Genomic DNA, 72,089 nt, shown 5'->3' with positions numbered 1-72,089 from the left:
TCCAGAACGATTTACACGAGCAATTAGGATTAAGTGCCTTGCTCAATGACACATCGGCATGCATATATATATATATATATATATATATATATATATATATATATATATATATAAAATTCATCTAGTCGGTTCTGGGATTCGAACCAGCGACCATCCGGTTACTGTCCCAGCGCTCTTAACCGCTTGGCTTCCTGCCGCTTTGAGCAGCACTATCAAACATACAGTCTGGTAACTGCACAGCACGAAACAACATACCTATCTATACTAGTTTTATTTTAAAGACGAATCAAATGATCAGCCTCTGCAAAGAGGTCTAAGTCTTCATAGCGCAGATACAACAACCTCCCTCCAGCACAATTCACTACTAACCCACAAAAGTTGTCTTATCAAAACACCGCTAGCCACGTTTAACTGACAAACCCCACTTTACTAAAACGTATGTAGCGAAATATCAAGAGGTTATTCGTGATTCAAAGATACTTATTAGTAACACTAAAACCATTTTCTGGCTATTTAACGTTAGCTAGTTGTGCATGCTCACTCAGTCATAAGCCTACTATAACGTTAGCTAGCCAAGTTGCCACAAATTAATATACTCAATTTACTAGTTAGCTAGAGATTGGCAATTCATTTGATTGCAACATTACAAAATAATGAGGGGGGGAATAAAAACGACTCTCAAGTTGCTTTGGCAAGCTAACTAAAAGTCTTCTTCCTAACTAGCTAATGATGGTAAGCTAACCACTCGGTAGCTAGTTAGCTGCTAACTCGCCTTACGGCACTTCTCTCAAGAGGGGACATAAAAGGCCTTTCGACCACCGAATCCTCTCCGATACAACAAATAATACTACGGAAAAACCAACGAGATACAATAACATCAAATCTTACCGTCGTAATAATAGCAAACTTTCTTCTTTGTTCCTCCTGCGGACGACAGCGCCATTTTACTCCACAATTAGTAACCGCACGGTTCTTTGTGTCCACGCCGGGGATTTTTTTCCACTGTCGTCTCGTCCAATCACCGAAGTCTGCTCTGCTCGAAGGCGTTGTTGCGAAGGATGCACTCTTTCTGTTTGCATGGTGCCACCCAAAGATGTTCTAGTCATCTATCTGTGGTGCCACCCAAAGATGTTCTAGTCATCTATCTGTGGTGCCACCCAAAGATGTTCGAGTCATCTATCTGTGGTGCCACCCAAAGATGTTCTACTCATCTATCTGTGGTGCCACCCAAAGATGTTCTAGTCATCTATCTGTGGTGCCACCCAAAGATGTTCTAGTCATCTATCTGTGGTGCCACCCAAAGATGTTCTAGTCATCTATCTGTGGTGCCACCCAAAGATGTTCTAGTCATCTATCTGGGGTGCCACCCAAAGATGTTCTAGTCATCTATCTGTGGTGCCACCCAAAGATGTTCTAGTCATCTATCTGTGGTGCCACCCAAAGATGTTCTAGTCATCTATCTGTGGTGCCACCCAAAGATGTTCTAGTCATCTATCTGTGGTGCCACCCAAAGATGTTCTAGTCATCTATCTGTGGTGCCACCCAAAGATGTTCTAGTCATCTATCTGTGGTGCCACCCAAAGATGTTCTAGTCATCTATCTGTGGTGCCACCCAAAGATGTTCTAGTCATCTATCTGTGGTGCCACCCAAAGATGTTCTAGTCATCTATCTGGGGTGCCACCCAAAGATGTTCTAGTCATCTATCTGTGGTGCCACCCAAAGATGTTCTAGTCATCTATCTGTGGTGCCACCCAAAGATGTTCTAGTCATCTATCTGTGGTGCCACCCAAAGATGTTCTAGTCATCTATCTGTGGTGCCACCCAAAGATATTCTAGTCATCTATCTGTGGTGCCACCCAAAGATGTTCTAGTCATCTATCTGTGGTGCCACCCAAAGATATTCTAGTCATCTATCTGTGGTGCCACCCAAAGATGTTCTCGTCATCTATCTGGGGTGCCACCCAAAGATGTTCTACTCATCTATCTGTGGTGCCACCCAAAGATGTTCTAGTCATCTATCTGTGGTGCACCGGTCTGTGGTGTCAGTTATGTGCTGCTAACAACCCCCCACTCCCCCAAGTGTACATTGAATAAATAAACCCTCATATATTCCTCCTATTGCCGTATGATGAACGCCAACGTTGCCACCTAACACTGCAACACTAATGATATTGCACATAAATCGGCACATTCCTGTACTTTGATCTTGCACATTAATAGTTTTTTTTCTCATTGAGCTGGATGGATACTGAAGTACATAGTCAAAAATATGATGAAAGGGATGATGATGATGACAGCCTACTATATACTGTATATAGTAAGTCGTTTTCATACATCATTTTCAATAGTTCAGCTGTTAGCCACCAGATGGTGCCATTGTACTACAATAAGCAATCTGCTCCGTGTTACATGTGTGTTACTTATCAAAATCTGCTCACAGAGTTGTTGGCTATAGGCCTACTATCTCTGGCACTGATGGTCACTCTGCAGCATTGTCCTTGTCCTTCTGGAGGGTTCTCCCATCTCTGCAGCACTCTACCAATCAGGTCTTTATGGTAGAGTGGCCAGGCGGCAACCACTCCTCAGTAAAAGGCACACATGTTGCCAAAAGGCACCTAAAGACTCTCAGACCATGAGAAACAAGATTCTCTGGTCTGATGAAACCAAGATTGAAACTTTGGCCTGAATGCCAAGCGTCATGTCTGGAGATACCTGGCACCATCCCTACGGTGAAGCATGGTGGTGGCAGCATCATGCTGTGGGGATGTTTTTCACAGGCATGGACTGGGAGATTAGTCACGATCAAGGGAAAAAATAACTGAGCAAAGCACAGAGAGAACCTTGATGAAAACCTGCTCCAGAGCGGTCAGGACCTCAGACTGGGACAAAGGTTCACCTTCCAACAGGACAACGACCCTAAGCACACAGCCAAGACAATGCAGGAGTGGCTTCGGGACAAGTCTCTGAATGTCCTTGAGTGGCCCAGTCAGAGCCCGGACTTTAACCCGATCGAACATCTCTGGCGAGTCCTGAAAATAGCTGTGCAGCGACGCTCTACATCCAACCTGACAGAGCTTGAAAGGATCTGCAGAGAAAAATGGGAGAAACTCCCCAAATACAGGTGTGCCAAGTATCATACCCAAGAAGACTAGAGGCTGGAATCTCTGCCAAAGGTGCTTTAACAAAGTACTGAGTAAAGGGTCTGAATACTCATTTGTGCTCGCTAGTGTCTCTGTGAAAGGCCCGCATAATAGAGACGGATAGGTTCACAGCTCTGGGGCTGAATCAGCCAATCAGAGCCAGCTTTCTGTCTGGAGGTGGGTGGAGCTGCAGTGTATTTACACCGTCCAAAGGGCATATATGGCCGTGTCACTCTTCACTATAGGCGAACAATCCAAAAGGCTTCAGTTGACTCTTAAAACCTGTTAGAGGTTACTCTTCCTGAAGTGATTCAGTAACACACAGCCACACACACACACATGGTCATGGCTGTTACGGAGCTCAGGCCTTCCTCCCCTTTCAAACAAACAAATCCTTTGTGAATGGGAGAACACTCATTGAAGTTATGAAGGACATGATCTTTCATTGAGCAGAAGAGACCGAAACCCCTGAATATGATAAATGTGTTCATTTCTACCAATTCTATTTCTTCTGCATGTACTTCAATGATTTGTGGAGGGCAGAGAGAGAGAGGTAACTGGTTACAAAGACATAGTTGAGATCTGTAAGTCTCTCCCAAAGCTGCTGGGGCCCGGTGAAGAGAATACTGTTCCTCTGACAGTTTGACTGTGCATTAGCTTGTGGGCGGGAGATGACTGAAAACCTGCAGTACAAGGTAAAGAGAGACCCTGAGCGCTGCAGACACACCGAGAGGAAGGTGTAAAAGAGTTGACAAACTCATGATTGGTCCAGTTCAATGATCTGCTTCTAAAGTATCACACCCAACTCCAAGGGAAGCTGGGAAGAGCTCTGGTGTCTGTGAGGTCAGGAGAGGAGGATGAGGAGGCACTGAGAGTAGCCCTAAATTATCATTCTCTGACCCTTTTCAGTGCTGGTGCAACTAGGCAACGGCTGAGATAAAGTTACTGTCATCGAGTCACAATGAAATCAAAGGGCTAATGATATCTATGCATAGTCACTATCTACAAGTCTCTGCTAGGTAAAGCCCCGCCTTATCTCAGCCCAGGTTAAGGGCATGCAAGTAAGCATTTCATTGTAAGGTCTACCTACACCTGTTGTATTCGGCGCATGTGACAAATACAATTTGATTCGATTTGATCACATTCATAGGACAATGTTCGAGATATCAGTGACCCAATGACAGAGCATTTCACTCTAAAACCACTAACTTAGCCCTGACGCAGACAAACACACAGACCAGGTCTGGTTCAACCTACCAGACCGGGCCTGGTTCAACCTACCAGACCGGGCCTGGTTCAACCTACCAGACCGGGCCTGGTTCAACCTACCAGACCGGGCCTGGTTCAACCTACCAGACCGGGCCTGGTTCAACCTACCAGACCGAGCCTGGTTCAACCTACCAGACCGGGCCTGGTTCAACCTACCAGACCGGGCCTGGTTCAACCTACCAGACCGGGCCTGGTTCAACCTACCAGACCGAGCCTGGTTCAACCTACCAGACCGGGCCTGGTTCAACCTACCAGACCGGGCCTGGTTCAACCTACCAGACCGGGCCTGGTTCAACCTACCAGACCGGGCCTGGTTCAACCTACCAGACCGGGCCTGGTTCAACCTACCAGACCGGGCCTGGTTCAACCTACCAGACCGAGCCTGGTTCAACCTACCAGACCGCGCCTGGTTCAACCTACCAGACCGGGCCTGGTTCAACCTACCAGACCGGGCCTGGTTCAACCTACCAGACCGGGCCTGGTTCAACCTACCAGACCGGGCCTGGTTCAACCTACCAGACCGGGCCTGGTTCAACCTACCAGACCGGGCCTGGTTCAACCTACCAGACCGGGCCTGGTTCAACCTACCAGACCGGGCCTGGTTCAACCTACCAGACCGGGCCCGGTTCAACCTACCAGACCGGGCCCGGTTCAACCTACCAGACCGGGCCCGGTTCAACCTACCAGACCGGGCCCGGTTCAACCTACCAGACCGGGCCCGGTTCAACCTACCAGACCGGGCCCGGTTCAACCTACCAGACCGGGCCCGGTTCAACCTACCAGACCGGGCCCGGTTCAACCTACCAGACCGGGCCTGGTTCAACCTACCAGACCGGGCCTTACCCATGCACCTTCAAGGACAGTCAGCCCCGATTCAGAACCAAGGAGAACAGGAAGAGATTCACTAAGGCTCTCAGTGCATTTGTGGATTTTAAGAAGACGAATGAGTCACTCAAGTTCACCAATGCAGATGATTCCACACCTGGAAGCTCCATCCATCTCTACCAGAGGGGCAAGTTAGTGAACTCGGACTATGAGCCGCCTGCAAATCCCAACCCTACTCTGGTAACAGACACGCAGCAGAGCTGTGTGACTCTGAGTATACCACCGTCAAAGACTGGACACGCTGACCGTTTCAGACTGTTGTTCAGACCTGCCAGAGTTGGCCTGTTCTTTCCCTGTAAGGAGAAGGGGAGATGCATGGAGACCAGAGATAATGTGGAAGTGTGTGTTACATCAGGCCTAGAGAGACATGCAGTACCAGATCAGCCAGAGAGTAGTAGACCAGGAAGGAGTCAGTATGGGCTATAGTAGTACACACTGGGCTATAGTAGTACACACAGGGCTATAGTAGTACACACTGGGCTATAGTAGTACACACGGGGCTATAGTAGTACACACTGGACTATAGTAGTACACACGGGGCTATAGTAGTACACACTGGGCTATAGTAGTACACACTGGGCTATAGTAGTACACACTGGACTATAGTAGTACACACTGGAATATAGTAGTACACACTGGAATATAGTAGTACACACTGGGCTATAGTAGTACACTAGTAGTATGCTACCTAACTACTTCATTCACAGTAGTAAGCTATCTAATGACCTCAATCACAGTAGTAAGCAACCTAACGACCTCAATGACAGTAGTAAGCTACCTAATGACCTCAATCACAGTAGTAAGCTAGTACCTAACAACCTCAATCATAGTAGTAAGCTACCTAATGACCTCATCCACAGTAGTAAGCAACCTAACGACCTCAATGACAGTAGTAAACTACCTAATGACCTCAATCACAGTAGTAAGCTAGTACCTAACAACCTCAATCATAGTAGTAAGCTACCTAATGACCTCATCCACAGTAGTAAGCTACCTAATGACCTCAATCACAGTAGTAAAACTACCTAACGACCTCAATCACAGTAGTAAGCTACCTAATGACCTCAATCACAGTAGTAAGCTACCTAACGACCTCAATCACAGTAGTATGCTACCTAACGACCTCAATCACAGTCGTAAGCTACCTAATGACCTCAATCACAGTAGTAAGCTACCTAATGACCTCAATCACAGTAGTAAGCTAGTACCTAACAACCTCAATCATAGTAGTAAGCTACCTAATGACCTCATCCACAGTAGTAAGCAACCTAACGACCTCAATGACAGTAGTAAACTACCTAATGACCTCAATCACAGTAGTAAGCTAGTACCTAACAACCTCAATCATAGTAGTAAGCTACCTAATGACCTCATCCACAGTAGTAAGCTACCTAATGACCTCAATCACAGTAGTAAACTACCTAACGACCTCAATCACAGTAGTAAGCTACCTAACGACCTCAATCACAGTAGTAAGCTACCTAATGACCTCAATCACAGTCGTAAGCTACCTAATGACCTCAATCACAGTAGTAAGCTACCTAACGACCTCATCCACAGTCGTAAGCTACCTAACGACCTCAATCACAGTAGTAAGCTACCTAACGACCTCAATCACAGTAGTAAGCTACCTAACGACCTCAATCACAGTCGTAAGCTACCTGATGACCTCAATCACAGTAGTAAGCTACCTAACGACCTCAATCACAGTAGTAAGCTACCTAATGACCTCAATCACAGTAGTAAACTACCTAACGACCTCAATCACAGTAGTAAGCTACCCAATGACATCAATCACAGTAGTAAGCTACCTAACGACCTCAATCACAGTAGTATGCTACCTAACAACCTCATTCACAGTAGTAAGCTACCTAATGACCTCATCCACAGTAGTAAGCAACCTAACGACCTCAATCACAGTAGTAAGCTACCTAACGACCTCATTTACAGTAGTAAGCTACCTAACGACCTCATTCACAGTTGTAAGCTAGTACCTAACGACCTCAATCACAGTAGTAAGCTACCTAACGACCTCAATCACAGTAGTAAGCTACCTAATGACCTCAATCACAGTCGTAAGCTACCTAATGACCTCAATCACAGTAGTAAGCAACCTAACGACCTCAATCACAGTAGTAAACTACCTAACGACCTCAATCACAGTAGTAAGCTACCTAATGACCTCAATCACAGTAGTAAACTACCTAACGACCTCAATCACAGTAGTAAGCTACCTAACGACCTCAATCACAGTAGTAAACTACCTAACGACCTCAATCACAGTAGTAAGCTACCTAACGACCTCAATCACAGTAGTAAGCTACCTAACGACCTCATTTACAGTAGTAAGCTACCTAACGACCTCATTCACAGTTGTAAGCTAGTACCTAACGACCTCAATCGCAGTAGTAAGCTACCTAACGACCTCAATCACAGTAGTAAGCTACCTAACAACCTCAATCACAGTAGTAAGCTACCTAACGACCTCATTCACAGTTGTAAGCTACCTAATGACCTCAATCACAGTTGTAAGCTACCTAATGACCTCAATCACAGTAGTAAGCTACCTAACGACCTCGATCACAGTAGTAAGCTACCTAACGACCTCAATCACAGTAGTAAGCTACCTAACGACCTCAATCACAGTAGTAAACTACCTAACGACCTCGATCACAGTAGTAAGCTACCTAACGACCTCGATCACAGTAGTAAGCTACCTAACGACCTCAATCACAGTAGTAAGCTACCTAACGACCTCAATCACAGTAGTAAACTACCTAACGACCTCGATCACAGTAGTAAGCTACCTAACGACCTCGATCACAGTAGTAAGCTACCTAACGACCTCAATCACAGTAGTAAGCTACCTAACGACCTCAATCACAGTAGTAAACTACCTAATGACCTCAATCACAGTAGTAAGCTACCTAACGACCTCAATCACAGTAGTAAGCTACCTAACGACCTCAATCACAGTAGTAAACTACCTAACGACCTCAATCACAGTAGTAAACTACCTAATGACCTCAATCACATATTGTCCGTCCAGTGATTATATCAACATGCGTTGTGAGTTCAACAAATGCCTCTGAAATCTGTGACAAATGCCTGAACCATACCAAAATGTGAGGCTACATCCGTGTTTGAATAATGAATCGTTGTTTGAAGGCTGTGAGGACTAAAAGGAACTCTGCTCTGAACTCATCATGTCAAGCATGTGAACTAGGTCAGTGGGTCTCAAATGGCGTCCTATTGCCCATAGGACTCTGTCCAAAGTAGTGCCCTACGTAGGGAATAGAGTACCATTTGGGATGCATGCTCTCACTCTTACAACCAACCCTGATCAGGATCAACGATTTATAGCTCAATTTGAATTGAATGAACTTTATTTTAGGTAAAAAATAAACAATGTTGAGAAGTTATTTCTTAAATGGGTTAAATGTTAAAGATTTAAGGAAGCCCTTAATTATGACTTCTTGAGAGGTGCTGTCACTACAGGGGCTACAGAGGTCACGGGGATAATGTTGGGTTGCAACCAAAGGTCGGTCATTGGCTGTCTTCCAATTCTCAGCAGGGTAGCCTAGTGGTTAGAGTAACCGGAAGGTTGCAAGTTCAAACCCCCGAGCTGACAAGGTACAAATCTGTCGTTCAGCCCCTGAACAGGCAGTTAACCCACTGTTCCCCGTTAGGCCGTCATTGAAAATAAGAATTTGTTCTTAACTGACTTGCCTGGTTAAATAAAGGTAAAATAAAATTAAAATAAATCTCCGGAAGTGTGAGCTTGTTCTTAAAAATCTAAAAATATTGGATTGATGGAGGGGCTAGTGGGAGTTTTCAACCCTGTTTCTTATACCTATCATTACCTTTCAACTCAGTGAAGGGAACAGTGCACTTTGGGGTGGAGAGATCATGGTACAATCTCTATTGTTTCCTTGACTCCTCGCATCCTCAAAACCTATTGGAGGTCAGATGGTAGGCACCTCTTAACTCATCCGATTGGTTTTGAGGAGGCAATGAGCCAAGGAAACTCAATTGAGATTCCTAGAATATAGCATCACAGGTGGAACCGTGGGGTGTGCATCTCAGTCAGCAGTAGTCCCTCCACTCTGTCAGGGCTTACCGATACTTAGTAGCCGTTGTCCAAAATTATGACAAATTAGGTATTGTCCACTCGTTGTCACATTTGTGAATATCTGTGTATGATATGGTTGGTAGTGGGGGACACACACCAGTGGTTTACTGCTATGTGTGATCGATGACACATGTAATTGGTCAGGTTTTTCAAGAATGTGAGGTTCTCTCTCTGCTGGATAATAGTATTTGGATTGTAGACTAGGACAAGTCTGAAACACACCAATGTGCTCTTATAAGAATCACATTCCTAAACGTATTGATTTGTTAGAATTGGGAAGCACCTAGTAGCTAGAGGAATGTTTCTGTACCACTATAAAACAAGTTGTTTTCCTCATTGTATTACAAATCATCGTTCCCACCTAAAAAATATCTCCGTACAAAAAAGGTTTTTGGTAACCAACATTTATTTACCATTGTCAACTTTACAATAAAACCATAACATCTGTCAACATTAGCTAAATAAAGAACAGTATAAGTCCCGATGTATTTACAGAGACATTAAAGTAGAGTCAGGCTTACACACACCAGACAGATGAACAATTCCTCTTGCTTCCTTTTAAAACTGCAACACTGAACATATCAAACTCAAGCGTGTTTTTTTTTATTTTTATTTTTTTTATTACCCCCACTAAGATAAAAATCTAAAGTTGCAAAACACAGCTTCTCTGAATCTTTAAAATTGTTCTCTAAAAGGTACACCACAAAATACTTCAAATTTGGGGTGAAAATATAGGAATGTAGAAAGTTGGCAAAGTCTCTCTTTTTCTTTTTTTCAATTTCTGATTTCTTCTTCTTCTTGTTTTTTTTCTTCTTCTTCTTCTTCTTGTTTTTTTTCTTCTTCTTCTTCTTGTTTTTCTTCTTCTTCTTCTAAAAATGGATGAATAGTCATTTCATGTGGTGTTCGGGTTGGTGTCCTGTCCTGTCCAGTTCATTCCTACACGTGGACGCATCCTATTCTTGGGTCGGGTGTTTTTAGGGAAAAGACGGGTCAACTCGACTCCCATCCACAACTGTGTTCCACTTTGCGGTCCAAGAAATCCCATTGTTCCCATAGCAACCAGCACATAATACCACCAGGTTTGACCCTGTCTCGCCGTAACCAGGGAAGTGAACTAGTGGATCTAGTCTTGTCATCTTGTTACCGTGACAAAAGTGACACAATGGAGTCTCACATAAATGTGTATATATTTACATATACATATATCCATACATATGTATACATATAGACATATATATAGAAATATATATTTATAACTATTTTCTCTCTCTCTCTCTCTTGAAAAACAGTTCACCCAGTCCTTTGTTGTCGGTAAAGATACAATCACTCTGCATTCTGTTGGGAGGGGGCTACTGCCGCGGGGGTCGAGCTGGTCTCCTCTGTTGGTTTGGTGGGCTCTGGGGCAGGTGCAGCCGCCTCCTTTACCTCCTCCTTAGGTGCCTCCTCTGCTTTAACCTGCGCCTCCTCGGCCTTAGGGGCATCTGCAGCAGCCGCCACAACCTCCTCCTCCTCTGCTTTCTTCTCCTCCGTAGCCACAGCGGCTCCGTTCTCTGCGGGTTTCTCCTCAGCGGAAGCGGCCGCCTCCTCTTCCTCCTTCACCTCCTCCTTCTTGGTCTTCTTCAGTTTCAGGCCCTTGAAGTTGAACGATTTCTTCAGGAAGAAATGTTTCTTCTTCTTGGAGATATCCTTGGCAGCGGCCTCACCTTCTGGTTTGGCGGCCTCACCATCGGGCGCTGGCTCGATGGCGTCCCCTCCAGCACCCACTTCAGGCTCCTTGGCGTCGGCAGAACCATTTGGAGCGACCGTGTCTGTGGCATCCCCATTGGACTTGACATGGCCGTTCTCCTAGAAGAGGGAAAGAATTAAGGAACTAAATAAGATATATGGGTTCTAAAAAATATATATAGAATTCAATCAATAAAGAAAATGAAATTTACACTGTAAACAACAACAAATAAAAACAACCATCAGAACATTTAGATTTATAACGATGTTTCGACACGTCGTGCTCATCAATAAACCAGGATGTCGCTCAAAAGGCGACGCCTTGTAGTGCAACCAGAGAACGACAGGCGGCGACAGTGACACGCAGACCTAAACATGTGGTCCCACTAGACACCACACAGACCGAGGCATCTCTCTCAACAAAGACTTGAACCAATCGATGAAAATGGGGAGAAAAAAAAAATGAAAAATTGTAGTAAATACTGCCAATGAACCCGATGACCCATTGACAAAATACTGATTGTACTGTAATTCTGTGAGGTGAAAAAGCGATTTTTATTGTCGATTGTGTATGTTTATCTATAAAATAACGTTTACAAGTCACTGATCGAGACAATGTCTAGACTCGCCGGTTCCGAGGGGGGCTGCATAAATTAAACTGACAACTGCTGAAACCCTCCTTTTCATTCCTTAATTCACCAATTGGCTCTCTCATATTTTATGCATGAAGGGTAGCTTGCCTACGTGCACCCTTGCCTTTCCAAACCCCCTGCTCCTCATGGCATGTTGATATGAAACGGTATCAGATACACGGGCTTGGGAAGGGAAGGGACACGAGTTAGCTATCACGGCTTTCTGAAACCTGGATTAGCAAACTACTATACCGGTGGTCCCTGTTCTCGGTCCAAAACACAAATACCTCATTAGCTATCTAACTTGTTGTGTTTTAAAAAAAAAAGACATATATATGTGTATATTTTCAAACAGCAGATCGTGGCATTAGCAGTAATACGTTTTGGGATTTGATCCTCCCGCGTCTGGATGAAGTGTCCGTAGTTGTTCATCACTGGACACCATGTTAGTTTAGCAAATCAACCAACTAGTTCCCTTATTTATCACTCTGACTGAACCAAGATGCACATTTACCCCCCCCCCAAAAAAAAAAATATATATATCTAAACAGACAAACCTCACCTTCAAAATGAATTGCAACTTAATAATAAAAACACAACATCCTTGTTTTTGTTTTTTTAAAGATACTTTGGAGTGAGTTCGGTGAAGGGTGTACGGTGTGGTCCGGGGATGAGAGAGCGGTTAACATACCTGTCCATTCGGTTTGACGGTGGCGGCATCCGCAGCATTCGCCTCCACAGCTACCCCTCCCTTGGACGCTTGGGAACCCATCGTTATTCGGTGTTTTTCAAAGAGAATTAAACCAACAACTAAATGTTTCTCTCAATTTAATCCAGCTCCCGGGCAGTAGTATGGATCCAATGACAAAATGTGATTTTTTTTGTGTGTGTGTGGGGGGTGGGGGGGGTGGTCCTTGCTAGTTTCCTTGGCGTTTTCTCCGGAGTTGAACCTCTCACTCCAGTAGTAATATACCCACTAGATTCGACTCTGATTGAACGCAGAGCTTGAAGACGGACCAAGGTACCACCCACATGGGCGTGGTCACACGACTAGATATCCAATCAACAGCAGTTTAGGAGTTTTCTCCGCTCTTTTCAGAAGACCCCCCCACCCCCCCAAAAAATCTGGTCTTCACTAGTTACCACAGCCACAAAGTAATTTATCTTCATAAAATCAGATTTTAAACCTAACCCTGACATTAACCCTAAGCACACTGCTAACGTTATTCCTAACCTTAAATTAAGACCAAAAGCTATTTTTTTTTTCATACATTTTTTAAATTAAGAAATAGACCATTTTGACTTTGTGTTTGTGGTAAATAGTGACAACCAACACAACACACTCTCTCGCTCATCATATTCCGCAATTGGACAGGCTTGAGCTACTGAATGGCGATAATTGTTAATGTTGGAAAGTTTAACTCGATAATACTAACCATTTTAACCATGAAACCAGTTTAAAGTGTTGTGTAGAAAAGTGTCAAAGTAAGTTTTAGTCGCGCGCATTTCTTTTTGAACTAGTCGTTAAATGTCTTGCCACTTTGCCGAATAGATCGAACGACTTGACTACCGTGACATCTCACCGGGTTTGTTTGTTACCCTCAGCTTTGTTAACAACAACAACAACAACAACAACAACAACATATCACCACAACAACATGTCAACGTGACCAACACGCACATTCCAACCGTTTATCCACACAAACATACACTCTACAGCTGTTTAGACAACGTATATATTCAGCCCATATATCCAAGACATCCACTTGCAATCACCTTTTAAAGATCACATGCTTAATGCACATGTTTTAATAATAGCACCGAATTCAATTGTAGTGCTGATGTCACATGGGTATTCAATGGAAAGCACAACCATATCAATATCTATTTGCTGATTAACATTGACCAGTGTAATCCATCAGCCACATGCCTGCCTGATGTGGCAGCCTATGGAGTATGTGGTACGTGATTCAATCCCTGCTCCTGGTCGTCTCACCTATAGATAGTAGGTTATTTTACATTATGGCAGCATTTTTCATGCAAGACTCATTCTGAAGAGAGAATAAGAAGAGCAGAGAGGTAGCTTGACGCCCCCCCCCCCATGACATAAAGTCTCCACAGTCTGGCTGTAGAATGAGTGGCATGCCAGGTCCCTACTGCAAATGAGTAATTTCTCACATTTGTTTCAGAGAATGGGCTGAGCAGGCAGAAACACCATCAGGGTTAAATATTGATAGCTGGAGCGCTGTATGTGTGCCAGGTGAGGTTTGAGAGGAGAGGAGGAGAAGGAGAACTATGATTTCTATTAGTAACTAGTAATAACTACCTGTAGTATTGGAAATGAAACTGCAGATGTCTCTCTGTTCCTGTACCTTGTGTAGCTCGATTCTCTGCGGAGGTGTTTTTTTGTGGTGGTGATGATGAGGATGATGAAGAGGATTGGCATCACGGGACATAATATTGTCATCACTGTGTCAGGCCCAGTGTGTGTGTGTGTGTTTGTGTGTATGTGTGTGTGTGTGTTTGTGTGTATGTGAAAGGGCAGCTTTGTCATGGGACCACAGTGTATGTCAGGGGGTGGAAGGCACAGAAATGCAATCCTCCACAGACAAGCATACATTACATTATATTACACACACACACACAGATTTGGAGAGAGAGAAAGAGAGAGAGAGAGAGGGAGAGAGAGAGAGAAAACCAGCGATCAGCTGTTTGTCTGTTTGTGTCAGGAACAGATTGTGTTGGAATCCAGAGAAAGGGGGAGAGAGGGGAGGGAGAGAGAGAGGGAGGGAGGGAGAGAGAGAGCGAGGAGGAAGACAGAGAGAGAAAAGAGAGAGAGAGAGAGAGAGAGAGGAAGGGAGATGGAGAGAAAGAGAGAGAGATTGAGAGAAATGGAAAAGTGTGGTAGAGGAGAAGAAGATAGATAGATGGGGGATGAGAGAGATACAGTATATAAAGAAAGCGGGAAATGAAAAGGGTGAGAAGAAAAAGAGGTACATGAGGGAAGAGAAGAGAGAGAGATGTGAGGGATGAGAGAGAGAGAGAGATGTGAGGGAAGAGAAGAGAGAGAGATGTGAGGGAAGAGAAGAGAGAGAGATGTGAGGGAAGAGAAGAGAGAGAGATGTGAGGGAAGAGAAGAGAGAGAGATATGAGGGAAGAGAGAGAGAGATGTGAGGGAAGAGAAGAGAGAGAGATGTGAGTGAAGAGAGAGAGAGAGATGTGAGGGAAGAGAGAGAGAGATGTAAGGGAAGAGAAGAGAGAGAGATGTGAGTGAAGAGAGAGAGATGTGAGGGAAGAGAAGAGAGAAAGATGTGAGTGAAGAGAGAGAGAGAGGTGTGAGGGAAGAGAAGAGAGAGAGATGTGAGGGAATAGAAGAGAGAGAGATGTGAGTGAAGAGAGAGAGAGAGAGATGTGAGGGAAGAGAAGAGAGAGAGATGTGAGGGAAGAGAAGAGAGCGCGATGTGAGGGAAGAGACGTGAGAGATATGTGAGGGAAGAGAAGAGAGAGCGATGTGAGGGAAGAGAGAAAGATATGTGAGGGAAGAGAAGAGAGAGATATGTGAGGGAGAAGAGAGATAGAGGGAGAGAGAGAGAGAGAGATATGAGGGAAGAGAGAGAGAGATATGAGGGAAGAGAGAGAGAGGGAGGAAGAGAGAGAGAGGATGAGGAAGAGAGAGAGATGTGAGGAAGAGAAGAGAGAGAGATGTGAGTGGAAGAGAGAGATGAGGATGAGAGTGAGATGAGAGAGAGAGAGAGATATGAGGGAAGAGAAGAGAGAGCAATGTGTGGGAAGAGAAGAGAGAGAGATGTGAGGGAAGAGAGAGAGAGATGTGAGGGAAGAGAAGAGAGAGCGATGTGAGGGAAGAGAGAGAGAGAGATATGTGAGGGAAGAGAAGAGAGAGAGATGTGAGTGAAGAGAGAGAGATGTGAGGGAAGAGAAGAGAGAGAGATGTGAGGGAAGAGAGAGAGAGAGATATGAGGGGAGAGAGAGGGAGAGAGATTTGAGGGAAGAGAGAGAGAGAGAGATATGAGGGAAGAGAAGAGAGAGAGAGATGTGAGGAAAGAGAGAGAGATATGTGAGGGAAGAGAGAGAGAGAGATATGAGGGGAGAGAGAGAGAGAGAGAGATGAGGGAAGAGAAGAGAGAGAGATGTGAGGGAAGAGAAGAGAGAGAGATGTGAGGGAAGAGAAGAGAAGAGAGAGGGATGTGAGGGAAGAGAGAGAGATGTGAGGGAAGAGAAGAGAAGAGAGAGTGATGTGAGGGAAGAGAAGAGAAGGGAGAGCGATGTGAGGGAAGAGAGAGAGAGATATGAGGGAAGAGAGAGAGATATGAGGGAAGAGAAGAGAGAGCAATGTGAGGGAAGAGAGAGAGAGAGATGTGAGGGAAGAGAGAGAGAGAGATATGAGGGGAGAGAGAGAGAGATATGAGGGAAGAGAAGAGAGAGCGATGTGAGGGAAGAGAGAGAGAGATGTGAGGGAAGAGAGAGAGAGAGAGATGAGGGAAGAGAAGAGAGAGAGAGATGTGAGTGAAGAAAGAGAGAGATGTGAGAGAAGAGAAGAGAGAGAGATGTGAGTGAAGAGAGAGAGATGTGAGGGAAGAGAAGAGAAGAGAGAGCGATGTGAGGGAAGAGAAGAGAAGAGAGAGCGATGTGAGGGAAGAGAGAGAGAGATGTGAGTGACGAGAGAGAGAGATATGAGGGAAGACAGAGAGAGAGAGATGTGAGGGAAGAGAGAGAGAGAGAGAGATGTGAGGGAAGAAAAGAGAGAGAGATGAGGGGAGAGAGAAAGATATATGAGAGAAGAGAAGAGAGAGAGATATAAAGAAAACGGTGCTCTTTAGATGATCTGGTATTCCACATGTGAAAGGAATGGACATGGTGATGGACATGGTGATGGACATAATGATGGACATGGTAATAGGCATTGTGATGGACAAGGTGATGGACATGGTGATTGAAATGGACATGGTGATGGACATGGTGATGGACATGGTGATGGACATGGTGATGGACATGGTAATGGACATGATGATGGACATGGTGATGGACAAGGTGATGGACAAGGTGATGGACATGGTGATGGACATGGTAATGGCCATGGTAATAGGCATTGTGATGGACATGGTGATGGACATGGTAATTGGCATGGACATGGTGATGGACATGGTAATGGACATGGTGATGGACATGGACATAGTGATTGACATGGACATGGTGATAGACATAATGATGGACATGGTGATGGACATGGTGATGGACATGATAATGGACATAATGATGGACATGGTGATGGACATGGTGATGGACATGGTGATGGACATGGTAATAGGCATTGTGATGGACATAATGATGGACAAGGTGATGGACATGGTAATGGACATGGAAATTGACATGGACATGGTGATGGACATGGTGATGGACATGGTGATGGACATGATAATGGACATGGAAATTGACATGGACATGGTGATGGACATGGTGATGGACATGATAATGGACATAATGATGGACATGGTGATGGACATAATGATGGACATAATGATGGACATGGTAATAGGCATTGTGATGGACATGGTGATGGACATGGTGATGGACATGGTGATGGACATGGTGATGGACATTGTGATGGACATGGTGATGGACATGGTCATGGACAAGGTGATGGACATGGTGATGGACATAATGATGGACATGGTGGTGGACATGGTGATGGACATGGTGATGGACATGGTGATGGACATGGTAATGGACATGGAAATTGACATGGACATGGTGATGGACATGGTAATGGACATGGTGATGGACAAGGTGATGGACATGGAAATTGACATGGACATGGTGATGGACATAATGATGGACATGGTAATAGGCATTGTGATGGACATGGTGATGGACATGGTAATTGGCATGGACATGGTGATGGACATGGTGATGGACATGGTAATGGACATGGTGATGGACATGGTGATGTCCATAATGATGGACATGGTAATAGGCATTGTGATGGACATGGTGATGGACATGGTAATGGGCATGGACATGGTGATGGACATGGTGATGGACATGGTAATGGTCATGGTGATGGACATGGTGATGGACATGGTAATGGACATGGTGATGGACATGGTGATGGACATGGTAATGGACATGGTGATGGACATGGTGATGGACATGGTAATAGACATGGTGATGGACATGGTAATAGACATGGTGATGGACATGGTGATGGACATGGTGATGGACATGGTGATGGACATGGTAATGGACATGGTGATGGACATGGTGATGGACATGGTAATGGACATGGTGATGGACATGGTAATGGACATGGTGATGGACATGGACATGGAGATGGACATGGTGATTGACATGGACATGGTAATGGACATGGTAATGGACATGGTGATGGTCAAGGTGATGGACATGGTGATGGACATTGTAATGGACATGGTGATGGACATTGTAATGGACATGGTGATGGACATGGTGATGGATATGGTAATGGACATGGTGATGGACATTGTAATGGACATGGTGATGGACATTGTAATGGACATGGTAATGGCCATGGTAATGGACATGGTGATGGACATGGTCATGGACATGGTGATGGACATGGAGATGGACATGGTGATGGACATGGTGATGGGCATAATGATGGACATGGTGATGGACATGGTGATGGACATAATGATGGACATGGTGATGGACATGGTGATGGACATGGTGATGGACATGGTGATGGACATAATGATGGACATGGTGATGGACATGGTGATGGACATAATGATGGACATGGTGATGGACATGGTGGTGGACATGGTGATGGACATGGTGATGGACATGGTGATGGACATAATGATGGACATGGTGATGGACATGGTGGTGGACATGGTGATGGACATAATGATGGACATGGTGATGGACATGGTGGTGGACATGGTGGTGGACATGGTGATGGACATGGTGATGGACATGGTGATGGACATGGTGGTGGTTGTGTGATAGCTGAGGAGGGGGGGCTTATTCAAATGTTGACATTGGTGGCCAGATGAGGATAAGGGTAAGGGGTTAGGTTAGATCAGGACAGGGTGAAGGGTTAGAACAGGACAGGGTGAAGGGTTAGATCAGGACAGGGTGAAGGGTTAAGAACAGGACAGGGTTACGTTAGAACAGGACAGGGTGAACGGTTAGAACAGGACAGGGTGAAGGGTTAGAACAGGACAGGGTGAAGGGTTAGAACAGGACAGGGTGAAGGGTTAGAACAGGACAGGGTGAAGGGTTAGAACAGGACAGGGTTACGTTAGAACAGGACAGGGTGAAGGGTTCGAACAGGACAGGGTGAGGGTTAGAACAGGACAGGGTGAAGGGTTAGAACAGGACAGGGTGAAGGGTTAGAACAGGACAGGGTGAAGGGTTAGAACAGGACAGGGTGGAGGGTTAGAACAGGACAGGGTGAAGGGTTAGAACAGGACAGGGTGAAGGGTTAGAACAGGACAGGTTACGTGAACAGGAAGGTGAAGAACAGGACAGGGTGAAGGGTTAGAACAGGACAGGGTGAAGGGTTAGAACAGGACAGGGTGAAGGGTTAGATCAGGACAGGGTGAAGGGTTAGAACAGGACAGGGTGAACAGGGCTAGTGGGCGTGGACGTTCGGCCAGAGACAGGTGGTCAGGCTAGTGAAGATGGACATTGATGGAACATGGACAGGGATGACATGGTGATGGACATGGTATGGAACAGGACAGGGTGGACATGGTAATGGGTTGATGAACAGGACAGGTGGGTGATGGTGGGTTAATGAACAGGACAGGGTGAATGGACATTTATGGAACATGGACAGGTGTGGACATGGGGTTGACAGGACATGGTGAACATGGACATGGTGATGGACATGGTGATGGACATGGTGATGGACATGGTGATGGACATGGTAATGGACATGGTGATTGACATGGACATGGTGATTGACATGGTAATGGACATGGTGATGGACATGGTGATGGACATGGTGATTGACATGGTAACAGACATGGTAATAGACATAATGATAGACATGGTGATGGACATGGTGATGGACATTGTAATGGACATAATGATGGACATGGTGGTGATGTGATTGACATGGACATAATGATGGACATGGTGATGGACATGGTGATGGACATGGTGATGGACATGGTGATTGACATGGACATGGTGATTGACATGGACATGGTGATGGACATGGACATGTGATGGACATGGTGATGGACATGGTAATGGACATGGTGATTGACATGGTGATTGACATGGACATGATGATAGACATGGTGATGGACATGGTGATGGACATTGTAATGGACATAATGATAGACATGGTGATGGACATGGTGATGGACATTGTAATGGACATAATGATGGACATGGTGATGGACATGGTGATGGACATGGTGATTGACATGGTAATAGACATGGTAATAGACATAATTATGGACATGGTGATGGACATGGTGATGGACATGGTAATAGGTATTGTGATGGACATGGTGATGGACATGGTGATGGACATGGTGATGGACATAATGATGGACATGGTGATGGACATGGTAATGGACATGGTGATGACATGGACATGTGATTGACATGGATGGACATGGTGATGGACATGGTGATGGACATGGACATGGATAGACATGGTAATAGACATGATAGACATGGTGATGGACATGGTGATGGACATTGTAATGGACATAATGATGGACATGGTGATGGACATGGTGATGGACATGGTGATTGACATGGTAATAGACATGGTAATAGACATAATGATGGACATGGTGATGGACATGGTGATGGACATGGTAATGGACATTGTGATGGACATGGTGATGGACATGGTGATGGACATGGTGATGGACATAATGATGGACATGGTGATGGACATAATGATGGACATGGTAATAGGCATTGTGATGGACATGGTGATGGACATGGTGATGGACATGGTGATGGACATGGTAATGGACATGGAAATTGACATGGACATGGTGATGGACATGATGGACATGGTGATGGCAGGCATTGTGATGGACATGGTGATGGACATAATGATGGACAAGGTGATGGACATAATGATGGACATGGTGATGGACATGGTGATGGACATGGTAATGGACATGGTGATGGACATGGTGATGGACATGGTGAAGGGTTATGTTAGATCAGGACAGGTTGAAGGGTTAGATCAGGACAGGGTGAATGATAGAACAGGACAGGGTGAAGGGTTACTTTAGAACAGGACAGGGTGAAGGGTTAGAACAGGACAGGGTGAAGGGTTAGAACAGGACAGGGTGAAGGGTTAGAACAGGACAGGGGTGAAGGGTTAGAACAGGACAGGGTGAAGGGTTGATCAGGACAGGGTGAAGGGTTAGAACAGGACAGGGTGAAGTGTTAGAACAGGACAGGGTGAAGGGTTAGAACAGGACAGGGTGAATCAGGACAGGGTGAAGGGTTAAGAACAGGACAGGGTTACGTTAGAACAGGACAGGGTGGTTAGAACAGGACAGGGTGAAGGGTTAGAACAGGACAGGGTGAAGGGTTAGAACAGGACAGGGTGAAGGGTTAGAACAGGACAGGGTGAAGGGTTAGAACAGGACAGGGTTACGTTAGAACAGGACAGGGTGAAGGGTTAGAACAGGACAGGGTGAAGGGTTAGAACACATAGAACAGGACAGGGTGAAGGGTTAGAACAGGACAGGGTGAAGGGTTAGAACAGGACAGGGTGAAGGGTTGGACAGGGTTACGTTAGAACAGGACAGGGTGAATGAACAGGACAGGGTGAAGGGTTGAACAGGACAGGGTGAAGGGTTAGAACAGGACAGGGTGAAGGGTTAGAACAGGACAGGGTTACGTTAGAACAGGACAGGGTGAAGGGTTGAACAGGACAGGGTGAGGGTTAGAACAGGACAGGGTGAAGGGTTAGAACAGGACAGGGTGAAAGGTTAGATCAGGACAGGGTGAAGGGTTAGAACAGGACAGGGTGGAGGGTTAGAACAGGACAGGGTGAAGGGAGAACAGGACAGGGTAAAGGGTTAGAACAGGACAGGGTTACATTAGAACAGGACAGGGTGAATGAACAGGACATGGTGAAGGGTTAGAACAGGACAGGGTGAAGGGTTAGAACAGGACAGGGTGAAGGGTTAGATCAGGACAGGGTGAGGGGTTAGAACAGGACAGGGTGAAGCGCTAGAACAGGACAGGGTGAAGGGTTAGAACAGGACAGGGTGAAGGGTCAGGAAACGCTAGTGGGCATGGACGTTCGGCCAGAGACATGTAGATGGGTGGTCAGGAAACGCTAGTGGGCGTGGCCGTTCGGTGATGGACATGGTGATGGACATGGTGATGGACAAGGTGATGGACATGGTGATGGACATAATGATGGACATGGTGATGGACATGGTGATGGACATGGTGATGGACATGGTGATGGACATGGTGATGGACATGGTGATGGACATAATGATGGACATGGTGATGGACATGGTGATGGACATGGTGATGGACATAATGATGGACATGGTGATGGACATGGTGATGGACATTGTAATGGACATAATGATGGACATGGTGATGGACATGGTGATTGACATGGACATGGTGATTGACATGGTGATGGACATGGTGATGGACATGGTGATGGACATGGTGATGGACATGGTGATTGACATGGTAATAGACATGGTAATAGACATAATGATAGACATGGTGATGGACATGGTGATGGACATTGTAATGGACATAATGATGGACATGGTGATGGACATGGTGATGGACATGGTGATGGACATGGTGATGGACATGGTGATGGACATGGTGATGGACATGGTGATGGACATGGTAATGGACATGGTGATGGACATGGAAATTGACATGGACATGGTGATGGACATGGTGATGGACATGGTGATGGACATGGTGATGGACATGGTAATGGACATGGAAATTGACATGGACATGGTGATGGACATGGTGATGGACATGGTGATGGACATGGTGATGGACATGGTAATGGACATGGAAATTGATATGGACATAATGATGGACATGGTGATGGACAAGGTGATGGACATGGTAATAGGCATTGTGATGGACATGGTGATGGACATGGTGATGGACATGGTGATGGACATGGACATGGTGATGGACATGGTGAAGGGTTACGTTAGATCAGGACAGGGTGAAGGGTTAGATCAGGACAGGGTGAAGGGTTACGATAGAACAGGACAGGGTGAAGGGTTAGAACAGGACAGGGTGAAGGGTTAGAACAGGACAGGGTGAAGGGTTAGAACAGGACAGGGTGAAGGGTTAGAACAGGACAGGGGTGAAGGGTTAGAACAGGACAGGGTGAAGGGTTAGAACAGGACAGGGTGAAGGGTTAGATCAGGACAGGGTGAAGGGTTAGAACAGGACAGGGTGAAGGGTTAGAACAGGACAGGGTGAAAGGTTAGAACAGGACAGGGTGAAGGGTCAGGATACGCTAGTGGGCGTGGCCGTTCAGCCAGAGACATGTAGATGGGTGGTCAGGAAACGCAAGTGGGCGTGGACGTTCGGCCAGAGCCATGTAGATGGGTGGTCAGGAAACGCAAGTGGTCGTGGCCGTTCGGCCAGAGCCATGTAGATGGGTGGTCAGGAAATGCTAGTGGGCGTGGCCGTTCGGCAAGAGACATGTAGATGGGTGGTCAGGAAACGCTAGTGGGCGTGGCCGTTCAGCCAGAGCCATGTAGATGGGTGGTCAGGAAACGCTAGTGGGCGTGGCCATTCAGCCAGAGCCATGTAGATGGGTGGTCAGGAAACGCTAGTGGGCGTGGCCGTTCAGCCAGAGCCATGTAGATGGGTGGTCAGGAAACGCTTGTGGGCGTGGCCGTTCGGCCAGAGACATGTAGATGGGTGGTCAGGAAACGCTTGTGGGCGTGGCCGTTCGGTCAGACCTGTGGAGATGGGTGGTCAGGATACGCAAGTGGGCGTGGCCGTTCAGCCAGAGCCATGTAGATGGGTGGTCAGGAAACGCTAGTGGGCGTGGCCGTACTGCACCATCCCCTCTCTTTCTAAATATTTCACCCATTTCAATGTACTGTAAGGTTTATACCTCCCTATTTTTAACCATCTATGTATTCCACCCCCAGAATGTGGGGTTTCTTTCTCTCTCTGTCGCCTTATTGCTTTCTCTCCTTCCTTCAACCATATCCTTCTCTCCCCCTCTCTCCTGGAGTCAATGACTCTGTGTATGTGTGTGAGGTTGTGTGTGTGTGTGTGTGTCATGCCAGAACACAGTGAGAGTTATCTGCAGTAATACCCTACGGATGGGGATCACAAGTTAGGAGGAGGGAGGGAGAGGGAGGGAGGGAGAGGGGGAGGGGGAGAGGGAGGGAGGGGGGGAGGGAGAGAGGGAGGGAGGTGAGGGAGGGAGAGGGAGGGAGGGAGAGGGAGAGGGGGAGGGGGGTGAGGTAGGGAGGGAGAGGGAGGGAGGAAGAGGGGGAGGGAGAGGGGGAGGGAGAGGGGGAGGGAGGTGAGGGAGGGAGGGAGGGAGAGAGGGAGGTGAGGGAGGGAGGGAGGGAGGTGAGGGGGAGGGGAGGGAGAGATGGAGGGAGGGAGGGGGGAGAGAGGGAGGGAGAGAGGGAGGGAGAGGGGGAGGGAGGGAGAGGGGGAGGGAGAGGGGGAGGGAGGTGAAGGAGGGAGGTGAGGGGGATGGAGAGAGGGAGGGAGAGGGGGAGAGGGGGAGGGAGGTGAGGGAGGGATTGGAAGGCGAGAGAAGGTTTAGCAAGGGGGAGAGATGAGGGGAAATATGGTAGATAAGGAGCCTTGGGAAGGAGGTATAGAAAGGGAGAACGAGACGCACACAGAGGGGAGAAATTGAGTTGAGTTTTGTTTCCAAACCTTTAAAAATCAACCTAAACTTAAGACAAATACCACGTAAACACCACTAAATACTCTTGAGTAATATGGTTTCTTCTGAATCCTATCAACATGGGCCCCTTTCATATTGGTCACTAATTAGAAGCTATGCATCCTCTAACAGTAACTCCTCTGAGACAATTACAGCCATATGGCCTAGCTTTATGGTCTCTGAGTCAATAACAGACATATGGCCTAGCTTTATGGTCTCTGAGTCAATAACAGACATAAGGCCTCGCTTTATGGTCTCTGAGTCAATAACAGACATAAGGCCTCGCTTTATGGTCTCTGAGTCAATAACAGACATACGACCTCGCTTTATGGTCTCTGAGTCAATAACAGACATAAGGCCTAGCTTTATGGTCTCTGAGTCAATAACAGACATAAGGCCTAGCTTTATGGTCTCTGAGTCAATAACAGACATATGGCCTAGCTTCCTGGTCTCTGAGTCAATAACAGACATATGACCTCGCTTTATGGTCTCTGAGTCAATAACAGACATAAGGCCTAGCTTTATGGTCTCTGAGTCAATAACAGACATAAGGCCTCGCTTTATGGTCTCTGAGTCAATAACAGACATATGGCTTCGCTTTATGGTCTCTGAGTCAATAACAGACATAAGGCCTAGCTTTATGGTCTCTGAGTCAATAACAGACATAAGGCCTAGCTTTATGGTCTCTGAGTCAATAACAGACATAAGGCCTCGCTTTATGGTCTCTGAGTCAATAACAGACATAAGGCCTCGCTTTATGATCTCTGAGTCAATAACAGACATAAGGCCTAGCTTTATGGTCTCTGAGTCAATAACAGACATATGGCCTCGCTTTATGGTCTCTGAGTCAATAACAGCTTTATGGTCTCTGAGTCAATAACAGACATAAGGCCTAGCTTCCTGGTCTCTGAGTCAATAACAGACATAAGGCCTCGCTTTATGGTCTCTGAGTCAATAACAGACATATGGCCTAGCTTCCTGGTCTCTGAGTCAATAACAGACATAAGGCCTCGCTTTATGGTCTCTGAGTCAATAACAGACATAAGGCCTAGCTTCCTGGTCTCTGAGTCAATAACAGACATATGACCTCGCTTTATGGTCTCTGAGTCAATAACAGACATAAGGCCTAGCTTTATGGTCTCTGAGTCAATAACAGACATAAGGCCTCGCTTTATGGTCTCTGAGTCAATAACAGACATATGGCTTCGCTTTATGGTCTCTGAGTCAATAACAGACATAAGGCCTAGCTTTATGGTCTCTGAGTCAATAACAGACATATGACCTCGCTTTATGGTCTCTGAGTCAATAACAGACATAAGGCCTAGCTTTATGGTCTCTGAGTCAATAACAGACATAAGGCCTCGCTTTATGGTCTCTGAGTCAATAACAGACATAAGGCCTAGCTTTATGGTCTCTGAGTCAATAACAGACATATGGCCTCGCTTTATGGTCTCTGAGTCAATAACAGACATATGCCCGAGCTTTATGGTCTCTGAGTCAATAACAGACATAAGGCCTAGCTTCCTGGTCTCTGAGTCAATAACAGACATAAGGCCTCGCTTTATGGTCTCTGAGTCAATAACAGACATATGGCCTAGCTTCCTGGTCTCTGAGTCAATAACAGACATAAGGCCTCGCTTTATGGTCTCTGAGTCAATAACAGACATAAGGCCTAGCTTCCTGGTCTCTGAGTCAATAACAGACATATGGCCTCGCTTTATGGTCTCTGAGTCAATAACAGACATATGGCCTAGCTTTATGGTCTCTGAGTCAATAACAGACATATGGCCTAGCTTTATGGTCTCTGAGTCAATAACAGACATAAGGCCTAGCTTCCTGGTCTCTGAGTCAATAACAGACATATGGCCTAGCTTTATGGTCTCTGAGTCAATAACAGACATATGGCCTAGCTTTATGGTCTCTGAGTCAATAACAGACATAAGGCCTAGCTTCCTGGTCTCTGAGTCAATAACAGACATATGGCCTCGCTTTATGGTCTCTGAGTCAATAACAGACATAAGGCCTAGCTTTATGGTCTCTGAGTCAATAACAGACATAAGGCCTCGCTTTATGGTCTCTGAGTCAATAACAGACATATGGCCTAGCTTCCTGGTCTCTGAGTCAATAACAGACATAAGGCCTCGCTTTATGGTCTCTGAGTCAATAACAGACATATGGCCTAGCTTTATGGTCTCTGAGTCAATAACAGACATATGGCCTAGCTTTATGGTCTCTGAGTCAATAACAGACATAAGGCCTAGCTTTATGGTCTCTGAGTCAATAACAGACATAAGGCCTCGCTTTATGGTCTCTGAGTCAATAACAGACATATGGCCTAGCTTCCTGGTCTCTGAGTCAATAACAGACATAAGGCCTCACTTTATGGTCTCTGAGTCAATAACAGCCATAAGGCCTCACTTTATGGTCTCTGAGTCAATAACAGCCATATGGCCTAGCATTATGGTCTCTGAGTCAATAACAGACATAAGGCCTAGCTTTATGGTATCTGAGTCAATAACAGACATAAGGCCTAGCTTTATGGTCTCTGAGTCAATAACAGACATATGGCCTAGCTTTATGGTCTCTGAGTCAATAACAGACATAAGGCCTAGCTTCCTGGTCTCTGAGTCAATAACAGACATAAGGCCTCGCTTTATGGTCTCTGAGTCAATAACAGACATATGGCCTAGCTTCCTGGTCTCTGAGTCAATAACAGACATAAGGCCTCGCTTTATGGTCTCTGAGTCAATAACAGACATAAGGCCTAGCTTCCTGGTCTCTGAGTCAATAACAGACATATGACCTCGCTTTATGGTCTCTGAGTCAATAACAGACATAAGGCCTAGCTTTATGGTCTCTGAGTCAATAACAGACATAAGGCCTCGCTTTATGGTCTCTGAGTCAATAACAGACATATGGCTTCGCTTTATGGTCTCTGAGTCAATAACAGACATAAGGCCTAGCTTTATGGTCTCTGAGTCAATAACAGACATATGACCTCGCTTTATGGTCTCTGAGTCAATAACAGACATAAGGCCTAGCTTTATGGTCTCTGAGTCAATAACAGACATAAGGCCTCGCTTTATGGTCTCTGAGTCAATAACAGACATAAGGCCTAGCTTTATGGTCTCTGAGTCAATAACAGACATATGGCCTCGCTTTATGGTCTCTGAGTCAATAACAGACATATGGCCGAGCTTTATGGTCTCTGAGTCAATAACAGACATAAGGCCTAGCTTCCTGGTCTCTGAGTCAATAACAGACATAAGGCCTCGCTTTATGGTCTCTGAGTCAATAACAGACATATGGTAGCTTCCTGGTCTCTGAGTCAATAACAGACATAAGGCCTCGCTTTATGGTCTCTGAGTCAATAACAGACATAAGGCCAGCTTCCTGGTCTCTGAGTCAATAACAGACATATGGCCTAGCTTTATGGTCTCTGAGTCAATAACAGACATATGGCCTAGCTTTATGGTCTCTGAGTCAATAACAGACATAAGGCCTAGCTTCCTGGTCTCTGAGTCAATAACAGACATATGGCCTCGCTTTATGGTCTCTGAGTCAATAACAGACATATGGCCTAGCTTTATGGTCTCTGAGTCAATAACAGACATAAGGCCTAGCTTCCTGGTCTCTGAGTCAATAACAGACATAAGGCCTCGCTTTATGGTCTCTGAGTCAATAACAGACATAAGGCCTAGCTTTATGGTCTCTGAGTCAATAACAGACATAAGGCCTCGCTTTATGGTCTCTGAGTCAATAACAGACATATGGCCTAGCTTTATGGTCTCTGAGTCAATAACAGACATATGGCCTAGCTTTATGGTCTCTGAGTCAATAACAGACATAAGGCCTAGCTTTATGGTCTCTGAGTCAATAACAGACATAAGGCCTCGCTTTATGGTCTCTGAGTCAATAACAGACATATGGCCTAGCTTCCTGGTCTCTGAGTCAATAACAGACATAAGGCCTCACTTTATGGTCTCTGAGTCAATAACAGCCATAAGGCCTCACTTTATGGTCTCTGAGTCAACAGCCATAACATTAGTCTCTGAGTCAATAACAGACATAAGGCCTAGCTTTATGGTATCTGAGTCAATAACAGACATAATGCTTTATGGTCTCTGAGTCAATAACAGACATATGGCCTAGCTTTATGGTCTCTGATCAATAACAGACATATGGCCTAGCTTTATGGTATCTGAGTCAATAACAGACATAAGGCCTAGCTTTATGGTCTCTGAGTCAATAACAGACATATGGCCTAGCTTTATGGTCTCTGAGTCAATAACAGACATATGACCTCGCTTTATGGTCTCTGAGTCAATAACAGACAGAGGCCTCGCTTTATGGTCTCTGAGTCAATAACAGACAGCCTAGCTTTATGGTCTCTGAGTCAATAACAGACATAAGGCCTAGCTTTATGGCATAGCTTCCTGGTCTCTGAGTCAATAACAGACATAGCTTCCTGGTCTCTGAGTCAATAACAGACATAGGCCTCGCTTTATGGTCTCTGAGTCAATAACAGACATAAGGCCTAGCTTTATGGTCTCTGAGTCAATAACAGACATAAGGCCTAGCTTTATGGTCTCTGAGTCAATAACAGACATATGGCCTAGCTTTATGGTCTCTGAGTCAATAACAGACATATGACCTCGCTTTATGGTCTCTGAGTCAATAATAGACATTGTTTGCTGCATTGTTTGCTGTTTGGGGTTTTAGGCTGGGTTTCTGTACAGCACTTTGAGATATCAGCTGATGTACGAAGGGCTATATAAATACATTTGATTTGATTTGATTTGATTTGATATGGCCTAGCTTTATGGTCTCTGAGTCAGTAACAGACATGTGACCTCGCTTTATGGTCTCTGTGTCAATAACAGACATATGACCTCGCTTTATGGTCTCTGTGTCAATAACAGACATAAGGCCTAGCTTTATGGTCTCTGAGTCAATAACAGACATAAGGCCTAGCTTTATGGTCTCTGAGTCAATAACAGACATAAGGCCTCGCTTTATGGTCTCTGAGTCAATAACAGACATATGGCCTAGCTTTATGGTCTCTGAGTCAATAACAGACATAAGGCCTAGCTTCCTGGTCTCTGAGTCAATAACAGACATATGGCATAGCTTCCTGGTCTCTGAGTCAATAACAGACATAAGGCCTAGCTTCCTGGTCTCTGAGTCAATAACAGACATAAGGCCTCGCTTTATGGTCTCTGAGTCAATAACAGACATAAGGCCTCGCTTTATGGTCTCTGAGTCAATAACAGACATAAGGCCTAGCTTCCTGGTCTCTGAGTCAATAACAGCCATAAGGCCTAGCTTTATGGTCTCTGAGTCAATAACAGCCATAAGGTCTAGCTTCCTGGTCTCTGAGTCAATAACAGCCATAAGGCCTAGCTTCCTGGTCTCTGAGTCAATAACAGCCATACGGCCTAGTTTCGTGGTCTCTGAGATAACAGATGTCACTCACCAGACAAATACACATCAGAAGCAAAAATAATTATGACTTTAGCTCTGAGCGCTGGCAGGGTCAAACTTGGGGTCAAGCCCAGGGTCATGAGGTCAGAGCAAAGGCTTACATGTTGAACAGCACAGCGGGGGTGTTGGGTATGAATAGTTGTGTGTTTCTCCACTAAAGGTTAAGGTTAGGATTTGGCGAGGGTAATCTTGACATCTATAAACTCATCATAATCATAGGCATAGAAACACCTGCTTGTTGAACATCTTAATCCAAGATCATGGGCATTAATATGGAGTTGGTCCCCCCCATTTGCTGCTATAACAGCCTCCACTCTTCTGGGAAGGCTTCCCACTAGATGTTGGAACATTGCTGCTATAACAGCCTCCACTCTTGTAGGAAGGCTTTCCACTAGATGTTGGGACATTGCTGCTATAACAGCCTCCACTCTTCTGGGAAGGCTTTCCACTAGATGTTGGAACATTGCTGCTATAACAGCCTCCACTCTTCTGGGAAGGCTTTCCACTAATGTTGGAACATTGCTGCTATAACAGCCTCCACTCTTCTGGGAAGGCTTTCCACTAGATGTTGGAACATTGCTGCTATAACAGCCTCCACTCTTCTGGGAAGGCTTTCCACTAGATGTTGGAACATTGCTGCTTTAACAGCCTCCACTCTTCTGGGAAGGCTTTCCACTAGATGATGGAACATTGCTGCTATAACAGCCTCCACTCTTCTGGGAAAGGCTTTCCACTAGATGTTGGAACATTGCTGCTATAACAGCCTCCACTCTTCTGGGAAGGCTTTCCACTAGATGTTGGAACATTGCTGCTATAACAGCCTCCACTCTTGTAGGAAGTCTTTCCGCTAGATGTGGGAACATTGCTGCTATAACAGCCTCCACTCTTCTGGAAAGGCTTTCCACTAGATGTTGGAACATTGCTGCTATAACAGCCTCCACTCTTCTGGGAAGGCTTTCCACTAGATGTTGGAACATTGCTGCTATAACAGCCTCCACTCTTCTGGGAAGGCTTTCCACTAGATGTTGGAACATTGCTGCTATAACAGCCTCCACTCTTGTAGGAAGGCTTTCCACTAGATGTTGGAACATTGCTGCTATAACATCCTCCACTCTTCTGGGAAGGCTTTCCACTAGATGTTGGAACATTGCTGTGGGGACTTGCTTCCGTTCAGCCTCAAGAGCATCAGTGAGGTCTGGCACTGATGTCGGGGCGATTAGGCCTGGCTCGCAGTCGGCGTTCCAATTCATCCCAAAGGTGTTCAATGGGGTTGATGGGCTCTGTGAAGGCCAGTCAAGTTCTTCCACACCGACAAACCATTTCTGTATGGACCTCGCTTTGTGCACGGGGACATTGTCATGCTGAATCAGGAAAGGGCCTTCCCCAAACTATCTTCACAAAGTTGGAAGCACAGAATCATCTAGAATGTCATTGTATGTTTAGCGTTAAGATTGTCCCTTCACTGGAACTGAGGGTCCTAGCATGAACCATGATAAACAGACCCAGACCATTATTCCTCCTCTACAGAACTTTACTGTTGACACTATGTATCGGGGCAGGTAGCGTTCTCCTGGCATCCGATTCGTCCATCGGACTGCCAGATGGTGAAAGCGAGATTCATCACTCCAGAGAACGCGTTTCCACTGCTCCAGAGTCCAATGGCGGCGAGCTTAACACCACTCCACACGACGCTTGTCATTGGCTTGTGTGCGTGCGGCCGCTCAGCCATGGAAACCATATCAAAGGGTCTGAATACTTATGTAAATAAGTTATTTCTGTTTTTAGTTGTAATATATACGCAAAAAAAATATCTAAAAACCTGTTTTCGCTTTGTCATTATGGGGTATTGTTTGTAGATTGATGAGGATTAAATAAAAAATGTATTTATTAATCCATTTAGAATACAGCTTTAACTTAACAAAATGTGGAAAAAGGGGTCTGAATACTTTCCTAATACACTTTATATTTATTACCTAAGCGGTACTTTGAGCCTGACAAGTGGTGGGGGAGATTGGGATCCATCTCCAATAATGCACCATAGAAGAAGTAAAGCTAATTATAATGCACCATAGAAGAAGTAAAGCTAATTATAATGCCCTATAGAAGAAGTAAAGCTAATTATAATGCACCATAGAAGAAGTAAAGCTAATTATAATGCACCATAAAAGAAGTAAAGCTAATTATAATGCACCATAGAAGAAGTAAAGCTAATTATAATGCACCATAGAAGAAGTAAAGCTAATTATAATGCACCATAGAAGAAGTAAAGCTAATTATAATGCACCATAGAAGAAGTAAAGCTAATTATAATGCACCATAGAAGAAGTAAAGCTAATTATAATGCACCATAGAAGAAGTAAAGCTAATTATAATGCACCATAGAAGAAGTAAAGCTAATTATAATGCACCATAGAAGAAGTAAAGCTAATTATAACGCACCATAGAAGAAGTAAAGCTAATTATAATGCACCATAGAAGAAGTAAAGCTAATTATAATGCACCATAGAAGAAGTAAAGCTAATTATAATGCACCATAGAAGAAGTAAAGCTAATTATAATGCACCATAGAAGAAGTAAAGCTAATTATAATGCACCATAGAAGAAGTAAAGCTAATTATAATGCACCATAGAAGAAGTAAAGCTAATTATAATGCACCATAGAAGAAGTAAAGCTAATTATAATGCACCATAGAAGAAGTTAAGCTAATTATAATGCACCATAGAAGAAGTTAAAGCTAATTTGACACTTCCTATTATTCCCTGTAATGATATAACTGGAATCCACCTAAATGCCCAGAGTTCCCTGCTCCATATCTCTTATAGGGCCGTTCTGTCCCCTGTAGCTCTGTCTCTCAAGCAGAACAGAGGGCTTTCTCTGTGTGTGTGTGTGTGTGTGTGTGGGGGGTTCCATGGTGAATACAGAGTATAATGCTAATCCCTTCCAGTAAGTAAACCATTTGTTTGATTTATTTATTATTTTTTTTTTTTTTCTCGTTCTCGTTCTCTCATTTGTCGAATCTCAGGAAATTCCTCTGAGAGAGGTCAGTGTGTGTGTGAGTGAGTGAGTGCGTGTGTGTGTGTGCACGGCATAAAAGCGCATGTTATTTGTGGCTTTATGTTAAGTTCAATCTAATATATAACTTTACTGTGGTTGTGGATCAAGATCTTGTCAGATAACTGCAGCATCGCACACACACACACACACACACACACGCACGCACACACACACACACACACACACACACACACACACACACACACACACACACACACACACACACACACACACACACACACACACACACACACACACACACACACACACACACACACACACACACACACACACACACACACACACACACACGCACGCACGCACACACGCACACCATTCTCTGTCTATATAACGAGCCACACTCTGCTCCCCATTAAGTCTTATCACTGAAACCATGCCCTGTGTCTATCAGTAATGAGATAATGAGACAAATGGTTTGTTTACCACAGGGGCCAAAAAATGCCACCCTGTACATTGTGCTACTTTTCGCCAGGGAACATATAGGTATGTAGGGAAAAGGGTGTCATTTGGGAGGTAACCAGGGAGATAATAAGCAGCACAGAACATCACTTCAATTAACAAACTGTGTGTTTTTATGTGTGTGTGTGTGTGTGTGTGTGTGTGTGTGTGTGTGTGTGTGTGTGTGTGTGTGTGTGTGTGTGTGTTCACTCCTGAAGGCGTTATGAAAGGAACAGAGAAGTAGAGAGAGAGAGAGAGAGAGAGAGAGAGAGAGAGAGACAGAGAGAGAGAGAGAGAGAGAGAGAGAGAGAGAGAGAGAGAGAGAGAGAGAGAGAGAGAGAGAGAGAGAGAGACAGAGAGACAGAGAGAGAGAGACAGAGAGAGAGACAGAGAGAGAGAGAGAGAGAGACAGAGAGAGATTAAATAAAAGAGAGAGATACTTTGACTTTTTGTCTTACTTTAAGAAGACATCTTCATCTTAATTAACCCCTCCTCCCGCCCTCCATCAAAACAAATTTCGAACCACCACAAACTCAACAGGTGTTACCGTGAAATGCTTACAAGCCCTTATCCAATTACTCAATCAATCAAATGTATTTATATAGCCCTTCGTACATCAGCTGATATCTCAAAGTGCTGTACAGAAACCCAGCCTAAAACCCCAAACATCAAGCAATGCAGGTGTAGAAGCACGGTGGCTAGGAAAAACTCCCTAGAAAGGCCAAAACCTGGCTTGGAAAATCTCCGTACAATGGGTTGGCCAGGGGTGGCTATGAAAGGCAGTAACCCAGGAAGAAACCTAGAGAGGAACCAGGCTCTGAGGCGTGACCATTCTTCTAGCTGTGCCGGGTGGAGATTATAACAGAACATGGCCAAGATATTCAAACGTTCATAGATGACCAGCAGGGTCAAATAATAATAATAATAATCACAGTGGTTGTCGAGGGTGCAACAGGTCAGCACCTCAGGAGTAAATGTCTCTTGGCTTTTCATAGACAAGCATTCAGAGTTCGAGACAGCAGATGCTGAAGAGAGAGATAGTCTAAAACAGCAGGTCTGGGACAGGCAGAACAGTTGAAAACAGCAGGTCTAGGACAGGCATAACAGTTGATAACAGCAGGTCCGGGACAGGCAGAACAGTTGAAAACAGCAGGTCTAGGACAGGCATAACAGGATAACAGCAGGTGGGACAGGCAGAACAGTTGAAAACAGCAGGTCTAGGACAGGCAGAACAGTTGAAAACAGCAGGTCTGGGACAGGCAGAACAGTTGAAAACAGCAGGTCTGGGACAGGCAGAACAGTTGATAACAGCAGGTCTGGGACAGGCAGAACAGTTGATAACAGCAGGTCTGGGACAGGCAGAACAGTTGATAACAGCAGGTCTGGGACAGGCAGAACAGTTGAAACTGGAGCAGCAGCACAACCGGGTGGACTGGGTATAGCAAGGAGTCATCAGATCAGGTAGACTGGAGGCATGGTCCTGTGGCTTGGGTCCTCAGAGAGAGGTAGAGAGAGAGAATTAGAGGGAACATACTTAAATTCACACAGGACACCGGATAAGACAGGAGAATTACACCAGATTTAACAGACTGACCCTAGCCCCCGACACAAAGAGTATTGCAGCATAGATACTGGAGGCTGAGGCAGGAGGGGTCGGGAGACACTGTGGCCCGTCCGACGATACCTCCGGACAGGCCCAACCAGGCAGGATATAACCCCACCCACTTTGCTAAAGCACAGCCCCCACACCACTAGAGGGATATCTGCAAACTACCAACTTACTACCCTGAGACAAGGCTGAGGATAGCCCATGAATATCTCCTCCACGGCACCAACCCGAAAGGGCGCCAACACGGACAGGAAATCACGTCAATGACACACCCCTCCTTGGCACGGCATGAAAGAGCACATGTAAGGCAGTGACCATCCTTTCAAATGACTTCATGGCTACAGACGTGAGTGCTAAGGGGCGGTAGTCATTTAGGCAGGTTGCTTTGGCGTTCTTGAGCACAGGGACTATGGTAGTCTGCTTGAAAAAATGTAGGTATTACAGATTCGGTAAGGGAGAGGTTGAAAATGTCAGTGAAGACACTTGGCCAGTTGGACAGCGCATGCTCTGAGTATGCGTCCTGGTAATCGGTCTGGCCCTGCTGCTCTGTCAATGTTGACCTGTTTAAAGGTTAAAGGTCTTCCTCATATCGGCTACGGAGATCACACATTCGTCCAGAACAGCTGGTGCTCTCATGCATTGTTCAGTGTTGCTTGCCATGAAGCAAGCATAGAAGGCATTTAGATCGTCTGAGAGGCTAGCCTTTAGCTCAGTGCGGATGTTGCATGTAAAGCTTCTGCACTTATGTGGTATACACCTCAATGTCACCGGATGAATCCTGGAACATATTCCAGACTGTGCTAGCAAAACAGTTCTGTAGCTTAGCGTCCGCGTCATCAGACCACTTCCATATTGCACGTGTTACTGGTACTTCCTGCTTGAATTCTTTGCTTTTAAGCAGGAATCAGGAGGATAGAATTATGGTCAGATTTGCCAAATGGAGGGTGAGGGAGAGCTTTGTACGCGTCTCTGGTGTGTGGCGTAAAGGTGGTCTAGAGTTGTTTTTCTTCTCCTGTGGTTGCACATGTGACATGCTGGTAGAAACGAGTTAAAACATCACATCACATCACAAAACTGTGTGTGAGTGAGAGTGAGAGTGAGAGTGAGAATGGGGGGCGTGCTTGGCATAAACATCAGTGTCACAGGTAACTTCCGCAAAGTTGTGAACGATCTGAGAGACAAGGCAAGAAGGGCCTTCCATGCCATCAAAAGGATCATAACTATAATGACACAAGGCGATACCCAGATACAGACATGGGAGGCAGGTGGTTTGCTATTTATTATAGTCCAAGGGGTAGGCAAAAGGCAGGTCGGGGACAGGCAAGAGTTCATAACCAAAACGGTACAGGGTGGCAGGCAGGCTCGAGGTCAGGGGCAGGCAGAATGGTCAGGCAGGTGGGCTCAGCGTCAGGACAGGCAAGGGTCAGAACCACGAGGACGAGAAAAACAGAGACTGGGAAAAACAGGAGCTACGAGAAAAACACAGGTTGACTTGGCAAACAAGACGAACTGGCACAGACAGAAAACACAGGTATAAACACAGGTATAAATACACAGGGGATAAGATGGGTGACACCTGGAGGGGTGGAGACAAGGACAGGTGAAGGGTGTCACTGAACCCCACCCCCCCACCCCACCTGGCGGAGCCACCTGGCGGAGCCACCTGGTGTCCTGAACATCTGGGCCGTATGTTGACTTCCAGCTCTTGTTCTGGCAAGAGGCTGATACCCCATGGAGCACTCGAAAGGAGAGAGTCCGGTGGCCGAACAGGGAAGAGTGTTACGGGCATACGCCACCCAGACCAGTTGTCGACTCCAGGTAGTGGGGTTGGTCGAGACGAGGCAGGTCTTGTAGGTCTTGGTTCGCTTGGTTCGCAACTGGCCGTTGGATTGGGGATGGAATCCGGAGGACAGGCTGGGTGACGACCCAATAAGGGTGCAGAACACCTTCCAGAACCAGGACGAGGACTAAGGACCCCGGTCGGAGACCATGTCCACCGGGAGCTCTCGTTGGCTGGCCCTCACTACATATTCGTCGCCAAACCCACTGGCTCCAGGTCATCTATAAGTCTTTGATAGGTAAAGCCCCTCCTTATCTCAGTTCACTGGTCACCATAGCAACACCCACCCGTAGCACGCGCTTCAGCAGGTATATCTCACTGGTTATCCCTAAAGCCAACACTTGCTTTGGCCGCCTTCCCTTCCAGTTCTCTGCTGCCAATGGAATGAATTACAAAAATCACTGAAGCTGGAGGCTTATATCTCTCTCTCTAACTTTAAGAATCAGCTGTCAGAGCAGCTAACAGATCAATGTGCCTGTACACAGCCAATCTGTAAATAGCACACCCAACTACCTCATCCCTATATTATTACTTACCCTCTTGCTCTTCTGCACCCCAGTATCTCTACTTGCACATCATCATCCACACATTTATCACTCCAGTGTTAATGCTAAATTGTAATTATTTCACCTCTATGGCCTATTTATTGCCTACCTCGCTATTCTTCTACATTTGCACACACTGTACATACATTTCTCTATTGTTTTCTATTGTGTTATTGAGAAATCCGAGACTTTACTTGAGCCCTGAGGAGGACGTCTCGGGGAAGGCGGAGCCACTTTAAGGCAATGGGAATGACAGAACGGACTCCAACCCAGAATGAAATTCTTGGTCCAGTCCATAAAACAAAGCTTTGACTATGTACAGACTCAGTGAGCATAGCCTTGCTATTGAGAAAGGCCACCGTAGGCAGACCTGGCTCTCAAGAGAAGACAGGCTGTGTGCTCACTGCCCACAAAATGAGGTGGAAACTGAGCTGCACTCACTAACCTCCTGCCCAATGTATGACCATATTAAAGACACATATTTCCCTCAGATTGGGTGAAATTCCACAGTGACATCACAGCAACAAGATTTGTGACCTGTTGCCACAAGAAAAAGGCAACCAGTGAAGAACAAACACCATTGTAAATACAACCCATATTTATCTTTATTTTCCCTTTTGTACTTTAACTATTTGCACATCGTTACAACACTGTATATATAAATACTATGACATTTGAAATGTCTTTATTATTTTGGAACTTCTGTGAGTGTAATGTTTACTGTTAATTTGTTATTGTTTATTTAACTTTTGTTTATTGTTTACTACACTTGCTTTGGCAATGTAAACAAACATATGTTTCCCATGCCAATAAATCCCCTTAAATTGAAATTGAAACTTAATTGAGAGAAAGGGGGGGGGGGGCAACAGCAATACTTTGTGATGACAGACATGAGCCTCATGGAACCCAGTGACAGGAAGTGAAAGATAAACTACAAACAAACAATGATATAAACAAACAATAAATAAACTAAAAAGCACCAACAACAGAAGGCATTGTGAGGTGGCTAGCCTCAATGGGTTCTGAGCCTCAATGGGTTCTGAGCCTCAATGGGTTCTGAGCCTCAATGGGTTCTGAGCCTCAATGGGTTCTGAGCCACAATGGGTCCTGAGCCACAATGGGTTCTGAACCACAATGGGTCCTGCCATGGGTCACATCTTAAGCTGTTTTTCCGGTAGCCTAATTCTTCATTGTAATATTCCCCATTCTCTGTCCGTCCAGATCACCAGAACAATGACTTGAGCCTCAGCCCAGACTTAGTGTGCATCCCAGATGGCACCCTATTCCCTATGTGGGGCCCATAGGGTCCTGGTCAAAGTAGTGCACTATAAAGGGACTAGGGTGACATTTGGGATGCAGTCTCAGGCTGCCAACCAGGAGGAAGGGATCAAGTGGACACAGGCCCACCATTAGGGAATCAGTGAGTAAACAGGTCAGACCAATAGGCTTTACAAAAATCCACGTTAAAGAGCTAACAAACCACAGTCTCTCTCTCTCTCTCTCTCTCTCTCTCTCTCTCTCTCTCTCTCTCTCTCTCTCTCTCTCTCTCTCTCTCTCTCTCTCACACACACACACACACACGCACGCGTGCGCCTGGCCGTGACCTTATTACCATGACAGCAGCTTTACTCAGGACAGAATCATGGGTAACAGTGACCCAATATTAGTCAATATAATACTGTGAATGTTTCATATAGGGCACACTGAAAGACTGTGTGTTGTTTGTCACCATGTTACCATGGAAACACAGACGTACAGCACCAGTCAAAAGTTTGACAACACCTAGTCATTCAAGGTTTTGTCTTTTCATTTGTACTATTATCTACATTGTAGATTAATAGCGAAGACCACAACACTGTGAAATAACACGTATGAAAAAAGTGTTAAACAAATCAAAATATATTTTGTATTTCAGATTCTTCAAAGTAGCCCACTCTTTGTTGAACACTTTTTTTTAGCTTACTACATGATGTGTTATTTTATAGTTTTAATGTCTTCACTATTATTCTACCACGTAGAAAATAGTACAAGATAAAAAGACAAACCTTTGAATGAGTGTCCCAACTTTTGACTGGTACTGTATATTAAGGTACAGTGCCTTGCGAAAGTATTCGGCCCCCTTGAACTTTGCGACCTTTTGCCACATTTCAGGATTCAAACATAAAGATATAAAACTGTATATTTTTTGTGAAGAATCAACAACAAGTGGGACACAGTCATGAAGTGGAACGACATTTATTGGATATTTCAAACTTTTTTAACAAATCAAAAACTGAAAAATTGGGCGTGCAAAATTATTCAGCCCCTTTACTTTCAGTGCAGCAAACTCTCTCCAGAGGTTCAGTGAGATCTCTGAATGATCCAATGTTGACCTAAATGACTAATGATGACAAATACAATCCACCTGTGTGTAATCAAGTCTCCGTATAAATGCACCTGCACTGTGATAGTCTCAGAGGTCCGTTAAAAGCGCAGAGAGCATCATGAAGAACATGGAACACACCAGGCAGGTCCGAGATACTGTTGTGAAGAAGTTTAAAGCCGGATTTGGATACAAAAAGATTTCCCAAGCTTTAAACATACCAAGGAGCACAGTGCAAGCGATAATATTGAAATGGAAGGAGTATCAGACCACTGCAAATCTACCAAGAACTGGCCGTCCTTCTAAACTTTCAGCTCATACAAGGAGAAGACTGATCAGAGATGCAGCCAAGAGGCCCATGATCACTTTGGATGAACTGCAGAGATCTACAGCTGAGGTGGGAGACTCTGTCCATAGGACAACAATCAGTCGTATATTGCACAAATCTGGCCTTTATGGAAGAGTGGCAAGAAGAAAGCCATTTCTTAAAGATATCCATAAAAAGTGTTGTTTAAAGTTTGCCACAAGCCACCTGGGAGTCACACCAAACATGTGGAAGAAGGTGCTCTGATCAGATGAAACCAAAATGTAACTTTTTGGCAACAATGCAAAACGTTATGTTTGGCGTAAACGCAACACAGCCCATCACCCTGAACACACCATCCCCACTGTCAAACATGGTGGTGGCAGCATCAGAAGATGGATGGAGCCAAATACAGTACCATTCTGGAAGAAAACCTGATGGAGTCTGCAAAAGACCTGAGACTGGGACGGAGATTTGTCTTCCAACAAGACAATGATCCAAAACATAAAGCAAAATCTACAATGGAATGGTTCAAAAATAAACATATCCAGGTGTTAGAATGGCCAAGTCAAAGTCCAGACCTGAATCCAATCGAGAATCTGCGGAAAGAACTGAAAACTGCTGTTCACAAATGCTCTCCATCCAACCTCACTGAGCTCGAGCTGTTTTGCAAGGAGGAATGGGAAAAAATGTCAGTCTCCCGATGTGCAAAACTGATAGAGACATACCCCAAGCGACTTACAGCTGTAATCGCAGCAAAGGTGGCGCTACAAAGTAATTTTGCACGCCCAATTTTTCAGCTTTTGATTTGTTAAAAAAGTTTGAAATATCCAATAAATGTCGTTCCACTTCATGATTGTGTCCCACTTGTTGTTGATTCTTCACAAAAAAAGACAGTTTTATATCTTTATGTTTGAAGCCTGAAATTTGGCAAAAGGTCGCAAAGTTCAAGGGGGGCGAATACTTTCGCAAGGCACTGTACATCAGGCCTGGCGTTGGTGCCTTTTAGACTTCCTAAGATGGTTCTCACTTCCCCTCACAGTATCTGCTGTGTGTGTGTGTGTGTGTGTGTGTGTGTGTGTGTGTGTGTGTGTGTGTGTGTGTGTGTGTGTGTGTGTCTTATGTGTGTGTGTGTGTGTGTTTGTCTTATGTGTGTGTGTGTGTGTCTTGTGTGTGTGTGTGTGTGTGTTTGGTGTGTGTGTGTGTTTGTGTGTGTGTGTGTGTGTGTGTGTGTGTGTGTGTGTGTGTGTGTGTGTGTGTGTGTGTGTGTTTGTCTTATGTGTGTGTGTGTGTGTGTGTGTGTGTTTGTCTTATGTGTGTGTGTGTGTTTGTCTTGTGTGTGTGTGTGTGTGTGTTTGTCTTATGTGTGTGTGTGTTTGTCTTATGTGTGTGTGTGTTTGTCTTGTGTGTGTGTGTGTGTGTGTTTTTGTGTGTGTGTGTGTGTGTGTGTGTGTGTGTGTGTGTGTGTGTGTGTGTGTGTGTGTGTGTGTCTTGTGTGTGTGTGTGTGTGTGTGTGTGTGTGTGTGTGTGTGTGTGTGTGTGTGTGTGTGTGTGTGTGTGTGTGTGTGTGTGTGTGTGTGTGTTTGTCGTGTGTGTGTTTGTCTTATGTGTGTGTGTGTTTGTCTTGTGTGTGTGTGTGTGTGTGTGTGTGTGTGTGTGTGTGTGTGTGTGTGTGTGTGTGTGTGTGTGTGTGTGTGTGTGTGTGTGTGTGTGTGTGTGTGTGTGTGTTCGCCCACGCGAGAACCCTAAAATAAACACTTCTTCTTTCAATCATGTAAGAGCATTCAGCAGAGCCAAACGCCTTCTCCTGCTTCTCTTACCCCTGACTCCTTCCTCTTCTTCCTAAACCCTGAGGAGATAGCATACTCTCCTGCCACCTTTAAAAACAGAAAATACAACCCCCTAATATTTCTCAATATTGCATTGCAGGCCGCGATATTCCAAATTCTTAGCTCAATAGTGAAAGAAAGACAGAAACCGGAGGAAGAGGAGAGCTATCAGGGTCAATGAAAGAGGAAAATAGAGAGAGGGATTAATGGTGAGTCAGAGAGGGACTGAGGGAAGGATGGTGTATCAGAGCGAGGGAGAGAGAGGGAGAGAGAGAGAGAGAGAGAGAGAGAGAGAGAGAGAGAGAGAGAGGGTGTGTAGAATAGTGATGAATGAATAGGCTGCTGATGGCACACTGACCCACTAATGCTGCAGCTGCACTGCCAGTGGGCCCACGCTGTCCTAGTGAAACACACACACCCACCCACCCAACCACCCACCGACACACACACCCACCCACACACACACCCACCCACACACCCTCCCACACTCCCCTTAGGTCTGACTCTCCTCTTTTCTCCCCCTCTCCCCCCATCAGCGCTAATCTGTTTATCCATATTCGTATCATTGATTAGAGATCTTTATCCTCCCACTCTACTGTAAGCCTAACAGTCCTAGTGTGTAGAAATCATGGATTTTAAGAATTTCAGTAGACAAAAATGATGAGAGGTTTGCTGAGGTTTGCTGATGAAGTCCTCCAGATGTGTTTCTTATCAGTGGAGTGTTTTCATGTCTAAAAGGAAGCAGCCCAGATGTTACTCTAGGACACAGGAAGTAGCACACTGCACACAGGAAGCAGTCATAAGTAGCACCTCTGGTTTAAATTAGTCACAGTGCTATTTTTAGAACCTCCTACATGCATATTATTTATGTAGAGGGCTGAAGTGAAATGGAACGTGGTAGCATGTGATCCAGGCTGAAACGGGGTTATTGTCATCCTATGTAAGGTCATTGTCTCTGTGGTGTGTAAAGGTTACTGAAGTTCACCCTGGGTATCTGTTGTGAGCATCGATCATGAAAGGGCCGCAATATTGAAGTTACATTTCTTGTCACATTATCATTGGATATTGATGTGAAACTGCACCTGGTTGTTGTGGCCTTGGATTACTAGACTCACCTGGTTGTTGAGGCCTTAGATTACTAGACTCACCTGGTGTTTTGAGGCCTTAGATTACTAGACTCACCTGGTGTTGTTGAGGCCTTAGATTACTGGATTTACCTGGTTGTTGAGGCCTTAGAGTACTAGACTCACCTGATTGTTGTGGCCTTAGATTACTGGATTCACATGGTTGTTGTGGCCTTGGATTACTAGACTCACCTGGTTGTTGTGGCCTTAGATTACGAGACTCATCTGGTTGGTGTGGCCTTAGATTACTGGACTCACCTGGTTGTTGTGGCCTTAGATTACTAGACTCACCTGGTTGTTGTGGCCTTAGATTACTAGACTCACCTGGTTGTTGTGGCCTTAGATTACTAGATTCACCTGGTTGTTGTGGCATTAGATTACTAGATTCACCTGGTTGTTGTGGTCTTAGATTACTAGACTCACCTGGTTGTTGTGGCCTTAGATTACATTGACATTACATTTACATTTACATTTACATTACATTTACATTTACATTTACATTACGAGACTCATCTGGTTGGTGTGGCCTTAGATTACTTGACTCACCTGGTTGTTGTGACCTTAGATTACTAGACTCACCTGGTTGTTGTGACCTTAGATTACTAGACTCACCTGGTTGTTGTGGCCTTAGATTACTAGATTCACCTGGTGTTGTTGTGGCCTTAGATTACTAGATTCACCTGGTTGTTGTGGCCTTAGATTACGAGACTCATCTGGTTGGTGTGTCCTTAGATTACTGGACTCACCTGGTTGTTGTGACCTTAGATTACTAGACTCACCTGGTTGTTGTGGCCTAAGATTACTAGACTCACCTGGTTGTTGTGGCCTTAGATTACTAGATTCACCTGGTTGTTGTGGCCTTAGATTACTAGATTCACCTGGTTGTTGTGGTCTTAGATTACTAGATTCACCTGGTTGTTGTGGCCTTAGATTACGAGACTCATCTGGTTGGTGTGGCCTTAGATTACTAGACTCACCTGGTTGTTGTGGCCTTAGATTACTAGATTCACCTGGTTGTTGTGGCCTTAGATTACTAGACTCATCTGGTTGTTGTGGCCTTAGATTACTAGACTCACCTGGTTGTTGTGGCCTTAGATTACTAGACTCACCTGGTTGTTGTGGCCTTAGATTACTGGATTCACCTGGTTGTTGTGGCCTTGGATTACTAGACTCACCTGGTTGTTGAGGCCTTAGATTACTGGATTCACCTGGTTGTTGTGGCCTTAGATTACTAGACTCACCTGGTTGTTGAGGCCTTAGATTACTAGACTCACCTGGTTGTTGTGGCCTTAGATTACTAGACTCACCTGGTTGTTGTGGCCTTAGATTACTAGACTCACCTGGTTGTTGTGGCCTTAGATTACTGGATTCACCTGGTTGTTGTGGCCTTAGATTACTAGATTCACCTGGTTGTTGTGGCCTTAGATTACTAGACTCACCTGGTAGTTGTGGCCTTAAATTACTGGACTTACCTGGTTGTTGTGGCCTTAGATTACGAGACTCACCTGGTTGTTATGGCCTTAGATTACTAGACTCACCTGTTTGTTGAGGCCTTAGATTACTGGATTTACCTGGTTGTTGAGGCCTTAGATTACGAGACTCATCTGGTTGGTGTGGCCTTAGATTACTGGACTCACCTGGTTGTTGTGGCCTTAGATTACTAGACTCAGCTGGTTGTTGAGGCCTTGGATTACTAGACTCACCTGGTTGTTGTTGCCTTGGATTACTAGATTCACCTGGTGTTGTTGTGGCCTTAGATTACTAGATTCACCTGGTTGTTGTGGCCTTAGATTACTGGATTCACCTGGTTGTTGTGGCCTTGGATTACTGGATTCACCTGGTTGTTGTGGCCTTGGATTACTAGACTCACCTGGTTGTTGAGGCCTTAGATTACTGGATTCACCTGGTTGTTGTGGCCTTAGATTACTAGACTCACCTGGTTGTTGAGGCCTTAGATTACTAGACTCACCTGGTGTTGTTGAGGCCTTAGATTACTGGATTTACCTGGTTGTTGAGGCCTTAGATTACTAGACTCACCTGGTTTTTGTGGCCTTAGATTACGAGACTCACCTGGTTGTTGAGGCCTTAGATTACTGGATTTACCTGGTTGTTGAGGCCTTAGATTACGAGACTCATCTGGTTGTTGTGGCCTTAGATTACTGGACTCACCTGGTTGTTGTGGCCTTAGAGTACTAGACTCACCTGGTTGTTGTGGCCTTAGATTACTAGACTCACCTGGTTGTTGTGGCCTTAGATTACGAGACTCATCTGGTTGGTGTGGCCTTAGATTACTGGACTCACCTGGTTGTTGTGGCCTTAGATTACTAGACTCACCTGGTTGTTGTGGCCTTAGATTACTAGACTCACCTGGTTGTTGTGGCCTTAGATTACTAGATTCACCTGGTTGTTGTGGCATTAGATTACTAGATTCACCTGGTTGTTGTGGTCTTAGATTACTAGACTCACCTGGTTGTTGTGGCCTTAGATTACGAGACTCATCTGGTTGGTGTGGCCTTAGATTACTTGACTCACCTGGTTGTTGTGGCCTTAGATTACTAGACTCACCTGGTTGTTGTGACCTTAGATTACTAGACTCACCTGGTTGTTGTGGCCTTAGATTACTAGATTCACCTGGTTGTTGTGGCCTTAGATTACTAGATTCACCTGGTTGTTGTGGCCTTAGATTACGAGACTCATCTGGTTGGTGTGTCCTTAGATTACTGGACTCACCTGGTTGTTGTGACCTTAGATTACTAGACTCACCTGGTTGTTGTGGCCTAAGATTACTAGACTCACCTGGTTGTTGTGGCCTTAGATTACTAGATTCACCTGGTTGTTGTGGCCTTAGATTACTAGATTCACCTGGTTGTTGTGGTCTTAGATTACTAGATTCACCTGGTTGTTGTGGCCTTAGATTACGAGACTCATCTGGTTGGTGTGGCCTTAGATTACTAGACTCACCTGGTTGTTGTGGCCTTAGATTACTAGACTCACCTGGTTGTTGTGGCCTTAGATTACTAGACTCACCTGGTTGTTGTGGCCTTAGATTACTAGACTCACCTGGTTGTTGTGGCCTTAGATTACTGGATTCACCTGGTTGTTGTGGCCTTGGATTACTAGACTCACCTGGTTGTTGAGGCCTTAGATTACTGGATTCACCTGGTTGTTGTGGCCTTAGATTACTAGACTCACCTGGTTGTTGAGGCCTTAGATTACTAGACTCACCTGGTGTTGTTGAGGCCTTAGATTACTGGACTCACCTGGTTGTTGTGGCCTTAGATTGTGAGACTCACCTGGTTGTTGTGGCCTTAGATTACTGGATTCACTAGTTGTTGTGACCTTAGATTACTAGACTCACCTGGTTGTTGTGGCCTTAGATTACTAGACTCACCTGGTAGTTGTGGCCTTAAATTACTGGACTTACCTGGTTGTTGTGGCCTTAGATTACGAGACTCACCTGGTTGTTATGGCCTTAGATTACTAGACTCACCTGTTTGTTGAGGCCTTAGATTACTGGATTTACCTGGTTGTTGAGGCCTTAGATTACGAGACTCATCTGGTTGGTGTGGCCTTAGATTACTGGACTCACCTGGTTGTTGTGGCCTTAGATTACTAGACTCAGCTGGTTGTTGAGGCCTTAGATTACTAGACTCACCTGGTTGTTGTGGCCTTGGATTACTAGATTCACCTGGTGTTGTTGTGGCCTTAGATTACTAGATTCACCTGGTTGTTGTGGCCTTAGATTACTGGATTCACCTGGTTGTTGTGGCCTTGGATTACTAGACTCACCTGGTGTTGTTGAGGCCTTAGATTACTGGACTTACCTGGTTGTTGAGGCCTTAGATTACTAGACTCACCTGGTTTTTGTGGCCTTAGATTACGAGACTCACCTGGTTGTTGAGGCCTTAGATTACTAGACTCACATGGTGTTGTTGAGGCCTTAGATTACTGGATTTACCTGGTTGTTGAGGCCTTAGATTACGAGACTCATCTGGTTGTTGTGGCCTTAGATTACTGGACTCACCTGGTTGTCGAGGCCTTAGATTACTAGACTCACCTGGTTGTTGTGGCCTTAGATTACTAGACTCACCTGGTTGTTGTGGCCTTAAATTACTGGGTTTACCTGGTTGTTGTGGCCTTGGATTACGAGACTCACCTGGTGTTGTTGTGGCCTTAGATTATTAGACTCACCTGGTTGTTGTGGCCTTAGATTACTAGACTCACCTGGTTGTCGAGGCCGTAGATTACTAGACTCACCTGGTTGTTGTGGCCTTAGATTATGAGACTCACCTGGTTGTTGAGGCCTTAGATTACTAGACTCACCTGGTTGTTGTGGCCTTAGATTACTAGACTCACCTGGTTGTTGTGGCCTTAGATTGTGAGACTCACCTGGTTGTTGTGGCCTTAGATTACTGGATTCACCTGGTTGTTGTGGCCTTAGATTACTGGATTCACCTGGTTGTTGTGGCCTTAGATTACTAGACTCACCTGGTAGTTGTGGCCTTAAATTACTGGACTTACCTGGTTGTTGTGGCCTTAGATTACGAGACTCACCTGGTTGTTATGGCCTTAGATTACTAGACTCACCTGTTTGTTGAGGCCTTAGATTACTGGATTTACCTGGTTGTTGAGGCCTTAGATTACGAGACTCATCTGGTTGGTGTGGCCTTAGATTACTGGACTCACCTGGTTGTTGTGGCCTTAGATTACTGGACTCACCTGGTTGTTGTGGCCTTAGATTACTAGACTCACCTGATTGTTGTTGCCTTAGATTACTAGATTCACCTGGTGTTGTTGTGGCCTTAGATTACTAGATTCACCTGGTTGTTGTGGCCTTAGATTACTGGATTCACCTGGTTGTTGTGGCCTTGGATTACTAGACTCACCTGGTTGTTGAGGCCTTAGATTACTAGACTCACCTGGTTGTTGTGGCCTTAGATTACTAGACTCACCTGGTTGTTGTGGCCTTAGATTATGAGACCCACCTGGTTGTTGATGCCTTAGATTACTAGACTCACCTGGTGTTGTTGAGGCCTTAGATTACTGGACTTACCTGGTTGTTGAGGCCTTAGATTACTAGACTCACCTGGTTGTTGTGGCCTTAGATTACTGGATTCACCTAGTTGTTGTGACCTTAGATTACTAGACTCACCTGGTTGTTGTGGCCTTAGATTACTAGACTCACCTGGTAGTTGTGGCCTTAAATTACTGGATTTACCTGGTTGTTGTGGCCTTAGATTACGAGACTCACCTGGTTGTTATGGCCTTAGATTACTAGACTCACCTGTTTGTTGAGGCCTTAGATTACTGGATTTACCTGGTTGTTGAGGCCTTAGATTACGAGACTCATCTGGTTGGTGTGGCCTTAGATTACTGGACTCACCTGGTTGTTGTGGCCTTAGATTACTAGACTCAGCTGGTTGTTGAGGCCTTAGATTACTAGACTCACCTGGTTGTTGTGGCCTTGGATTACTGGATTCACCTGGTGTTGTTGTGGCCTTAGATTACTAGATTCACCTGGTTGTTGTGGCCTTAGATTACTGGATTCACCTGGTTGTTGTGGCCTTGGATTACTAGACTCACCTGGTTGTTGAGGCCTTAGATTACTAGACTCACCTGGTTGTTGTGGCCTTAGATTACTAGACTCACCTGGTTGTTGTGGCATTAGATTATGAAACTCACCTGGTTGTTGATGCCTTAGATTACTAGACTCACCTGGTGTTGTTGAGGCCTTAGATTACTGGATTTACCTGGTTGTTGAGGCCTTAGATTACTAGACTCACCTGGTTGTTGTGGCCTTAGATTACTAGACTCACCTGGTTGTCGAGGCCTTAGATTACTAGACTCACCTGGTTGTTGTGGCCTTAGATTACTAGACTCACCTGGTTGTTGTGGCCTTAAATTACTGGGTTTACCTGGTTGTTGTGGCCTTGGATTACGAGACTCACCTGGTGTTGTTGTGGCCTTAGATTATTAGACTCACCTGGTTGTTGTGGCCTTAGATTACTAGACTCACCTGGTTGTGAGGCCTTAGATTACTAGACTCACCTGGTTGTTGTGGCCTTAGATTATGAGACTCACCTGGTTGTTGAGGCCTTAGATTACTAGACTCACCTGGTTGTTGTGGCCTTAGATTACTAGACTCACCTGGTTGTTGTGGCCTTAGATTGTGAGACTCACCTGGTTGTTGTGGCCTTAGATTACTGATTCACCTAGTTGTTGTGACCTTAGATTACTAGACTCACCTGGTTGTTGTGGCCTTAGATTACTAGACTCACCTGGTAGTTGTGGCCTTAAATTACTGGACTTACCTGGTTGTTGTGGCCTTAGATTACGAGACTCACCTGGTTGTTATGGCCTTAGATTACTAGACTCACCTGTTTGTTGAGGCCTTAGATTACTGGATTTACCTGGTTGTTGAGGCCTTAGATTACGAGACTCATCTGGTTGTTGTGGCCTTAGATTACTGGACTCACCTGGTTGTTGTGGCCTTAGATTACTAGACTCACCTGGTTGTTGTGGCCTTAGATTACTAGACTCACCTGGTTGTTGTGGCCTTGGATTACTAGATTCACCTGGGTTGTTGTGGCATTAGATTACTAGATTCACCTGGTTGTTGTGGCCTTAGATTACTGGATTCACCTGGTTGTTGTGGCCTTGGATTACTAGACTCACCTGGTTGTTGAGGCCTTAGATTACTAGACTCACCTGGTTGTTGTGGCCTTAGATTACTAGACTCACCTGGTTGTTGTGGCCTTAGATTATGAGACCCACCTGGTTGTTGATGCCTTAGATTACTAGACTCACCTGGTGTTGTTGAGGCCTTAGATTACTGGACTTACCTGGTTGTTGAGGCCTTAGATTACTAGACTCACCTGGTTGTTGTGGCCTTGGATTACGAGACTCACCTGGTGTTGTTGTGGCCTTAGATTATTAGACTCACCTGGTTGTTGTGGCCTTAGATTACTAGACTCACCTGGTTGTTGTGACCTTAAATGACTGGGTTTACCTGGTTGTTGTGGCCTTGGATTACGAGACTCACCTGGTGTTGTTGTGGCCTTAGATTATTAGACTCACCTGGTTGTTGTGGCCTTAGATTACTAGACTCACCTGGTTGTCGAGGCCTTAGATTACTAGACTCACCTGGTTGTTGTGGCCTTAGATTATGAGACTCACCTGGTTGTTGATGCCTTAGATTACTAGACTCACCTGGTGTTGTTGAGGCCTTAGATTACTGGATTTACCTGGTTGTTGTGGCCTTAGATTACTAGACTCACCTGGTTGTTGTGGCCTTAGATTACTAGACTCACCTGGTTGTTGTGGCCTTAGATTACTAGATTCACCTGGTGTTGTTGTGGACTTAGATTACTAGATTCACCTGGTTGTTGTGGCCTTAGATTACTGGATTCACCTGGTTGTTGTGGCCTTGGATTACTAGACTCACCTGGTTGTTGAGGCCTTAGATTACTGGATTCACCTGGTTGTTGTGGCCTTAGATTACTCGACTCACCTGGTTGTTGAGGCCTTAGATTACTAGACTCACCTGGTTGTTGTGGCCTTAGATTACTAGACTCACCTGGTTGTTGTGGCCTTAGATTACTGGATTCACCTGGTTGTTGTGACCTTAGATTACTAGACTCACCTGGTTGTTGTGGCCTTAGATTACTAGACTCACCTGGTAGTTGTGGCTTAAATTACTGGACTTACCTGGTTGTTGTGGCCTTAGATTACGAGACTCGCCTGGTTGTTGAGGCCTTAGATTACTGGATTTACCTGGTTGTTGAGGCCTTAGATTACGAGACTCATCTGGTTGGTGTGGCCTTAGATTACTGGACTCACCTGGTTGTTGTGGCCTTAGATTACTAGACTCACCTGGTTGTTGATGCCTTAGATTACTAGACTCACCTGGTGTTGTTGAGGCCTTAGATTACTGGATTTACCTGGTTGTTGAGGCCTTAGATTACTAGACTCACCTGGTTGTTGTGGCCTTAGATTACTAGACTCTCCTGGTTGTCGAGGCCTTAGATTACTAGACTCACCTGGTTGTTGTGGCCTTAGATTACTAGACTCACCTGGTTGTTGTGGCCTTAAATTACTGGATTTACCTGGTTGTTGTTGCCTTGGATTACGAGACTCACCTGGTGTTGTTGTGGCCTTAGATTATTAGACTCACTTGGTTGTTGTGGCCTTAGATTACTAGACTCACCTGGTTGTCGAGGCCTTAGATTACTGGACTCACCTGGTTGTTGTGGCCTTAGATTACTAGACTCACCTGGTTGTTGTGGCCTTAAATTACTGGATTTACCTGGTTGTTGTGGCCTTAGATTACGAGACTCACCTGGTGTTGTTGTGGCCTTAGATTATTAGACTCACCTGGTTGTTGTGGCCTTATATTACTGGACTTACCTGGTTGTTGTGGCCTTAGATTACGAGACTCACCTGGTTGTTGTGGCCTTAGATTACTGGACTCACCTGGTTGTTGTGGCCTTAGATTACTAGACTCACCTGGTTGTTATGGCCTTAGATTACTAGACTCACCTGGTTGTTGTGGCCTTAAAATACTGGACTTACCTGGTTGTTGTGGCCTTAGATTACGAGACTCACCTGGTTGTTGTGGCCTTAGATTACTAGACTCACCTGGTGTTGTTGTGGCCTTAGATTACTAGACTCACCTGGTTGTTGTGGCCTTGGATTACTGGATTTACCTGGTTGTTGTGGCCTTAGATTACTGGACTCACCTGGTGTTGTTGTGGCCTTAGATTACTAGACTCACCTGGTTGTTGTGGCCTTGGATTACTGGATTTACCTGGTTGTTGTGGCCTTAAAATACTGGATTTACCTGGTTGTTGTGGCCTTAGATTACGAGACTCACCTGGTTGTTGTGGCCTTAGATTACTAGACTCACCTGGTGTTGTTGTGGCCTTAGATTACTAGACTCACCTGGTTGTTGTGGCCTTGGATTACTGGATTTACCTGATTGTTGTGGCCTTAAAATACTGGACTTACCTGGTTGTTGTGGCCTTAGATTACGAGACTCACCTGGTTGTTGTTGCCTTAGATTACTAGACTCACCTGGTGTTGTTGTGGCCTTAGATTACTACACTCACCTGGTTGTTGTGGCCTTGGATTACTGGATTTACCTGGTTGTTGTGGCCTTAGATTACTAGACTTACCTGGTGTTGTTGTGGCCTTAGATTACTAGACTCACCTGGTTGTTGTGGCCTTGGATTACTGGATTTACCTGGTTGTTGTGGCCTGAAAATACTGGATTTACCTGGTTGTTGTGGCCTTAGATTACGAGACTCACCTGGTTGTTGTGGCCTTAGATTACTAGACTCACCTGGTGTTGTTGTGGCCTTAGATTACTAGACTCACCTGGTTGTTGGGGCCTTGGATTACTGGATTTACCTGGTTGTTGTGGCCTTAGATTACTAGACTCACCTGGTTGTTGTGGCCTTATATTACTGGATTTACCTGATTGTTGTGGCCTTAGATTACGAGACTCACCTGGTTGTTGTGTCCTTAGATTGCTGGACTCACCTGGTTGTTGTGGCCTTAGATTACTAGACTCACCTGGTTGTTGTGGCCTTAGATTACTAGACTCACCTGGTCGTTGTGGCCTTAGATTACTAGACTCACCTGGTTGTTGTGGCCTTAGATTACTGGACTCACTTGGTTGTTGTGGCCTTCGATTACTAGACTCACCTGGTTGTTGTGGCCTTAGATGACTAGACTCACCTGGTTGTTGTGGCCTTAGATTGTGAGGCTCACCTGGTTGTTGTGGCCTTAGATTACTGGACTCAGTCGAACGGACAGACGGACGGACAGACAGTGTCCTGTTAACAACAGAGAGAGCGTCCCTCCAGTACCTCTACTCTCTGCAGGGTAATAACGTATCTGTCACACCTGCTCCCTGCTCCCCCTCTCTGGCGCGTGCGGCGACCCATCATTACGCACACCTGTCACCATCATTACGCGCATCAGCGCTTCATTGGTCTCACCATCTCTTTTTTGATCGCCTCCTCTATATCTGTCTTATTCCTCAGTTTGGTTCAAGTGTCAGCATTAATGTCGTTATGCTTCCCTTGTCCAGACACTGTCTGTGTTTTGTTTCAGGTCTGTTATTTATTAAATATTCACTCCCTGTACTTGCCTCTCGTCTCCCAGCATCTGTCCTCACAGTGTCTCAAAGTTAAGAGTTGGAGAGGGCCTGAGAGACAATGTCAAGGAGCGATTGTAATAGGTTTTCTACACTTAGAGTGTGTTTCTCTCCATCTCTACGCTGAGTGTACAAAACATTAAGAACACCTGCTCTTTCCATGACGTAGACTGACCAAGGTGATTCCAGGTGAACTCTATGATCCCTTGTTGATGTCACTTGTTAAATCCACTTCAACAGTGTAGATGAAGGGGAGGAGATGGGTTAAAGAAGGCTTTGAAAGCCTTGAGACAATTGAGACATGGATTGTGTATGTATGACGTTCAGGGGGTGAATGGGCAATACCAAAGATTTAAGTGCCTTTGAACGGGGTACGGTAGTAGGTACCACCGGTTTGAGTGTATCAAGAACTGCAATGCTGCTGGGTTTTTCACGCTCAACAGTTTCCTGTGTGTATCAAGAATGGTCCACCACCCAAAGGACATCCAGCCAACTTTACACAACTGTGGGAAGCATTGGAGTCGACAGGGGCCAGCATCCCTGTGGAACGCTTTCGACACCTTGTAGAGTTCACGTCCCGATGAATTGAGGCTATTCTGGAAGGGGGTCTCTTAGTTATCTTCCAATGGTAGAGACTGGTGTTATGCGATGTGACTGAATAGTAGCGACAGATTGGTAGCTGGGAGGCTGTCTGTGTCTGGAGCTATTTTAGGATAGGGCCTCACATTGCCCCTTAAAACAATTCCTTGTTAAATGTCTGTGTCTGGAGCTATTTTAGGATAGGGCTTCACATTGCCCCTTAAAACAATTCCTTGTTAAATGTCTGTGTCTGGAGCTATTTTAGGATAGGGCTTCACATTGCCCCTTAAAACAATTCCTTGTTAAATGTCCCTTTGGATACAGTATCCACACCAAGACTTAACACAGACTCAGACCGAGACTCATTGAACTTTCTTGAACTTACAACTTACATCTAGTACAAGGTACTAATGACTACGCAACCGACCATTAAACACAACCTCACTTACAACAGTGTTTTAAAGGAGAGGACTAATGTACATCAAAAAGGGTATTTTTTTCTGTAGGATTAGTTTGTGGTTGCTTTTTTTTCCTTCTATTGGCCCCTCTAATGGCCCCTCTAATGGCCCCTCTATTGGCCCCTTTATTGGCCCCTCTATTGGCCCCTCTAATGGCCCTTCTAATGGCCTCTCTAATGGCCACTCTATTGGCCCCTCTAATGGCCCCTCTAATGGACCCTCTAATGGCCCCTCTAATGGCCCCTCTAATGGCCCCTCTATTGGCCCCTCTAATGGCCCCTCTAATGGCCCCTCTAATGGTCCCTCTAATGGCCCCTCTAATGGCCCCTCTAATGGCCTCTCTAATGGCCCCTCTAATGGCCACTCTATTGGCCCCTCTAATGGCCCCTCTAATGGCCCCTCTAATGGCCCCTCTAAGGGCCCCTCTATCTCAGACAACATTTAATGAATAAACTAAACTGACGCTTCTATTGAACTATATGGCCATAGCTATTGTTGTACATATGATAACAGAATGGGCTTCCCAATGGATCAAAGGGCCGTCAGACTGCTAAAACAACCATCACTAACTCAGAGAGGCTGCTGCACTCATTGAGACTCGATCACTTTAATAAATGGATCACTTGTCACTTTAACAATGTTTACATATCTTATATGTACATTGTACATACTGTATTTTATACCATCTACTGCATCTTGCCTATGGCATTCGGCCATCGCTCATCCATATACTTACATGTATATATTCTCATTCACCCCTTTAGATGTGTGTGTATTAGGTAGTTGTTGGGGAATTTGTTAGATTACTCGTTAGATATGACAGCACTGTCGGAACGAGAAGCACAAGCATTTCGCTACACTCGCATTAACATCTGCTAACCATGTGTATGTGACCAATAACATCTGCTAACCATGAGTATGTGACCAATAACATCTGCTCTAACCATGTGTATGTGACCAATAACATCTGCTAACCATGTGTATGTGACCAATAACATCTGCTAACCATGTGTATGTGACCAATAACATCTGCTAACCATGTGTATGTGACCAATAACATCTGCTAACCATGTGTATGTGACCAATAACATCTGCTAACCATGTGTATGTGACCAATAACATCTGCTAACCAGGTGTATGTGACCAATAACATCTGCTAACCATGTGACCAATAACATCTGCTAACCATGTGACCAATAACATCTACCAACCATGTGTATGTGACCAATAAAATTAGATTTGATGTGATCTGATCCTCTGATAACCTCATCGCTAAGACTACCCTCTAATCTATATCATGGTCTCTTTGTCATCCTTATAGGCTGATTCGACCACAGCTAATTGACTGTTTGCTAAGGCAATATAGAACTCATTAGGTACGGTTTGTCTATGGTATGACACAGGGCTTTACACACACACACACACACACACACACACACACACACACACACACACACACACACACACACACACACACACACACACACACACACACACACACACACACACACACACACACACACACACACACACACACGTATTTCATGATTGTATTTCATTTCATTTCATTTAACCCTAGCTCTAACCCTAACCTTTAACCCAAACTCTAACCCTAACCTTTAACCCTAACTCTAACCCTAACCTTTAACCCTAACTCTAACCCTAACATTTAACCCTAACTCTAACTCTAACCCTAACCTTCAACTCTAACTCTAACCCTAACCTTTAACCCTAACTCTAACCCTAACCTTTAACCCTAACTCTAACCCTGATGGGTTGGTGTGGCTCTGCCAGGGATAGGATGGGTTGGGTTGGTGTGGCTCTGCCAGGGATAGGATGGGTTGGGTTGGTGTGGCTCTGCCAGGGATAGGATGGGTTGGTGTGGCTCTGCCAGGGATAGGATGGATTGGGTTGTAGTGGCTCTGCCAGGGATAGGATGGGTTGGTGTGGCTCTGCCAGGGATAGGATGGGTTGGTGTGGCTCTGCCAGGGATAGGATGGGTTGGGTTGTAGTGGCTCTGCCAGGGATAGGATGGGTTGGTGTGGCTCTGCCAGGGATAGGATGGGTTGGTGTGGCTCTGCCAGGGATAGGATGGGTTGGTGTGGCTCTGCCAGGGATAGGATGGGTTGGTGTGGCTCTGCCAGGGATAGGATGGGTTGGTGTGGCTCTGCCAGGGATAGGATGGGTTGGTGTGGCTCTGCCAGGGATAGGATGGGTTGGGTTGGTGTGGCTCTGCCAGGGATAGGATGGGTTGGGTTGGTGTGGCTCTGCCAGGGATAGGATGGGTTGGGTTGGTGTGGCTCTGCCAGGGATAGGATGGGTTGGGTTGGTGTGGCTCTGCCAGGGATGGGATGGGTTGGTGTGGCTCTGCCAGGGATGGGATGGGTTGGTGTGGCTCTGCCAGGGATAGGATGGGTTGGTGTGGCTCTGCCAGGGATAGGATGGGTTGGTGTGGCTCTGCCAGGGATAGGATGGGTTGGTGTGGCTCTGCCAGGGATAGGATGGGTTGGTGTGGCTCTGCCAGGGATAGGATGGGTTGGTGTGGCTCTGCCAGGGATAGGATGGGTTGGTGTGGCTCTGCCAGGGATAGGATGGGTTGGTGTGGCTCTGCCAGGGATAGGATGGGTTGGTGTGGCTCTGCCAGGGATAGGATGGGTTGGGTTGGTGTGGCTCTGCCCAGGATGGGTTGGGTTGGTGTGGCTCTGCCAGGATGGGATGGGTTGGATCTGCCAGGGATAGGATGGGTTGGGTTGGTGTGGCTCTGCCAGGATAGGATGGGTTGGTGTGGCTCTGCCAGAGATAGGATGGGTTGGTGTGGCTCTGCCAGGGGATGGGATGGGTTGGTGTGGCTCTGCCAGGATAGGATGGGATGGTGTGGCTCTGCCAGGATAGGATGGGTTGGTGTGGCTCTGCCAGGATAGGATGGGTTGGTGTGGCTCTGCCAGGGATAGGATGGGTTGGGTTGGTGTGGCTCTGCCAGGGATAGGATGGGTTGGTGTGGCTCTGCCAGTGGGGATAGGATGGGTTGGGTTGTAGTGGCTCTGCCAGGGATAGGATGGGTTGGGTTGTAGTGGCTCTGCCAGGATGGGATGGGTTGGTGTGGCTCTGCCAGGAGGAGGATGGGTGAGATGGTGTGGCTCTGCCAGGGATAGGATGGGTTGGGTTGGTGTGGCTCTGCCAGGGATAGGATGGGTTGGTGTGGCTCTGCCAGGGATAGGATGGGTTGGTGTGGCTCTGCCAGGACAGGATGGGTTGGTGGGCTCTGCCAGGGATGGGATGGGTTGGTGTGGCTCTGCCAGGGACAGGATGGGTTGGTGTGGCTCTGCCAGGGATAGGATGGGTTGGTGTGGCTCTGCCAGGATAGGATGGGTTGGTGTGGCTCTGCCAGGGATAGGATGGGTTGGTGTGGCTCTGCCAGGGATAGGATGGGTTGGTGTGGCTCTGCCAGGGATGGGTTGGGTTGGTGTGGCTCTGCCAGGGATAGGATGGGTTGGTGTGGCTCTGCCAGGGATAGGATGGGTTGGTGTGGCTCTGCCAGGGATAGGATGGGTTGGTGTGGCTCTGCCAGGGATAGGATGGGTTGGTGTGGCTCTGCCAGGGATAGGATGGGTTGGTGTGGCTCTGCCAGGGATAGGATGGGTTGGTGTGGCTCTGCCAGGGATAGGATGGGTTGGTGTGGCTCTGCCAGGATAGGATGGGTTGGTGTGGCTCTGCCAGGGATAGGATGGGTTGTGTGGCTCTGCCAGGATAGGAGGGATAGGATGGGTTGGGTTGGTGTGGCTCTGCCAGGGATAGGAGGATGGGTTGGTGTGGATCTGCCAGGGATGGGATGGGTTGGTGTGGCTCTGCCAGGATAGGATGGGTTGGTGTGGCTCTGCCAGGATAGGATGGGTTGGTGTGGCTCTGCCAGGGATAGGATGGGTTGGTGTGGCTCTGCCAGGGACAGGATAGGATGGGTTGGTGTGGCTCTGCCAGACAGGATGGGTTGGTGTGGCTCTGCCAGGGGATGGGATGGGTTGGTGTGGCTCTGCCAGGGATAGGATGGGTTGGTGTGGCTCTGCCAGGGATAGGATGGGTTGGTGTGGCTCTGCCAGGATAGGATGGGTTGGTGTGGCTCTGCCAGGGATAGGATGGGTTGGTGTGGCTCTGCCAGGATAGGATGGGTTGGTGTGGCTCTGCCAGGGATAGGATGGGTTGGTGTGGCTCTGCCAGGATAGGATGGGTTGGTGTGGCTCTGCCGAGATGGGATGGGTTGGTGTGGCTCTGCCGGATAGGATGGGATGGTTGGTGTGGCTCTGCCAGGATAGGATGGGTTGGTGTGGCTCTGCCAGGGATAGGATGGGTTGGTGTGGCTCTGCCAGGGATGGGATGGGTTGGTGTGGCTCTGCCAGGGAGGATGGGTTGGTGTGGCTCTGCCAGGGATAGGATGGGTTGGTGTGGCTCTGCCAGGGATAGGATGGGTTGGTGTGGCTCTGCCAGGGATAGGATGGGTTGGTGTGGCTCTGCCAGGGATAGGATGGGTTGGTGTGGCTCTGCCAGGGATAGGATGGGTTGGTGTGGCTCTGCCAGGGATAGGATGGGTTGGTGTGGCTCTTCCAGGGATAGGATGGGTTGGTGTGGCTCTGCCAGGGATAGGATGGGTTGTAGTGGCTCTGCCAGGGATAGGATGGGTTGGTGTGGCTCTGCCAGGGATAGGATGGGTTGGGTTGTAGTGGCTCTGCCAGGGATAGGATGGGATGGGTTGTAGTGTACTACAGGCATCTGTGTTGTGCCACGGTGTAATGATGTTTAAACCATGCTAGTTTAGGTTGGGTTGGATGGGTATAAACAGAGTCATATACAGTTTATAACTGATTTGAGGAAACCGATTGCATTGAACCCAATTGAGTTTGAAAAAAATAATAATTTGAGTCTACTGTACTGTCAAAGTTTGAGTAAGGACAACAAGTGTTGTAAATGTAACATAACATTATTGAGTGAAGCTAAAAATGTAATTAAGTTGTTGACTTTACTTAAATATACTATGTTATTATGACTTAACTCTTTAGAGTGAAGTTGACTTACATACATTGAGTAAAGCTTACTTAAACACGAAACTTACAATTCAAATGGTTTCAGGCAGTGGTCACCAACCTTTTAGTCAAAATGCTAATCAGATCTACTGCTCCGATTCAAATTATTATTATTTAAAAAAAAAAACATAAGCCTATGCAACATTAACCAATTAAAAATAGTACTGTAGCAATGACTTTTGTGCAGTCGGCTATTGGCCCAATACATTATCACTGCATATTGGCTATGCTCAGTAGGCTATTGGCCCAATACATTATCACTGCATATTGGCTATGCTCAGTAGGCTATTGGCCCAATACATTATCACTGCATATTGGCTATGCTCAGTAGGCTATTGGCCCAATACATTATCACTGCATATTGGCTATGCTCAGTAGGCTATTGGCCCAATACATTATCACTGCATATTGGCTATGCTCAGTAGGCTATTGGCCCATACATTATCACTGCATATCACTAGGCTATATTGCCCAATACATTATCACTGCATATGCTCAGTAGGCTATTGGCCCAATACATTATCACTGCATATTGGCTATGCTCAGTAGGCTATTGGCCCAATACATTATCACTGCATATTGTCTATGCTCAGTAGGCTATTGGCCCAATACATTATCACTGCATATTGGCTATGCTCAGTAGGCTATTGGCCCAATACATTATCACTGCATATTGGCTATGCTCAGTAGGCTATTGACCCCAATCACTGCATATTATCACTGCATATTGGCTATGCTCAGTAGGCTATTGGCCCAATACATTATCACTGCATATTGGCTATGCTCAGTAGGCTATTGACCCAATACATTATCACTGCATATTGGCTATGCTCAGTAGGCTATTGGCCCAATACATTATTACTGCATATTGGCTATGCTCAGTAGGCTATTGGCCCAATACATTATCACTGCATATTGGCTATGCTCAGTAGGCTATAGGCCCAATACATTATCACTGCATATTGGCTATGCTCAGTAGGCTATTGGCCCAATACATTATCACTGCATATTGGCTATGCTCAGTAGGCTATTGGCCCAATACATTATCACTGCATATTGGCTATGCTCAGTAGGCTATAGGCCCAATACATTATCACTGCATATTGGCTATGCTCAGTAGGCTATTGGCCCAATACATTATCACTGCATATTGGCTATGCTCAGTAGGCTATTGGCCCAATACATTATCACTGCATATTGGCTATGCTCAGTAGGCTATAGGCCCAATACATTATCACTGCATATTGGCTATGCTCAGTAGGCTATAGGCCCAATACATTATCACTGCATATTGGCTATGCTCAGTAGGCTATTGGCCCAATACATTATCACTGCATATTGGCTATGCTCAGTAGGCTATTGGCCCAATACATTATCACTGCATATTGGCTATGCTCAGTAGGCTATAGACCCAATACATTATCACTGCATATTGGCTATGCTCAGTAGGCTATTGGCCCAATACATTATCACTGCATATTGGCTATGCTCAGTAGGCTATTGGCCCAATACATTATCACTGCATATTGGCTATGCTCAGTAGGCTATTGGCCCAATACATTATCACTGCATATTGGCTATGCTCAGTAGGCTATAGGCCCAATACATTATCACTGCATATTGGCTATGCTCAGTAGGCTATTGGCCCAATACATTATCACTGCATATTGGCTATGCTCAGTAGGCTATTGGCCCAATACATTATCACTGCATATTGGCTATGCTCAGTAGGCTATTGGCCCAATACATTATCACTGCATATTGGCTATGCTCAGTAGGCTATTGGCCCAATACATTATCACTGCATATTGGCTATGCTCAGTAGGCTATTGGCCCAATACATTATCACTTTGCTGCTGCATTCGAGTCTCTCTCTAGTCATGGTTTTAAACATTTTGAACTCTCACAATATCAACTTTGCTGCGCGTTCAAGACTTCTTTTTACAGTCCAATAAAACTGTGCAAAAAACATTGAGCTGAGCTACAGCATATGATTGGCCAGCGGTAGACCGTTAGGTGCACTTGATTTGTTCTCTGGGCCTGCCAGGTAGGTGGAGTTCTACCTTCAGACACATTACATGGTTCAAAAAGAGGACGCTTTACCTTCCTGGCACGAGGGCTGTTGAATCAAGTGCACCAAGTGCCTCCAACAGTGCAAACCCCCCCCCCCCAAAAATGACGAAAGAAAATAGTAAAGCAAGTCTTTATCGTTGTTTTGTGGCAGAAAATGTTTTGTGATCGACTATGGAATGCCTTGGCGATCAACTGGTTTAAGGAAACCGAATGCACTAATCCTATAGAAAACTCAACACGCTTAAAACCAATTAAGTTGTGGCAACTCAATATACTGTAATTTCATCAAAACACGATCTTAATTAAATAAAACTGTTTATTGGGAAACAATATATCTAAACAGGAATAATATCAATGTATTGTTTCAGTAAAAATAAGAACATTTGAAATAGAGAGTAGAGTGTTACAGTTAACATTTAATAAAAGAGCACAGTTTAGTGTTGCAGCACCACCTTGGTTGCGGACAATTATTTCTATAATTATTTATAACTATTATTTTTCTATTCAGTCAATAAAGAAGGTAAACTGCAATTCCAATATCAATTCTAATTATTATATCATTAATATTATATTATATTAATTGCTCATTGCCTCCAAAGAGTAAAAAAAAAAAAAAAAAAAAAAAAAATGGAATTGGACTTTCAATTTACTTCCTGATTGACTGCAAATTGACCCCGCCCATTACCTCCACTGATACGTTGTCCTATATGTGTGCCAGAAAATCAACTTGGCATTGGTAGGCCTATCCAAGTGCCATGTTTTACAAAACACGGACAACATGCTTGAAACAAAGTAAATATGTGTCAATGAATCAGTAATCGCGGACATTATCTAGAGAGAGTAAAGTTAACCCCCAACAGTAAAAGGTCAGGGGTCATGAAGATGATAGATTCTGTGCTGAATAAAATACCATTATGTCACGCTTCTCCTATTGTTCTTGCATAGGATTTATGCAATATGAAAACAGACCATATTCATTGGGAGAATGTCAATTGCATTTCCTTGACTCTTCCCGTCCTCTCTTCTTGATTCCGTCTCCTTCTCAAAACCCATTGGATGAGATGGTGAGACCGGTCCCTCCCCTCTGACGTTCTCACCCAATGGGTTTTGAGTAAAAGACGAGGAACGCACAGAGACAAGGCTCCTCAATTGAAATTCTCCCCTAGGTTCTCCTCCCTATAGGCACTCATAAAGTATAGACGTAGGTATTCATTGACAGGGCGGAATGAAGCCTAGGGGTGAAGAGTGACGGGGCCATTAACTGAAAGGTCACTCCTTCGAATCCCCGAGCCGACAGGGTGAAAACAATTATGTCAATGAGTCCTTGAAAGTCACTCTGAATAAGAGCGTCAGCTAAAATACACATTTTTTTTTTCTGTTCCTACTTCAAACAAAAAAATACTCTTTATTTATTTATTTATTTATTTATTTCACCTTTATTTAACCAGGTAGGCAAGTTGAGAACACCTTTATTTAACCAGGTTGGCAAGTTGTGACCTGGCCAAGATAAAGCAAAGCAGTTCGACAGATACAACGACACAGAGTTACACATGGAGTAAAACAAACATACAGTCAATAATACAGTAGAAACAAGTCTATATACAATGTGAGCAAATGAGGTGAGAAAAGAGGTAAAGGCAAAAAAGGCCATGGTGGCGAAGTAAATACAATATAGCAAGTAAAACACTGGAATGGTAGTTTTGCAATGGAAGAATGTGCAAAGTAGAAATAAAAATAATGGGGTGCAAAGGAGCAAAATAAATAAATAAATTAAATACAGTTGGGAAAGAGGTAGTTGTTTGGGCTAAATTATAGGTGGGCTATGTAAAAGCCCGTGCTTTTACACCTGCATTGTTTGCTGTTTGGGGTTTTAGGCTGGGTTTCTGTACAGCACTTTGAGATATCAGCTGATGTACGAAGGGCTATATAAATAAATTTGATTTGATTTGATGTACAGGTGCAGTAATCTTGACGCTTGTTCTATATATAATAATAATAATATATGCCATTTAGCAGACGCTTTTATCCAAAGCGACTTACAGTCATGTGTGCATACATTCTACGTATGGGTGGTCCCGGGAATCGAACCCACTACCCTGGCGTTACAAGCGCCATGCTCTACCAACTGAGCTACAGAAGGTACAGCTCAGCGTTAGTCATATTCATAAGGACAAATTGTCTTTTCAGCCAGTGTTTCAAATCAAATCTAATTTTATTGGTCACATACACGTGTATCAAAATGCTTGTGCTTCTAATTCCGACAGTGCAGCAGTATCTAACAAGTAATCGAACAATTCCACAACGACTACCCAATACACACACACATCTAGGTAAAGGAATGGAATTAAGAATATATAAATATTTGGACGAGCAATCTCAGAGTGGCATAGAATAAGATACAGTAGAATAGTATAGAATGCAGTATATGCATATGAGATGAGTTATACATAGACTAAGATACAGTAGAATAGAATACAGTATATATACATATGAGATGAGTTATACATAGACTAAGATACAGTAGAATAGGATAGAATGAAGTATATACATGTGAGATGAGTAATGCAAGATATGTAAACATTATTAAAGTGACAGTGACTAGTGATCCATTTACTAAAGTGGCCAATGATTTCAAGTCTGTGTATATAAGCAGCAGCCTGTGTTAGTGATGGCTACTTAATAGTCTGATGGTCCATCAGGGTAGCCTAGTGGTTAGAGCGTTGGACTAGTAACCGCAAGGTTGCAAGTTCAAACCCCTGACCTGTCGTTCTCTCCCTGAACAGGCAATTAACCCACTGTTCCTGGGCCATCATTGAAAATAAGAATTTGTTCTTTAACTGACTTGCCTGGTTAAATAAAGGTCAAGATAAAAGCCGTTATGTGCTAGTGATGGCTATTTAACCATCTGATGGACAGCCGTTCTGTGCTAGTGATGGCTATTTAACAGTCTGATGGACAGCCGTTCTGTGCTAGTGATGGCTATTTAACAGTCTGATGGACAGCCTTTCTGTGCTAGTGATGGCTATTTAACAGTCTGATGGACAGCCGTTCTGTGCTAGTGATGGCTATTTAACAGTCTGATGGACAGCCGTTCTGTGCTAGTGATGGCTATTTAACAGTCTGATGGACAGCCGTTCTGTGCTAGTGATGGCTATTTAACAGTCTGATGGACAGCCTTTCTGTGCTAGTGATGGCTATTTAACAGTCTGATGGACAGCCTTTCTGTGCTAGTGATGGCTATTTAATCATCTGATGGACAGCCTTTCTGTGCTAGTGATGGCTATTTAACAGTCTGATGGACAGCCTTTCTGTGCTAGTGATGGCTATTTAACAGTCTGATGGACAGCCTTTCTGTGCTAGTGATGGCTATTTAACAGTCTGATGGACAGCCTTTCTGTGCTAGTGATGGCTATTTAACAGTCTGATGGACAGCCTTTCTGTGCTAGTGATGGCTATTTAACAGTCTGATGGACAGCCTTTCTGTGCTAGTGATGGCTATTTAACAGTCTGATGACTGGGCTTTGGGGTAGTTAAAATTGACAGCCTTTCTGTGCTAGTGATGGCTATTTAACAGTCTGATGGACAGCCGTTCTGTGCTAGTGATGGCTATTTAACAGTCTGATGGACAGCCGTTCTGTGCTAGTGATGACGGTGTCTCCACATGTATCATCAAAGACCCTTTATCCTTCAGCTTTTTCTGAATGGAACAGACTTTCCTAAATGAACTCTAAAGTTTTTCAAATCAAAATCAAATAAAATCAAATGAATTTATATAGCCCTTCGTACATCTGCTGATATCTCAAAGTGCTGTACAGAAACCCAGCCTAAAACCCCAAACAGCAAGCAATGCAGGTGTAGAAGCACCACATCAAATCAAATCAAGCTTTATTTCTACAGCACATTTCAGACATGCATGACTCTTGGTACAGCACAATGTGCTTTGTCTCTACTCTAATATACACATAACCTGCATACCTCCCCCAGCCAGTCTCTAATATACACATTACGAAACCTGCATACCTCTCCTTCTCTCATAGGACTGTCCTCTAACCAGTGGGCGTGGCCAGGTACAGTAATAGAACTGTCCTCTAACCAGTGGGCGTGGCCAGGTACAGTAATAGAACTGTCCTCTAACCAGTGGGCGTGGCCAGGTACAGTAATAGAACTGTCCTCTAACCAGTGGGCGTGGCCAGGTACAGTAATAGAACTGTCCTCTAACCAGTGGGCGTGGCCAGGTACAGTAATAGAACTGTCCTCTAACCAGTGGGCGTGGCCAGGTACAGTAATAGAACTGTCCTCTAACCAGTGGGCGTGGCCAGGTACAGTAATAGAACTGTCCTCTAACCAGTGGGCGTGGCCAGGTACAGTTGTGGGCGTGGCCAGGTACAGTAATAGAACTGTCCTCTAACCAGTGGGCGTGGCCAGGTACAGTTGTGGGCGTGGCCAGGTACAGTAATAGAACTGTCCTCTAACCAGTGGGCGTGGCCAGGTACAGTTGTGGGCGTGGCCAGGTACAGTAATAGAACTGTCCTCTAACCAGTGGGCGTGGCCAGGTACAGTAATAGAACTGTCCTCTAACCACCAGTGGGCGTGGCCAGGTACAGTAATAGAACTGTCCTCTAACCAGTGGGCGTGGCCAGGTACAGTTGTGGGCGTGGCCAGGTACAGTAATAGAACTGTCCTCTAACCAGTGGGCGTGGCCAGGCCAGAACTGTCCTCTAACCAGTGGGCGTGGTGGGTACAGTTGTGGGCGTGGCCAGGTACAGTAATAGAACTGTCCTCTAACCAGTGGGCGTGGCCAGGTACAGTTGTGGGCGTGGCCAGGTACAGTAATATAACTGTCCTCTAACCAGTGGGCGTGGCCAGGTACAGTTGTGGGCGTGGCCAGGCACAGTAATATAACTGTCCTCTAACCAGTGGGCGTGACCAGGTACAGTTGTGGGCGTGGCCAGGTACAGTTGTGGGCGTGGCCAGGTACAGTAATAGAACTGTCCTCTAACCAAACATGGAACCACCAAGTGTCATACGTATTTTCTCTGAGTCACGTTCAATGAGGGCGACAAACACCTCTCAACCAGTTAAATAGGTCCTAAACCAATGTTCTTATCCAGAGCGACTTACACATTGGTGCATTCACCTTTATGACAAAACCAATTTAGAACTGGACCAGAGAGGACAATTCTCTCCAGTCTGTCCAGAAGGACATTCAAGTTGTATTTTATTTAACCAGGCAAGTCAGTTTTAGAACAAATTCTCGTTTACAATGACGGCCTATCCGAGCCAAAAACCCAGACAACACTGGGCCAATTGTGTACCGCCCTGTGAGACTCCCTGTCGTAGCCAGCTGTGATGCAGCCTTGATTCAAAGCAGGCGCTGCAGTGACACCTTGCACTGCGATTCGGTACCTTAGACCACTGCGCCACACGACATCAAGGTCAGCGGTGTCGAATGCAGCACTTAAATCCAAGAGTACAAGGACAGCGAGCTGTTTGGCATCTGTGTTGGCTCTAAGTTCATTTACCACATTAACGAAGGCTGTCTCTCTCTCTGCCGTAAAGCATAGATCAGACCAAACATTCCCAGTTAAACGTCAGCCAGTCTGGGGAGGTCAGTCACCACGACTTCACTCTACAGGACAACGGAGATCATGATCGGAATGTAGCGGACTTGGTTTTTGTCGTTGTCACTGACGATTATAAGTAGGGCTACCGGTTCGTCACCAAGCTCTGGCTCGTCAGAATCCTCCAACTGAAATGCAGAATACTAGACAGACATGTTACATAGCAATATATCCACCCTGACCAATGGTTTGCTAGATAAAGTTAACACCATGTTTAAAAGACTTCCTTGCGCAGCAACATAGGAACAGTGGTATGCGATGGTGCAGTTCCTCCTGGGATTGCCCGAGCACAGAAGCCCACACAGAGAAGCATGATTGAATTTCACTCAACTTTCTAGAGTTTCCCCCCTTAGTTAGTTAACACTATCAACATTTCCCTTTACTGTGGGAATTGTGATCGAATCAAGGCAATATTAGCCACTTTCAAAGCAAACATACGGAAACAAAACTAACTATGATTTGTAAGTCGCTCTGGATAAGAGCGTCTGCTAAATGACTTAAATGTAAATGTATGCAAGAGATTGTATTGTTGGCAGAACGCATCTGAGTAGGATTCTATTGCATTGACATGCACTACTTAGCCTGTACTCTACACAGACTGGTACGTCATAGCCAATCACAGCTGCAGTGGGCCTATATGCAAATAGACATAGCCATATATGGATATGTGCCATTCACTTTGAACTGGACTGTGTTCACAGCATGAGCAGTCGCAAGTAGATGCGCTTGTTTTTAGATCAAAGTGAGAGCTGCATGTAGCCACCTGTACACATTTGTTCATATAATTTGCTAGTTAGTGAGTTATTTGCTCAGTTGTAGATCATTTGTAGTCAGCAACAGGGGAGTGACTACTTCCTGCAAGACCACAAAAAGTGTACATTTCTAGACATCTTTGAAAAGTCAGTCAGGTAAAGAGCTTTTATTTTGTCTTGAAGGGGCAGTGTTGTATTTAGAGACATGCTTGAATAACCTAAGTAAGGCAATAGGCAGAGGGGTAGCATAACTTGTCTGATTCTCTGTAATAATATTATGAGGATAATACATTTTATTTTGTTAAGTGGTTTCTTTCATCAAACAACACAAAAACATTGTAAGTCACTTCCTTGTCTGAAGGACAAGTAGATAAACAGGTTACTGTCAAGCCCTGCTTTTTTCTCCAAAAAGTCTCATTGAATGTAGGCCTAGATTGAACGCCACACATTGGCTGATACTGTAGGCTGAACACCCATTTCCATGTTAAAATGTCCACATTGTTTTTGATGGCAGGCCACTCTGGCAGGCCACTCTGGCAGGCCACTCTGGCAGGCCACTCTGGCAGGCCACTCCGGCAGGCCACTCCGGCAGGCCATAGGCCACTCCGGCAGGTCACTCTTCTGGCAGGCCACTCCGGGAAGGTTCTGACAGGCCACTCCGGCAGGCCACTCCGGCAGGCCACTCTGACAGGCCACTCCGGAAGGCCACTCTGACAGGCCACTCTGACAGGCCACTCCGGCAGGCCACTCTGGCAGGCCACTCCGGCAGGCCACTCCGGCAGGCCACTGACAGGCCACAAGGCCACTCTGACAGGCCATTGCCACTCTGGCAGGCCACTCCGTCCGGCAGGCCACTCTGACAGGCCACTCTTCCGGCAGGCCACTCTGGCAGGCCACTCCGGCAGGCCACTCCGGCAGGCCACTCCGGCAGGCCACTCCGGCAGGCCACTCTGACAGGCCACTCTGGCAGGCCACTCCGGCAGGCCACCCGGGAAGGCCACTCTGACAGGCCACTTCCGGGAAGGCCACTCTCTCCGGCAGGCCACTCCGGCAGGCAACTCCGGCAGGCCACTCTGGGAAGGCCATTCCGGGAAGGCCACTCTGACAGGCCACCCGGCAGGCCACTCTGGGAAGGCCACTCTGACAGGCCACTCCGGCAGGCCACTCTGGGAAGGCCACTCTGACAGGCCACTCCGGGAAGGCCACTCCGGCAGGCCACTCCGGCAGGCCACTCCGGCAGGCCACTCCGGGAAGGCCACTCCGGCAGGCCACTCCGGGAAGGCCACTCCGGCAGGCCACTCCGGGAAGGCCACTCTGGCAGGCCACTCTGGCAGGCCACTCTTCCGGGAAGGCCACTCTGACAGGCCACTCTGGCAGGCCACTCTGGCAGGTCACTCCGGGAAGGCCACTCTGACAGGCCATCTGGCAGGCCACCCGGCAGGTCACTCCGGGAAGGCCACTTTTCCGGCAGGCCACTCCGGCAGGCCACTCTGGCAGGCCACTCCGGGAAGGCCACTCTGACAGGCCACTCTGGCAGGCCACTCCGGCAGGCCACTCCGGGAAGGCCACTCTGACAGGCCACTCCGGCAGGCCACTCCGGGAAGGCCACTCTGACAGGCCACTCCGGCAGGCCACTCCGGCAGGCCACTCTGGGAAGGCCACTCTGACAGGCCATCCGGCAGGCCACTCTGGGAAGGCCACTCTGACAGGCCACTCCCGGCAGGCCACTCTGGGAAGGCCACTCTGACAGGCCACTCCGGGAAGGCCACTCCGGCAGGCCACTTCCGGCAGGCCACTCCAGGTCCGGCAGGCCACCCGGGAAGGCCACTCTGGCAGGCCACTCTGGCAGGCCACTCTGGCAGGCCACTCCGGGAAGGCCACTCTGACAGGCCACTCTGGCAGGCCACTCCGGCAGGTCACTCCGGGAAGGCCACTCTGACAGGCCACTCTGGCAGGCCACTCTGGCAGGCCACTCTGGCAGGCCACTCTGGCAGGCCACTCCGGCAGGCCACTCCGGCAGGCCTACATTGTGATCAAATAGTCTGTCTGAAATGTAGTTAAAAACGGATACAGCCTCGGTGTTCACAGTAAATGCCACTCTGGCAGGCCACTCTGGAAGATACACAGAATTGGTACAACGTGCAAGTTTGCGTTCCAGCAGACCTGAAAATTGCTCAGTGCTGGAAAAGGGACATGTGTGGTAACATTGTGTGGTAACATTGTGTGGTAACATTGTGTGGTAACATTGGTGAACATCATGTAGTTTCTAAAATGATAAATAAATCCCAAAATTAATTTTATGACATAGGTTTTCTAATCTACCCCCAGTACAACAGTTTTATCATTGGTAAAAAAATTAAAAAATTAAAAAATATTCACCAGAGAAACATTTGTATATATAGCCTAAAATCGCTTGTGATACGTGCTGGGCTTGGTTTGCTGGGCTTGGTTTAATTTGCCTGGACACAAGATGGAGGGAAAATTGTAGCGGAACTAACTAAATTACAGTTAACGAAAATGCACGCTTAATCCACTATAAACTAATGTATAGAATTTATTATGCAGGAGACAAAAATGCACAAATTCTACAGCACAATGGCAGAGTTATGTCTTAAGTGTCGAACTGGGAATTCTATAAAGTCCTGAAGTTGTGGGGCCAGAGCTAGAAACTTCCATCTGTCTGAATATTTCAAGACATGGCATATGGGGGTGTAGTGAAATATTCAATGATTCTCTTCTCATCACACATCTTGAAAAAAACGTATACTATAAAAAACGTGGAAATCAATCCGCCGTCGTTAACACAATAGAAAAAAATCTAATGATGTGTTATTGAAAAAATTGAAATAGCGACAGAGAAACACAAATTGAAAATCCCACTGCAGAACCAATACGATATTATTCACTACCTCAGTTCCTCTTTATGTCTCATCTCTCGCTCTTTTCCTCTCTCTCTTTGCTGATGAGACCTTTATGACTCTCTAATTGATTAACAGTCCTGGCCCACCTGTGCAATGACATCTGTCATCATTCTTATATTTCAAAAGAGAGAGAGAGACCTAGTCAGAGAGAGAGAGAGAGGGAGAGAGAGAGAGGGAGGGAGGGAGAAAGATCTTGCCTGAGAGGGAGAGAGACCTAGTCAGAGAGAGAGAGAGAGAGGGATGGAGAGAGACCTCATCTGAGAGAGAGAGAGAGAGAGAGGGAGGGAGAGAGACCGTGTCTGAGAGAGGGGGGGTGAGAGACCTCGTCTGAGTGAGAGAGAGAGAGAGAGAGAGAGAGAGAGAGAGAGAGAGAGAGAGAGAGAGAGAGAGAGAGAGAGACCTCGAGAGAGAGAGAGAGAGGGAGACCTCGTCTGAGAGAGAGAGAGAGAGAGAGAGAGAGGGAGAGGGAGAGGGAGGGAGGGAGGGAGGGAGGGAGGGAGGGAGGGAGGGAGGGAGACCTCGTCTGAGATAGGGAGGGAGAGATGAAAGGAGAGAAATGGGGAGGGGGCCAAACACAAACAGATCCAACAGAGCCCCTGGACGGCAACACAATTAGACCAAACCAAACCATGAGAAAATAAAAAAGAGAATTACTTGACATGTGGGAAAGATCAACCTGAAAACAGAGCAAACTAGAATGCTCTTTGGCCCTAAACAGAGAGTACACAGTGGCAGAATACCTGACCACTGACTTACCCAAAATGTAGAAAGCCATTGCCTATGTACAGACTCAGTGAGAATGGCCACAAGGCCATTGACAGAGGCTGCAGTAGGCAGGCCATGTGCACACTGTCCACAAAATGAGATATAAACTGAGCTGCACTTCCTAACCTCCTGACAAATGTGTGAACACATTAAGAGATGCGTATTTCACTCAGGTTGTACAGACCAACAAAGAATTTGAAAACAAATCCAACTTTGATAAACTCCCATATCTGTTAGGTGAAATACACAGAGTGTGTAATCACAGCAGCAAGATTTGTGGCCCGTCGGAGCACAAACAACATTGTAAATACAACCTATAAATATCTGCTTACTTGTCTTCCATTGACATTCGTACTACAGCTACTTGCACAT

At 45.7% G+C, this 72,089-nt stretch overlaps 2 protein-coding genes and 1 pseudogene across 2 annotated transcripts; all 3 read right to left on the bottom strand.

Moving 5' to 3' along the window:
- Positions 1–1,049, bottom strand: part of LOC118399082 (probable histone deacetylase 1-B) — a 19,234-nt pseudogene extending 18,185 nt beyond the window's left edge.
- An 8,766-nt stretch (positions 1,050–9,815) lies between these two features.
- Positions 9,816–12,770, bottom strand: marcksl1b (MARCKS-like 1b). The gene is made up of 2 exons (XM_035795933.2): positions 12,476–12,770; positions 9,816–11,272 (listed from the first exon to the last, which is right to left on the bottom strand). The coding sequence occupies exons 1-2, from the start codon at positions 12,554–12,556 to the stop codon at positions 10,751–10,753; spliced, it is 603 nt and encodes a 200-aa protein (XP_035651826.1). The 5' UTR covers positions 12,557–12,770; the 3' UTR covers positions 9,816–10,750.
- Positions 12,771–36,736: 23,966 nt separating this feature from the next.
- On the bottom strand, positions 36,737–59,274 carry LOC127910102 (adhesive plaque matrix protein-like). Its single transcript, XM_052473163.1, has 3 exons — positions 56,281–59,274; positions 36,951–37,280; positions 36,737–36,766 (listed from the first exon to the last, which is right to left on the bottom strand). Exons 1-3 carry the CDS (start codon positions 59,272–59,274, stop codon positions 36,737–36,739), a joined length of 3,354 nt encoding a protein of 1,117 aa, XP_052329123.1.
- Between the last annotated feature and the right edge of the window lie 12,815 nt (positions 59,275–72,089).

This window comes from Oncorhynchus keta, chromosome 20 (genome assembly GCF_023373465.1).
Source record: "Oncorhynchus keta strain PuntledgeMale-10-30-2019 chromosome 20, Oket_V2, whole genome shotgun sequence".
Classification (NCBI taxonomy): domain Eukaryota; kingdom Metazoa; phylum Chordata; class Actinopteri; order Salmoniformes; family Salmonidae; genus Oncorhynchus; species Oncorhynchus keta.
Note: the sequence above shows the minus strand (reverse complement) of the source record. Positions and strands in the feature narration are given on the sequence as shown.

Coding starts and splice junctions, on each gene's coding strand:
- marcksl1b (XM_035795933.2), bottom strand. CDS start 12,556: ATGGGTTCCCAAGCGTCCAAGGGAGGGGTAGCTGTGGAGGCGAATGCT. Junction 11,273..12,475: donor CCGTCAAACCGAATGGACAG/GTATGTTAACCG, acceptor TCCCTCTTCTAG/GAGAACGGCCATGTCAAGTC.
- LOC127910102 (XM_052473163.1), bottom strand. CDS start 59,274: ATGCCTGTAGTACACTACAACCCATCCCATCCTATCCCTGGCAGAGCC. Junction 37,281..56,280: donor AGCCACACCAACCCATCAGG/GTTAGAGTTAGG, acceptor CGGGGTCCTTAG/TCCTCGTCCTGGTTCTGGAA. Junction 36,767..36,950: donor CCGCCAGGTGGCTCCGCCAG/GTGGGGTGGGGG, acceptor TGTTTTTCCCAG/TCTCTGTTTTTCTCGTCCTC.